General features: G+C 49.9%; 1 protein-coding gene across 1 annotated transcript; it reads right to left on the reverse strand.

Moving 5' to 3' along the window:
* Window positions 1-473: 473 nt before the first annotated feature.
* Window positions 474-32,762, reverse strand: MUC5B (mucin 5B, oligomeric mucus/gel-forming; the record flags this gene model as incomplete). The annotated part of the gene is given in 49 exon segments (XM_080912970.1): window positions 474-663; window positions 1,240-1,348; window positions 1,898-1,943; window positions 2,085-2,207; window positions 2,301-2,387; window positions 2,968-3,081; window positions 3,481-3,518; window positions 3,634-3,738; window positions 4,075-4,255; window positions 4,513-4,544; window positions 4,972-5,072; window positions 5,252-5,321; window positions 5,403-5,578; window positions 5,671-5,896; window positions 5,999-6,185; window positions 6,452-6,708; window positions 7,380-7,548; window positions 7,855-8,036; window positions 8,237-14,209; window positions 14,580-14,777; window positions 14,855-14,898; window positions 15,025-15,169; window positions 15,323-15,451; window positions 15,817-15,973; window positions 17,871-18,110; window positions 18,521-18,700; window positions 19,447-19,560; window positions 19,660-19,798; window positions 20,097-20,248; window positions 20,481-20,581; window positions 20,863-20,918; window positions 21,359-21,614; window positions 21,862-21,988; window positions 22,855-22,949; window positions 23,129-23,293; window positions 23,645-23,782; window positions 24,123-24,192; window positions 24,476-24,586; window positions 24,828-24,966; window positions 25,052-25,167; window positions 25,526-25,659; window positions 26,129-26,330; window positions 27,788-27,894; window positions 28,069-28,159; window positions 29,024-29,138; window positions 29,294-29,555; window positions 29,931-29,999; window positions 30,396-30,467; window positions 32,693-32,762. Coding segments are annotated over 49 exon segments (12,360 nt in total).
* Window positions 32,763-51,160: the final 18,398 nt, after the last annotated feature.

Consider the following 51,160-nt stretch of genomic DNA (forward strand, 5'->3'; position numbering starts at 1 on the left):
AGACCCCTCTTCAACCCCAGATCCCAGAGCCCCTCCAGCAGGCAGCCACCCTGCCTGATACAGCTCCCTGGTAGCTGGTCTTGCTTGGACAGTTCCATCTGCCTTTGTGAAAGTGAAGTGACTAACACAGGGCTTGCCTTATGTGACACAGGGCACACAGGCTTGCTCTGGGGAGTCCTACAGCCACAGGCTCTCAAAGGGGAAAAGGCCAAAACAGCCAACAAGCTCCTCAGGGCCAAATCCTCACCTGGCACCCTCCTCAAGTGGATCTTAATTGTCCCGTCACCTTCCTTGGTGCTGGCCTCACCGAGTGGCAGGCAGAGGGTGGAGCAGAGGCAGTGAGAGCCACAGAGGGTTCTTGTGGGCCTCGTGGAACATGCCTGTCTAAGGTTTACATAGTCAGCTGTGCAGGTTCTGCCCCAGGTGGAGGGACATAAGGGGTTGGGGATGCAATTGCCTTCCAGCAGCAGGCTCTAGAAAGTGTTCATGGAAGTCATAGGCAGGGAGCTGCAAGCCGGGACACAGTTGCATTCATCGACGTGGGTATAGGTGTGCTGGATGACCGTACCGTCGGGACACTGCATAGTCACAGCTACATCATGGACCTTGCTCTCCTGACAGCAGGTACACTCATGCTCCATGGTCTGGGTCTCCATGGAGTACCTGTGGACATGGGAGGGTGTTTCTCTTAGCAGTAGAATGATCCGTGCTGCTCTGTGAGCTCTTAACAGCTGCCTGACTGTCTACTATGGCTACTTTCTTAAACACAAAGCTTTACCTTCTCCTGGACTCTCTTTAAATCCTACTTCATCTTTCATAACCTTTTGGGATTCTGTTCCCTTTTCATTCTTCTGACTCTGCTCAGATGTTCCCTCTGGACAGCCCTGAAGTGAGCCTCTGACCATTTCTCCTTCCCTGTCTAAGGACTCTCAACCTTCCTGGGCACTCCCTCTTCACAGCTGACCACAGCCTGGGGCCATCTGGGGCTCACAGAGGGATCTGATGCTGCCTGACCCCCTAGATATATCAGATTCCTGACCATGAGTCCCCAGCCAAAACATTTTGTGCAGCTAAGCCAGGTTTGCCCCTGGCTTGGATTGGAGATGGACCATATGCTTTATGCAGAGAGCTGTGTGTGAACTCCTGACCCTGAGCAGGGGACAGTCTCAGTGAGACCCAAGGTGACAGGTAGCAACTAGTTGTGCTGTACTCTCAGGGGAGGTAAGGCGCCCAACTCACTTGGACCTTCCAGAGCAGGAACCCTCGCAGAAGGTGATGTTGACCTTTGTCTCACAGCCCTTGTGTCGCAAGACGGTTGCATTTACCTGCACTTGACAGGTACTTGAGTCTGCAATAGACAGGCCAGTGCAAGGACCCTAGACCCTTATTCAGAGCCCCTGGACCTGGTAAAGCTGCCCCTCCATGGTGTCAACATTAACTGTCAATGTGACAGAATCTAGAGTCACCTAAGAGAAAAGCTCAGAGATTTTGTTTTTTAGATTGAGTTAATTTATGAGAAAAGACCTACCCTGAGTGTGGGCAGGACCTCCATGGGCTGGGTTTCAGCCCTAATGAAGAGAAAGTGAGCTACCCATCAGTGGTCATCCCTCCCTGCTTCCCGGCTGCGGACACATGGCCATCTGCTTCTACTCTTGTGGCCATGTCTTCTCACCATGGTGGGACTGCATACTCCAACAAATCCTTCCTTCCTTAAAATGACTTTGTCCCATGCTTTGCCACAGCAGTAAGAGAAGTAACAGACACCCCTTTCAAGGGTGGCCCACTTTTCTCTTATCCTGGGACCCTGGTGGGTTCTGCCACCCAGCGGGAGAAACTTGTGTTGCTTTTGGTGGGAACTGAATAGAGCTGGAAGACTAGATGGACATCTTCAACTTACCCTCTTTTTCACAGGAGTAACAGCAACCTGTTTTTCTTAGGGTTCCCTACAGAACCAAAAACAGAGTAAGACTGGGGCAGAGTCAGGATATTGGGACAAGCGGTAGAAACCCAGACTCATTGTGGCAGACCCTTCCGGGGCACGATAAGGGTGGACCACCCAAAGGCAGGGCCTCCCGGGCACGTACTGTACAGTTGGATACATCAGGGCAAGATGTGGGGCTTGGGATCAGCACATGGACTCCATTCTCAGCCCTACAGTGGTATGTAGTGCAGTTGTCCACGGGACTGTTCACCCAGGTCTCGTTGGGCTGAAAAGCAAATCACACAATAGAGGTCCAGGTGGCAATCTACTGTGGATGAGGCCTACTCACGGGAAGGTCTCTCCCACCTTCTCCTATTACCTGTATTGCCTGGCCCTCTGGCGTGAAGCAGGCATTCTGTACACACTCCCCACAGCACTGTTCTGCCACCAGTGTGTACTTGAAACCCTGTGGGGACAGGAGAGGTGGTCAGGTCTTTCCTTCATCCCAGTCATCCTCTTGAGGACACAGTTGGGGCTCTGGGCCTCCTTAACGGGAACTTCAGAAAGGTCACAGGTCATGCCTTTGCTCTGTTCCCAGGTCTTGCAGTTTAACTCACCCTGCTTCTCTGTACTGCAGTGGTTCTCAACCTTCCTAATACTACAACCTATAGTACAGGTCCTCATGTTGTAGTGACCCAAAGCCATAAAATTACTCCATCGCTACTTCGTAATTATAATCTTGCTACTATTATAATTCATAATGTAAATATCTGATATACAGGATATGTGATACATGACCCTGGTGAAAAGGTCTTTTGACCCTCAGAGGGGTTGCGACCCACAGGTTGAGAACTACTTGTCTTCTGGTACCATAATTTCTAGTCAGCTCATCAGTCTGCAGGTCCTGTCCTTCAGTCCTTACCTTCCCCCTACTTTTCCCATTGGAAAAGAGTAAGACCTCAAAGTGATGGTGATCTGGAGGAGGACTCTCAATGATAGGCTGCCATGGATAACCCCTCAGAGCATTTTCTGGGCCACAGGCTCACCTGGGGACAAGCGGTGGTACAGAAGATCTTCCTACACTCTACTTTTGGTTCTTGATTGCCCATAGCGAGGCAGGTACATGTCTGGCAGGGACCCCCTGGGAAGGTTGCACCAACCTAGAGCAGAGTGACATAGAAGGCAAGGTGGATGTGGGTGAGCACATCAGGTCAGGATGTGTAGCTGAATCCCACAGGCCAGGTATTTTCTCCCCTAAGATAGGGTTGTTCTTCAGGTTGAACACAGGTACCCAGTGTACAAGGGATAGCAGTGAGCAGCGAGTCCCAAAAACTGAGCACTGACAGATGTGGTAGCTTGTCTCAAGCACACACACACACAGTCACACACACACACACACACACAATGGCCTTATGTCCTATGTCTTAAGGGCCCAGACCTGCTCTTCAAATCTGCCTTCATGGCAAGAATGTCATGACAAGACCAGAGACTGGGGGACATGGGCTTTCACCCATCTCAGCCTACCCCTGCTATCCACCCTTCCTGGGCTGAGCCCTTACCCCATAGATGGTGTCATTGTATGTACACAGCTTAGGTCCTGAAAGGAAAGGGGATTGAGTATGCATCTGGCAGCAGATCACAAACCCTAGCTCCTCCGCATCCCACCAGTCTCAGTGTCCCCTCCCCCATGCTTCTGTGCCATTCCTACTTACGACAGCTGGAGCTGGGGCAGCAGCTGCCATTCTCATGGGTCTGGACCAGCTCATACCCTGGCTCACACTTGGGCGGACTCGTAGGGCAGGTGCTTGAATTGCAGACTGTAGAGAGTTGGCTCTGTCAGGACACTGCCAATTTAGCCACCCCACCCCACCCCATCTTCCTTTCTGGAAATACTGGTCTCTAGTGTCATATTCCCCCCTTGGGACATAGTATGCTTCATGGTTTTTCTGGGTTTCAGCAAATTCCACCCCCCTCCACTCTTTGACCCCTTTGATCCTCATCAATTTTCTGCTTTGTTAAATCAGACCAGAGGTCACCAGCTTTATTTTTAAGTAAAAAGCTGAAGCATCTTCAGATCACTCCCCTAACCCCTCGAATGGCCCAGTGCAGCTAAGCTAGAGTGTGACTCTTCTATGTCCCCAGTAGATGCTCACCACACTGTGTCTCGGGGCAGCATGGATTATCAGTGCTGGGCCAGGTCACAGTCACAAAGCCAGCTTCTGTGCACTGTGGGGGTTTGTCCTGGCTCTCACACTTCACTGGCTCACACTGTACTGACACAGAGCTGGGGTCACACACACAGTCCTGACAGTTGCTGATCCAGTGTTCTCCGGGCTGAAACAGACCAAAGTAGGAACTCTGAAGGCTCTGAGGTCCTTAAGTCCCTGGCCTGTCTACCTGAACTCAACTCCAGGGCATAGTTTACCCTAAGCAGGTTAGCCCTCTCCTGCCCAGAGGCAACAGGGAGGAAGCTCAGGATCCCACATCAGCTTCCTGGGCCATGAAGACTTCACCTCTCTCTCTCCCTTCCTCCCTCCCTTCTTCCTGCTCTTCTTTAGCTCAAGCAGAGGCCAGAGAACAGCACCACTCACAAACTTGGGCAGCCCATCTGGTCCCACGCAGGCTGGGAAGAAATGAGTAAAAGTTGTTACTGAAGATGCTGCGGTTCAAGGCCAGGCAGAAAGGGGCCCTAAGCTGAGAGAACTGGGCTCTTAGCTCTGGCTACCTGTACCCGAGCCAAGACCTCTATCTTTTCCCAGGATGGAACAGAAGATCCTAGAGAATTCCAAGGTAGCAGTAAAATTAGATGTTGAGACTCTAGCTCTTATGTAGTGAAGGGAGGCAGGTTCTTGGACCAGCCCCAAGCAGCAGAGTTCAGAGTGGTGGCGGGCTCACAGGAGGCCTTTTGACATCTGCAGGAATTATGGGATCACCAGGATCTTCTCTCATACTAGTTTGGCAGAATAGGAGTCTGGCCTGGAGGTGAGGATGGAGCCTGTGGAGGGAAAGGGTGGGGCAGGGTTGTCTTATGGTAGATGAGTAGCACTTACGACACTCGGACACACAGATGTCCATGCGTGAGTTGAAGAGGAGCTGATCCTCCGGGCAGAAGCAGCCCTCTGCCAGCATCCCAGTTGAAGAGTCTGGGGTCCTAATGTGAGGAAGAGCAAAGTGTAAGATTAGAAATCAGGTAGCACTTCCAAGAGCCAATTGTGAACATCCCAGGGAGTACTAAGATGAGGGTACCCACATGTTCAGTTTAAACCCTTCAGACTTGCCTGGGAGACCAGCTGCTACCTCCACACTCCCCATTACTTAGATGACACTCACCTGGAGCTGCAGGATGCTGGATGCAGGGGTCCACAAGGCCTGTACTCCTTAGTAGGTGGACAGGAGAGGTCTGTGGGTACAGAGAGTGTCATTAAACACGTTCAGAAAAACCAAGGAAGTTGGAGCCCTAAGTTGGATGCTTCCAACTTACCACACAGCCCTCCAGTGGCATTGCGCCAGTCGGTGCACACACCCTGGGCTCGGCAGAGTGATGCGTAGGCCTCTAGGCTCTGACAGAGTGTGTCAGTAAAATTGGCATTGCAGTCACTGACACAGGCTCTGAAGAAGGTATCTGGAGGGATGAGCCTGTGGCACTCAGCAAAGACCCTATAACAGTGATTGGTCAATGCTGAGAGCTCAGCAGGGAGGCTGGCCAAGAGAACTACTGCCCAAACCCACCACCCCAAAGACCGACTCACTGGCTCAGCATCAGCTCACAGAGAGGTGCAGAGGGGCATGTGGTGGAGGTCAGTGTGCTGGACACTGGGGGCTGGGGAGTGGTGCTGGGGGAAGGGCTAGGCTGAGCTAAACAGTCACTGATACTGCTCCCGGGCACCAGCCAGTCTTTGGCCATGTCCTGGCAGTCAGAAGCTGTGGTGCCATCAGGCAGGCGACAGTCATCTGTCTGGCTGTTGGTGCAGGTACCTGGTGAGTAGGGCAGGGATTCCATCAGCTCCCGCTGGTTCCCGTAGAGCTGGTCCTTTCCCCACTTACAAAAGCAGAATGAGCCAGATCATGCCTACTCACCACATTGGCCCTCAGTATTGTTGCTGAAATATCTGTAGGGCAACCATATCTGGAAGATGTTTCCATCAAAGGTGATGCTGGCGCCAATGGAGGAAATGTTGACACTCATTGTGGTGGCCCCACTGAAGGACACGGTCACACCATTCTTACCGAAGCTTGAACTTATCCACATCTGGTCCCATATAATCTATGGATGTCCAGAGGGAAACACAAATCAGACGGCCAAGTAGGCTGCATGCTACGTTGGGAGGTTCCCCTCCCAAACACCAGGGATATTCCTATTTAGTCTAGAGCTATGAGTTATTTCTTTGCCTAGGCCAACTCCTACAGGTCATTTCTTCAGAGGGGAAATGTTCTTGGTCCCCAGAGCTCTTCATCTCTGCATGTGTCACCCCATATCTAGACCCCATGTTTGCAGTATGGTATGGTGGTCCTACCTATCACAAAACTCACCAGGCTTTCTTCCTTCCCACTTTTCGTGGTGGTGGTGGTGAGGATAATCTCCATGGAGTTGTAGTGCACACTGAGAGCACGGGGACAGAAGGTGACATTTGTGGTTGCCCCACAGTAGTAGCTGTGGGCAAGGATGCTCAGGTTGCCATGACGAGGGTGAATCTCTTTCATGAGCACCGAGGTACAGTTGTCCAGGAAAGTGTAGGAGGTACCATCGAATGTCAGGTAGTGAGAGTACCCCCATCCACTGCAGAAGCCTATGGGAAACTACAGTTGGAGACTCAATCCCCAATCCTGTTACCCCTCCCTGTACCACCTCAGTAACTTTAGGGGAACAGTGCTATACCTATAAAATAGGTGTCTTTAAAACTATATTTACTATGAATATAATGTTGGTCTTAAAATGGGACCATTCCAACTTACCTAGGTGTCCCTTGAACCTAATGACAGTGTACTTATAAATGACAGGAGAGATAGGCATGGAGCAGAAGGCCATAAGAAGATGGAGGCAGAATGAAGCAATGAAGCCACAAGCTAAAGACTGTAGCCCTTAACTTGGAAAGGCAGGAAGGATCCTTCCCAGCCTCCATAGAGTGTAGACTTGCCTAGTTTTATCTGACTCTAGCTTGGGGATGGGAGACCCTAAGAGTTTGCAGTTCTCAGTCCCAAGTTTGAGTCATTTATCATTCAGTAATGGAAGTTGTCATCAATACCACAGGAAAGGACTCACACTGTGGCTTTTCCACCCTGCCTCTCTGGTTACAGACCCTGTCTGTGCCACATCCATGTTCTTAGCCTCCTTGTACCCAGTGCCTGCAGGCCCGCACAGCATTTCCATGTGCTGTCTGAGACTGACAGACACTGAGGTCAAATGCCTCAATCCTGTCCCATCTTGATTGAGTTGTCCCAATGCCTGCCCTCTGCTCACATTCACACTCATAATGGAAGTGGCAAGGCTCCTGGTCCCACACTTTGATGGGCAAGTGCTTGTTGACACAGGTGACATTGTCCACAGGCTCCGGCTCTAGGAGAATGATTTGGTTGTTGCCCTGACACCTGGCCACTGTACAATTCTCCAGGGTCCAAGACTCATTCACCTGAGGGACAAGATACACAGGGTGTTCACCTAGAGCTCATACAAAAACTCAAGCCCTCTCCTGTCTGCAGCCCTAGGTTCCTTTAGCTCTGAATGTCAGAAGGCAACCAGTGTCTGCTGATCAAGACCTCAGAGTCCATGCACCCTTCTCAAAAGGAGCTACTGGAAGACAGGTCACTGAGACAGGCCACAGGGCTAGGGTGCTGCTGAGCATTAGCCATGGCTCAACCCGAAAACAGTTGTCCCTGGTAACCCAAACCCATACCACACCACACCAGAGGGAGGTGGAGGGATAAGGGAGACTCACCTGCCGGGGAGGGATGGCATTATCACAGCCCGGGAGTAGGGAAGATGACTGTGCAGGTGTAGAGGGCACTGGAGGTGAAGAGGAGGGGCAGGCACCCTGGAAGCGGTCAACATCACAGTACTGGTTGCAGATGGCATAGAACTGGCAGCCAGCTCCATCCGTTTTATTGTAGATGATATCCCCTGTGAGGGAAAGGGCACAAGAAAGAATAGCAACACCCAACTGAAGAGGCAAGGGGAGACATAGGGCATGAAGGGTAGCCTGAGAGAGAGGGAATCTTGTTCAAAGGGCATGGGCTGAACTTGGCATACACAAGAGGGCTCATAGCTCCGAAAACTGACAAGGCACATGGGGTAGGGAGAACATGGGCTTTTCTACTCACCAGGTAAAAACAGCTGTCCAAATGCCCGACAGAAACAAGGTGATGGGGAAAATGCTTGGCTGGAAAAGACAGTAGGCCTGGGGGTACTGAAGACTGAGGAAGAAGCAGTAGACACACCGAAGGTCACCTGGCTGCTGGTGGAAACTTCGGGAGTATGAGGGGTCCCTGAGGTTGAGGAGGGGGTTACAGTGGGGCCAATGGCTATAGGTGAAGTCTGGGTGGTCAACGTTGCAGAGGTGTGACTTGTTGCCAGGGAAGAGGAATAGGGCACGCTGGAACTAGAGGACCCAGGTATAGAAGTTGTGGTATTCAAAGTGGAGGGAGTGTGAGTAGAGGACAGGAGAGAGGAAGAGGGAACAGTGGATGTGGTGGCCAGAGATGGCGTGCTACAGTGACTATAGTTGTCACAGCAGAGGAGACGCACGTGGTAATTGTCACAATATTGCAAAGGTCCCGATTGGTTGATATTTTTGCATATCAGCCCGAATCGTACATCACACTGGACTACCTGCTCTAGAGTTTCCAGGGGCCTGTCTGGTTCCTTCTCTGAACGGCACTGGATGTCCTTGGGATGATCACAGAAGATAAAGCCAACCTCACGAAACACTGCATAAACCTCAAAGTCCCCACCTCTGGGGCCAGGGTTAGGGAAGTCTGCATCAAACCACTCTGTCCATTTGCAGCGAGGTGCACAGCCTGAGTCAAGATATGTAGACCACGTGGATGCCTGGGTGCTTGGCACTGAAGAGCTGGAGGGATGGTTAGTCCGAAAGGTGGACTCAGTGTTCGAGGACACTGAGGTTGTGAAAGGGACCAAGGGAGTATGCGTAGACCACAGGGGGGTTGGCTTGATGGTGCTGTAAGTAGTATGAGGACAGTGACTGTAGTCATCACAGCAAAGCACACGAATATTGTAGTTGAAGCACATTTTGAAATCATCTGTCTGGTCCTCATTTTTGCAGACCAGCCCCATCTCCAGATTGCAACTTACTACTTGGCCAACCTTATCAATGCTCACTGCAGGGTAGTTCTCTGCCCTACACTCAATTTTCTCTGGTGCTTGGCATATCTTCTTACCAGAGGCCCTGATGTTTTCATAGGTCTCCAAGTCCCCTTTTCCAACCCCCGAGGTTGGTGAGTCCACATCGAACCATTCAGTCCACTTACACTTGGGCTGGCATAGTGTTGTGCCCTGGGGGGTCGTGGCATTAGTCACAGTTACTGGTAGGGTATATGTCATTGGTATACTGGTGGACAGCTCTTTGTTGCCTGTAGTCAACTCTAGGCTGGTGGACAGAGATTTTGATGAGACAGTATCAGATGTACCTGTAAGTATACTTGTCCAGATTCCAGTTGACAAGGTTTGTTGTGTTGTCAAGCCAGGCGTTGACTGGAATGTCTGAGGCAAGATCTTTGGTGTTGTATGGATTGAGGAGACTGTTCCTGGGCTAGTGGTTTCCTTGATGCTTGAAACATGTGAGGGACTTGTGCCATAGGATGAAACAAGCGTGGCTGCCTGGTTGGAGCCTGTTAGACCTTTTGAGATGCTTGTTGCTACTGTAGTGGAGGCTGAGTAAGTACTGGCCACAGTCAGACTAGTGCTGGGAAGATGCTTAGAACTCAGGGTCTGAGTGGCAGTAGTTGCTGATCTAGTCACTGGGCCTGACCCTGCAGTGGTGGTACTTCCCATTGTTGGGGCCGACCCCGCAGTGGTGGCAGGTCCCTGGCAGTGGCTAACACTACAACAGAGCACCTTGATCATGTAGTTGTAGCACATTGGGAAAGTGCCTTCCTGGTCCCTGTTGTAGCACACCAGACCAAAGTTGACATCACACTTCACTTTCTGTTTCAACTTGTCCAAGCTCACTTCGGGGAAGTTCTGGGCCATACACCTGATGTCCTGAGGCTTCTCACAGATATTTTGTCCACTGGCCCTGATATTCTCATATGTTTCTATATCTCCTCCAGTACTGCTAGAGGTAGGGTAGTCTACATCAATCCACCCTGTCCACTGGCATTGTGGTTGGCAGGTGGTGGAGGAGGTCTCAGGGCTGCTGACTGTCTGTGTCTCTGTGCTGAGTCTTAAAGGGGACCCAGTCTGTGTGCCAGGTCCTGCTGTGGAACTGACTGAGGACAGTCCAGGGAACTCTGAGGTGGTCTTGGCATATGGCTTTGAGGACAGGGTCTCGGTAACTGTTCTTGTCATAGAGGCAGGTGTGGCTGGGTTTGTGGTAGTGGTTCCATGAGGAGTATTGGAGGGTCCAGGAGTGGTCAGGGAGGTGATGGTGAAAGGAGTGGTGGTTGCTGATGACACGCTTGTAGTCAGGGTCTCAGGGTTGGGCATCTCTGAAGGGTAGATGGTGGTCGAGCCCGAGGGAGACCAGGCCTCAAATGTACTAGTGTCAGGATAAGGCTTAGAGGACAAGGTGGAGGTGGTAGTTCCTGTTGTTGGGGCCGACCCCGCAGTGGTGGCAGGTCCCTGGCAGTGGCTAACACTACAACAGAGCACCTTGATCATGTAGTTGTAGCACATTGGGAAAGTGCCTTCCTGGTCCCTGTTGTAGCACACCAGACCAAAGTTGACATCACACTTCACTTTCTGTTTCAACTTGTCCAAGCTCACTTCGGGGAAGTTCTGGGCCATACACCTGATGTCCTGAGGCTGCTCACAGATATTTTGTCCACTGGCCCTGATATTCTCATATGTTTCTATATCTCCTCCAGTACTGCTAGAGGTAGGGTAGTCTACATCAATCCACCCTGTCCACTGGCATTGTGGTTGGCAGGTGGTGGAAGAGGTCTCAGGGCTGCTGACTGTCTGTGTCTCTGTGCTGAGTCTTGAAAGGTACCCAGTCTGTGTGCCAGGTCCTGCTGTAGAACTGACTGAGGACAGTCCAGGGAGCTCTGAGGTGGTCTTGGCATATGGCTTTGAGGACAGGGTCTCAGTAACTGCTCTTGTCATAGAGGCAGGTGTGGCTGGGTTTGTGGTAGTGGTTCCATGAGGAGTATTGGAGGGTCCAGGAGTGGTCAGGGAGGTAGAGAAGTGTGACTTGCCGACCAGACCCTCACTTGTTGCTGTGGCTGAAGATGTTGTGGTGATATGGGGCCTACTAGACAAAATAAAGTTGCTTTTGGAAATGTCATTGGTGATCAGTGTTTGAGGGTTCTTTGTTGTCATTGTGGTAGAAATGGGTTGGATGGATCTGGTGGCCACGGTTGAGGTACTAGAAGGGAGGCCATTCCACAATGTGGTGTTTGTTCTAGTAGTTGTGGTCAGCTTAGCGGTACTTGGAACACTGGAGGAGGTTGTCCATGAACTTGTGCTTGATTTACCTGGGTGTGGTTCTTTTGAGGTTTGGAGAAGGCTGGTGGGAGAGGTTGAAAGGGTAGAGAGACTAGAGACAGAGAAACTTCCAGCAGTCCTAGTTGTACTGATGGAAACAGTCTTCTCTGTCAGAAGGGCAGAGGATCTACTTTGAGTTGTGAGTGAAGTTGAGAATTTTGGCTCCTCTGATGGCCACTTGCTGGTGGACAGGGAGACTGTGCTGGAAAATCCAGATGTTGAGGTGGAGGTGGTAGACAGTGATCCAGGTGTGCTGATACAGCTGATATCTTCCTCACAGCAGAGAACACGAATGTGGTAGTTGAAACAAGTTTCATTGTCGGCTTGCTTGCTGTTTCTACAGATGAGTCCAAAATCCACACTGCAAACCACCTCCTGGCCTAGCTGCTGGAAGGACATGTTCGGGAAGAGGACAGCTTCACACTCAATGTCCACAGGTTTCTTGCATATCTCAATACCTGTCTTGTTTTGAATATGATAGTAGGTCTCAATGTCTCCTCCAAACTGGCCAGGCTGGGGTTTGTCACTGTCCAGCCAATCTGTCCAGCTGCATTGAGATTTACAGCCTTTGGAAGTGGTTCCTGTGGTTGTAAGAGCTGAGGAGAGACCAGTGGTTAGCAAGGATAAGGTTTGAGTCATCCTGGGTGTGGGTGTGGCTGTAGAAGAAGCTGTGGTAAGGATTGTGGTTTTTCCAGGGGAAGAAATTGACTCTGTGGTGCTGGTGCTGGTAGGCATGCTGGACACCGGCCAGGAAGTGTGTATGGATGTCCTGGAACTGGAGGTAGTGGTAGTTCCTGTTGTTGGGGCCGACCCCGCAGTGGTGGCAGGTCCCTGGCAGTGGCTAACACTACAACAGAGCACCTTGATCATGTAGTTGAAGCACATTGGGAAAGTGTCTTCCTGGTCCCTGTTGTAGCACACCAGACCAAAGTTGACATCACACTTCACTTTCTGTTGCAACTTGTCCAAGCTCAATTCGGGGTAGTTCTGGGCCACACACCTGATGTCCTGAGGCTTCTCACAGATATTTTGTCCACTGGCCCTGATATTCTCATATGTTTCTATATCTCCTCCAGTACTGCTAGAGGTAGGGTAGTCTACATCAATCCACCCTGTCCACTGGCATTGTGGTTGGCAGGTGGTGGAGGAGGTCTCAGGGCTGCTGACTGTCTGTGTCTCTGTGCTGAGTCTTAAAGGGGACCCAGTCTGTGTGCCAGGTCCTGCTGTGGAACTGACTGAGGACAGTCCAGGGAGCTCTGAGGTGGTCTTGGTATGGGGCCTTGAGGACAGGGTCTCAGTAACTGTTCTTGTCACAGAGGCAGGTGTGGCTGGGTTTGTGGTAATGGTTCCATGAGGAGTATTGGAGGGTCCAGGAGTGGTCAGGGAGGTGATGGTGAAAGGAGTGGTGGTTGCTGATGACACGCTTGTAGTCAGGGTCTCAGGGTTGGGCATCTCTGAAGGGTAGATGGTGGTCGAGCCCGAGGGAGACCAGGCCTCAAATGTACTAGTGTCAGGATAAGGCTTAGAGGACAAGGTGGAGGTGGTAGTTCCTGTTGTTGGGGCCGACCCCGCAGTGGTGGCAGGTCCCTGGCAGTGGCTAACACTACAACAGAGCACCTTGATCATGTAGTTGAAGCACATTGGGAAAGTGTCTTCCTGGTCCTTGTTGTAGCACACCAGACCAAAGTTGACATCACACTTCACTTTCTGTTGCAACTTGTCCAAGCTCAATTCGGGGTAGTTCTGTGCCACACACCTGATGTCCTGAGGCTTCTCACAGATATTTTGTCCACTGGCCCTGATATTCTCATATGTTTCTATATCTCCTCCAGTACTGCTAGAGGTAGGGTAGTCTACATCAATCCACCCTGTCCACTGGCATTGTGGTTGGCAGGTGGTGGAAGAGGTCTCAGTGCTGCTGACTGTCCTTGTCTCTGTGCTTGGTTTTGAAGTGGACCTTGTCTGTGAAGTTGACCTTGTCTGTGAAGTTGATTCTACTGTTGTCTTGGAGCTGAGCGTTGTTGTGTTGTCATTGGTTTGTCTCACTGTTGTAGTCCATGTAGCGTTGGTTTGTGAGACTGAATTTCTAGAGAACATAGGAGGTGAAGTAGGTCTGCTTTTTGAGGTAAAGGGTGTTGTTTCCCTTGAGCTGTGGGTTTTGTCCAGTGATGTCTCTTTGTATTCTGTGGTCCAAGAGTGTGATTCCAAGGATGCTGTATGAGTGGTAAGTGTATTCAGGGAGGGCTTTGTTCTGATGTCAGGTTGGTAGCGTGTGGTACTTACACCCGTGGTCAGAGAGGAGCCACAGGGCACATAATCACAACATAGAACCCTCATCTCATAATTGTGGCACAGTGGGGGGCTCTGTTCACTGTTGGAGCATCTCAGCCCCGAGGATGTGTCACAGTTTACCTTCTGTCCCAGCTTCTCTAAGTCCATGCTGGGAAACTTCACTGCACGGCATTCAATGGCAACAGGGGCTTGACACAGCTGGTGCCCTTTTGTTCTCAGGTTTTCAAATGTTTCAAAGTCCCCACCTGACATGCCAGCCTCTGGATGACTCTCATCATACCAAATGGACCAGTGGCAGACCTCATGGACACACACAGTAGATGCAGTAGGAGCCGAGCCTGTGCAAAAGTGATAAAAGTCCCTGCTCAAGTTCTCTGACCTCAGAGTGCAGAAACAGAGGGCCCTACCCCTTTACAAAAGTTAGGACCATTCCTGACCTGAATTCAGGACCTGCCAGCTAGTATGGAGAGAGCTCACCGAGCAAAGACCAATGGAACCTAGGGACTTTTTTGGTCTCTTGTGGCAGCTCTACTAGTTGTGTTGAAAAGTCTTAGGGACCAGAAAGAACGAGGTGAGGTCATGGATACCAGGCAGAGCTGCAGCTGGAGTTTGAAAACTTCCCTTATCCCAGATGTGGTCAGGCCTCTCCCTGGATTAACAGAATAGTTTAGAGTCCAGGGGCTCCCAGAAAACCTGGTGTTGACTTACCATTTGTGGCAAGGGATGCCAGGGTGGTGGTGAATGTGAATGGTGTAGTAGTTGGGACTTCAGGACATTTTTCAGTTGTGCGTGTTATCGTTCCATTGTCTTTGCAGATAGCTACTAAGCAGGCACCTAGACCATCCGTGGTGTTGTAGACAACATCATTGTAGTTGTAGGTCCGGCCCTCATAGGTGCACGTGCAGGCTGGGTATTATATACGATGGTTTAGCTTACTCACGCTCCAGCCTTCCTTCAACCCCAAACCCACAGCCTTTCCTTACCTGTCAGGTTGTAAACACACTGGAGGCCATCAGGGGTGCAGAGACTGGAGGGAAGACAGGGGCTCTAATGGTCTGTGGGCAACCCCTAACTAACACATACTTTCGCCCTCCCTGACCTCTCCCAATAGCCTTGGGTCTCTCCCCTCTTTCTTCCCTGGGTTTTTTCTCACCAGCTCTGGCAGTTCTCAGCTGTAGGGACCTGTGTGCCAATGTCATGGTATTTTCCATCATCGTCATAGCAGCCACACTGGGCCACACACTTCATCTGGTCCTCACTGAAGAAGGGCTGGCTGGGTGGACACTGCGGGTAGCAGCCTAGAGCATTCAGGGGTTTATCATTTGACTTTCTATCCTCCAAAGCATATATTCATTTGCCCAGCCTTCAATAGTGGCAGAGAACCCTTAGTACATTGGGTCTTCCCTAAAGGTACCATGCATGGGTTATGGGCCAGAAAGTTCCACCCTCACCTTCTAGGCCTGGCAGGTCAACAAGGCAGTGTCCAGCTGGGTTCCGGCATGTCTTCAGACAGGGGGCTCCACAGGGCTGATAATGCCACTCACATTCTCCATGAGGGTTGTAGTAGTCACAGAAAAGAGCTGAGCAAGGAGGGCAGAGCTGAGCTGTGCTAGGCCTCATGCTGGGCTGTACCCAGATACACAGGCCTTGAGCTAGGCAGATAGCTTCCTTTGGTTCATTCCCTACCCAGATCCCAGAGGCCCCAGCCTGAACTATCACCTGTCAGGTATCAACGAGCCACACATGTATGTGTGTGTATGTATATATATAGACACATGTACAAACACACGTGTAAATGTACACACACACACACACACACACACACACACACACACGCACTCACATCTCAGATGGCCAGAATCTAAGCCATAAGGGAGGTATAGAGGCTGACACCCACTTCACCCCCAGTCCCACCCTTCAATACCATAAACAGAGCCCCACTCACGGCAGATGTCTGGTGTCCTCCAGGACAAGCACACACCCACATCACGGCAGGCCTGGGCATAGGCGGCCACAGCAGTGCAGAAACACTCGCAGTCACCCCCTGAGTCACAGGCACACACATCATGCACACAAGCTTCATAGTATTTTGTAGAGTCAACCTGAAATAGAGGGGCCAAAGTGCCACTCAGGGAGGACAACAATGTCCACCCAGATCACAAGACAGCCGAATGAGAGGAAGAGTATAGAGTTAGCCATAGTTCAAACCCACACTTATGGAAATCCTGATCTGGTACTGTGGTTGCTATCAGACTGTTCCAAATGGGAAAGGTCCAACAACACCTTTCTGACTTACTGGTATAGTTATGTACTCGCACACCTGCATACCCAAAACCTGCCATTGTGTGCCCACATGCCTGTGCTCCTGCAGCTGCTCACCTGACAGCTTGTACACCGACCTGAATACCTGAATGAGTATACCTTTTTGTCTAGGTATACCTGTCTGTATATGTATACATATGGTAAACCTATCTGTTTGGCTGCTTGTCACCTGCTTATATGTCTACCTGAACACCTACATGCCCACCTGCCTGTACAACGCCTGCACACCTGTAAAGCTGTATAGCTTTCCACACATGCACATGCCTGGATGTATGCCAGTGCACCTGCCCACCTGTGAACTTGCACACCTGTCCACGTGTTAGCTACCCTCCTAACCACTTGTACATCTGCCTGTCTGTTGACCCGTGCATGTTCCCTCCTGCCCACACATGCACCCATCCATCTGTTTGCACAGATGTTCGCCTGTACACTGCTGTGTTCCTGCACAAATATTCACCTACCCGTCTGCCAGCCTGTGTGCCTACCTGCATATTTACCCATACACCTGCCTGCCTGTGTCTGCCCCATGTTCACACCTGCTTTCCTTCACACACAGGAGTGCCAGGGCACCTGTGCACCTGTACATCTTCACTAATGCTCTGTGGGTCCTTTTACTTGATGTAGTCATACACAGGGCACTACACTGTGATCTCACTTCTGTCCCCAGTGCACTGGCCTCCATCCTGTCTGCCTTCCCAGAGCTGACTCATTCCCTGGACTGCTATGCCCATGACCTCTGATGGCTCCCTGGTTTGCTTTTTGGTGTGAGCTCCTCCCTGACCATCCTCCTTCCTCTCCTGTGGAGAATCACTGCGAGACAGCAAATGTTATCCCTCATCCATTTGAATGAATTGATTCCCAGAGATCACCACCTTCCAGACCCCTGTAAATATGCCCAAGGAAGTAGTGCATTGTTTCTCAACTTTCCTAATGCCATGACCCTGAAATACATTTCCACAGGGTGTAGTAGCCCCAACCACATTATTCCATTGCTGCATCACAGCTGTAAGTTTGCTTGTTATACATTGTAATGAAAATGTCTGGTATGCACAATATCTGTTATGCGACTCCCAAAGGGGTCACAACCTACAGGTTGAGAACCACTGAGGTAGTAGGTGGTAACTATCCAGCGTTTTTTAACCTTCAGATTGGCACAGCTGTGGGGCATGTAGTTAACTTCTAATTCTGTAGAGGAAAATGCCTACCACCTACACTGTGCCAACTGAAAGACCCCAGAATGAACTCAAGTTCTTGCTTTTGCCACCAAGAGCACCTCCAAGTTAGCCTGTTCAGGCCACAGTGAACCAAGAAATGGAGTGCGTGATAACCAGAGGGACCCCTGTCCACCTGCTCACAAGGTTGGTGTGGTGACCTAAGGTGCTCAGCACAGGTGAGCAGCAATGGCTGCCCGTGATCCATGAACACTTTCTGTAGTTAAGGACTGTATGTTAAGGATGATGACTGTAGTTAAGGACTGGTCCCAAAACAATGATGACTCCACAATGGGGGATATATGCATGAAGGCCCACTCATCTTGTGGGATATTTTGACCTAGAACTTGAAAACTCAGAGCCATGTGCTCTGACTGGATCAGGATAGTCCTCAAGAACCTGCTATGTGCCTAGTCCAGCAAGACTCAAGTCCTACCAGGAAGAAGCAAGTGAACCAAGGCCCTACCTGAGAGTGGCAGGCAGCGAAAGTTGCACTGTTGATGATGCTGCATTTTTTCTGGGCCCAGGACTTGCGGTAAGGGTTGGCAATGCAGGGGTCCTTGGGAACTGGGGCATCTGGGCAGGATGGGGAGAACTTCCAGCTATTTCCAAACTCCAGCACGTCACCCACCACAGACTGGCTTCGTGTGGTGAAGTCATTGATGGCGTTATCGTCAAAGTTCCCACAGAGACCACAGACCCTGCCCTGTAGACACGAGGAGAGAGAATCCTTAGACAGTTAACTGAGGTGGCACAAAACCTGGCTTGGGAGTATAACATAGGGAGAACCCATTTCCCCTGGGTTGCAGCCAGTGAACTTCCAAATGAATGTTGTATAGGAGGTGGGTCCTGGGCCAGTTTGGTGAATTACACAAAGTCTCTATAGAAGACAGTCTCTGCACAGGCCTGTGGGCAGGGCTAGGTAACGAATCATGATTCCAATACACCCATTACTCATTGCAATCTTATCTCATCCCTCTTGGAACCTGGTATTGTGAGTGGCCTCAGTGGCTAAGGCTTTACAATGTGGATCAGCCCTCAGTAGCCTTGTCAGCTTCCAAACTTAGACCTGTTGGAGCTGAGCCTAGAAGCAGGATGCCTGGTGGCCACACTTGCCTTATAATGCTGCTGCAGCCGGACAAACACACTGGTCTTTCTGTCCCAGGACACGACTATCCCACTGCGGATCTCAATGACCAGGAAGATGCCCATGTATCTGATCTTGTATGGCGGGTCCCCACTTGGCCCTCGCTCTACCACCTTAAAGTTCCCCTCATGAAGGATCAATTCGTAGCTCTGTAGACAGAGAAGCACAGGACAACGGTTTCAGGGAGCTGGAAGATGAAGAGCTTGCCCACTACCCTCAGAGGACACCTCAGCAGGTGAAGACTTACTGAGTGAGGGGTGGAGAATGTCAAGCCCATACCTGCAGATCCCCGAAGGCTCCCGTGTGCAGTGCTGTCTTACACCATCCCTGCCCACCTCAGACCACCTGATGCTACCTTCCTTCACTCTGAAGGGGGTGCATCCCAAGCCGGCTGCTCTGCTTTCTGCTCTGTGAAATCTGACTTTCCTCAGCCAGATGTGAGGTACTGGTTATATCTTTCCCAAATACATATAATTCCAAGGACTTGAAAACAACACTACTAGAAAAAGACCAATTGGAAGATCTTGAGGTGGCTGTCTGGAATTACTTGTGTGTCCCCTAAGCCCGGTGTCTCTCTTATCATGGCCAGAGACATATAGACCCAGAATAGGTCATGATTAGTCAGAGACAGACTGGAGCGATGCTGCCACACACCAAGGACTCTTAGAGCCTCTAGCTCAGAAAGGCAAGAAGGATCCTCCTGACCCGTAGGAACCAAGATCTTGCTAGCCTTGATCTAGCTCTGGTCCAAGAATGGAAGATGGTGGAAACCTGTTATAAGTCTCAGGTTTGGGTCTCTGTATTATCCTGTCCTTGAAATACTTTCTGGTTGGAGAAGCAGGAATAGAGCTGCAGAGGGAAGGAGGCAGTTCTCAATGGCTACAAATGTACCAACCTCCACAAAGATCTTGATGGCCTTGGAGCAGGTGGTTCCTGTGGTCCCACAAGGGACATTCTCAGTGACAATACGGAAGGTCCCATCAGTACTGGTGTTGCCTCTGCAGTAGTCCTAAGAAAAGAAGAGATGAGGCTCTGGTCACAGCCCCAAAATAAGTGGTGGGAAGGTTAGGGAAGGGTGATCCATTGGGAAGGGCCAAGGACTACACACTTGAGCCAAGGTATACTCGCAGCTGCCTTCAAAAATGTAGCGTTCACCATCAAAGGTAACAAAGTGGCCATCCCCATAGGCCACACAGGCACCCATGCAGGGCTGGTTGGTGCATTCCCACCGGCGGTTCCTGCAGGTGCTGGGAAAAGAAAGATCATTGCTGACAGGAATTGTCCCCTGAGACTGGCTGTCCTGGTCCTGTGCTAGCAAGTCACTTCACTTGGGGAATTCAGCTCAGTGTACATCAAGCTTTGGTCATGTGTGGGTATGTTTCCAACCACCCTAGGCTAAACAGCCTTTCCTTTACAGAATAGGGTCCTGTGAGCTTGCAACCTTGGCCCCAAGACAAATGCTGAGGCCCCTAAAACACCAAGGTTTTCTCACACCAGTCTCCCTGTAGATACCTCTTGACCCTCTCTGAGGGTCCCAAGACTTACCAGTTATTGCAGTCTACCCGGATGATCTCCCCAGGTTTATATGTGGCCTCGTTGTGTACACAGGGGCAGTCCTCCTCAGCAACACAGCCACCATTCCCATCTGCTACCAGCCCCGAGGGACACACACAGCCTGAGACACACTGTGTGCTGAACTGTAGGCACAAGTTGGCTGGTCAGGGACTGAAACAACAGCCTGTTCCCTTATCCCTATTAGGCTTCCAGGACACCAAGCAAATAAACCCTGTCCTGGGAATGTTCAGGAGGAGACCATTTAGAGTCAGCAAGACCCAAAGTCATTGGCTACCCAGTGATATTTCCCCCTCCCACTCTTCCCGCACATGAAGATGGTAGATAAGGGTTGGCATTGGAACCGAGAGGACTCACACAATCCACATCCAGTGTGTGGCAGCTTCTGAGGCATTCAGCCCCATGGTCACCCACTGAGGCATTGTTACAATCCAGGTATACCATAGGTGCCTGGCACTCTGCAGAGGACAAGCATGTGAGAGAGGCCTAAGGTAGGACACTCCTGGCCCCTACAGTCTCTCAACCCTGTCTTACTGCTAAGATGGTTGCAAGCTAGGGTCATGCATGCCTGCACTCTTCTGAAGCATCCAGGCTATGTGGACCTTCCCAGTAAGATAGAGCCCACAAACCCCAAGAGCTCTATGGCCACACTGCTGGAAGACACACAGACCTGCCTTCCCTAGAGCATCTTGGCACATTATTCATGGCCGAGTTCAGGCTGGTCAAGGTGGAATGTTACCTGTGCTCCTCTGCATCAGGGCTCCCAGGCAGGTCAACCTCCCATTTGTACACGAGCTATGAGAGACAATAGAACCCCTGCTCTGGGACCAGTGTCTCTTACATCTTAACCCCAGTACCTCCCATACTCCACCAAGGTCTGGGCTTTCATGGGACTTCTTGCTTCCTCCCAAGGCTAAGAGGGTGCCTGCTGCTGGGGATCCTCGGGAAGACCCTGAACCCCATATTCCCATACACTAAAGGTTCAGTCACCAGCCTGTGTTAATACTAGGAGATTGGTAGCACCTTTAAGAATCAGGATCAAGTGGGAAAAGTTAGGCCATTAAGGGCACAGTGGTCTGAATGGTACCCCCAATACCCAACATGCCCCAATTATATCCTGAAACCCTTGGTGAGAAGGCCACACAAACTTTCATGTATAGAAAGGCCAGCAGCTAAAGACCCCTCTGACACAAACTCATGAGGATGTGGAAGGGTGTGAGGACAGTCTTCCTTACCACACCACACCATTGTCCATAACAACCTCTCCGGGAGCCACCACAACTCCATGGAAGTAGCAGGGGCACTCTTCAACTGGCACACAGTGGTCCTTGTCATTTAGGAAGGTGCCTTCAGGGCAGGTACAGCCATCCACGGGCACAAAGGGGATGCTGCAGGTGACGTCGGCCTCATTCAGAGAGCGGCAGGTAGGCTGGCAAGTACTCACTGAATAGAAGTAGTCCTTGGTTTGGGGACAGTTGTTCGTGTACTTGTCTATAGGAAGAACAGGGGACAGAGAGATCAATGACTGGGGAACTGGCCCAGCCTTGTTCTTTTCTGCCTCAGACCAACACCATTGTTGACACAACAGGATGGCACGCAGCAGGCATGGAACAGGGGACTAATAGCTACTGCTGCCAAGGGTCCTGAGTGTCCCCTGTGCCAGAGTGGCAGGATCCAGGTGGTTGGCATGGGGATGTATGACCTGTGGCAAAGCCTCGGTGGCCCACAGCATACTCACAGCAGACTTTGCTCCTCCAGCCACTGAGCAGCACGCCTTTGGCAGCACAGGCAAATACATAGGAAGACAGGGCCGCACACATGCAGTCTTCACTGTTTTCACAGTTGCATGTGTCAAACAAGCAGTTCTGGGGAGCAGGATGTCAAGGAGTCAGATACCTCTGTCTCCTAGGTTCCCTTGCTGTTCATTAAACTTTCCTATCAGCATCAGCCAAACCCTGGTCAGGGCCTGGACCTGGGGCTTCCCAGCAGGTGTTACCCCATAAGGGACTTGGGCAAGCAGTGTCTTGGAGGGGTGGCTTGGGCTTAGCATTAGGGACAGAGGCAGAGGCCACAGCGCAAAGTGGCCAGAATAGAGGCCAGAATAGAGGCCAGACCTGGGATCTGGGCATAGAAGCTGGAAGGCATGAAGCCTAAGGCAGGGACCTTGGGGAAGGGCAGGGTCAACTTGTATCTGAGGTGTCATTCTAGTCAGGCTTCACATAGAGAACCTGGATGGGATGAACAGAAAATACTGAGGCAAAAGCCAGTTTGGCTCAGGAGGGAGTGTCCAGCAAGGTGTGATGGAAGTGGGTTATCTGGAGACCCACTCTTGGGGGTGGAGTTACATACTAAAGTTTAGGACTTTAAAGTGCTGTTTAGGGCTAATGTGTCCTTACCCCCCACAAGGTGCTCTAGAGTGCTCTGTCCCACGTGAATGGGACCCAACATAGAAAGAAGCCTTTAAGGGGAAGCCTGTGGATACAGGGGCTACATGTGATCACCCTGCTCTATCCCCTGCCATCTTTGCAAGAGGGAAGTTGGACACACACTAAGACCATGAAGGACTCTTCTGAGCCTCAGAACTTTCTATTTTAGGTCCTCAGTTGGTGAATCTTTTAACTGCCCCAAGAAATATACACCAAAGTAGGTAGTGGTGGTTGGGTCTTGGGAGTCCAGCCCCCAAGGGCTTTCATACCTAGCCCCACCCAAGGCCAGCAGATCATGGTCTCACCGAGTAGAAGGGCACGGGGCTAACAGTTGCATGGCAGGCCGAGAAAACTCCTGAACTTTCAGTGAGCATCGAGCACCACTCCCGAGCGAAGTTCTCTAGGAGAGGGAGAAACGTGGGCTGCCCCTCACCTGCTTCCCAGAGCTTCCCCATCTGTAAACTTAACCCTTCATCCCTTCCTGTCTACATGGGGGTTCTCTGAGCCCTTCCCCGGGGGTTCCTGTGGCCCAGAGGTCAGGAGCTGTCAGAGTGGCCAATGGCTGGAGAGGGTGGTTACCGTTCTCCACGCTGTATGAACAGGGGTCCTCATAGGTGTTTTTGGAGTTGGGGCAGGAGGCTTGAGTCTTCCAGGTGTTGGAGAAAGCTGCTCCTGTGCCTTCCACCACCCCACTGAGGGCTGTGAAGTCATCAGCCTGGTTCTGGTTGAAGTTTCCACATAGACCTAGAGACCAGGGTCAGGTGGTCAGTGGGTTGTTCATCCCGCTAAACTTTGATAAAAGAAGACTGAGAAGACAGTCCCTGCTTAGTGTTTGGGTTCCAGAGCACCCCCTATGATGAACTCCTATCAGGGCTAACCCAATCAGGGCAACACAGCTGACATTTCTCCCAGGCCACTCCACAGGTTACCATTAGATGTCAGGTGTGCCGGGTGGGACTGGGGTTTCCACGAAGCCCTAGAGCCAATGCTTCCCAACCATCTTTCTGATCTCACTTCACAACCTAGACCTAGGGCAGACCCAACCCCAACAGTCCCACCCCCACAGCCCTACAGTCAAGCCCATTGGTGCCTCACCACACATCTGGCCTTGGTAAGAGGGGTCCAGCCTGACAAACACCTGCATGAGGGGCACCAGCTGCACTTGAAGCTGTAGCCCCATGCCCGCCTGTACTATAGTGAAGAAGGATGACGGCCTGAAGATGGTGATGTTGCCTGTAAGGGGAGAGATGCTTGTCATACTGGGAACTGGCCCACCAGATAGGACAGTGCAGGCTGGGACAGGAGGTGGAGCACCTAAGAAAATCCCATGCCCAAAGTTCCCAAATGTGTATGGGGTACCAATGATTGCCAACTACCCTTGATAAGGCATGGGCAGTGTTGCTAGACATAGGATTCCCACAGAACAGGGATAGCAACTTGTCATCCCATGGGAAACACTGGAGCTGACAAAGAGCCACAAAGAGCTCAGCAGGAGCTAGACTCCACCCAGTGCTGAAAGCTGACTGCCCACTGAAGGTGACAGCCCTGGCTTGCTGTTCAGGGAGCCACACACCTGCTGACAAGGGCAGCTGAGTAAAGATGGAGTTCAGGAACACAGCACCGTTGGCCTGGATCCGGATAACCTGGTATGTGGTGGAACAGTCAGTACCTGCAGGGCCCATCTGGCCACTTACAGAAAGAATTCGGATGGAATCCTCCCTTCATCCAGTGACAGAGCCAAAAAAGGAGCTCAGACCTGCCCTAGCAGGAGGTTTTAGGGTCTCTCTCTAGGTGGCGGCTGCTCCTATCTTGCAGGCTTAGAGAGGGAGTGGAGGCCTCCCTTTAATCTGTTGCTACTGCATGGACTTCCCTACCTCTGTTGTTCACTACCCAGAATGTGATGGTTGTCAGAGTCCCAGTCCTCACCATGTCCCCACTATTGAGGCTAAGCGTCACTGCTTTGAGGCAGTTCTCGGTGTCCGTCATTCCACACTTCCGAAGATCGACCAGCACAGTGAAGCTGCTATCTGCACATTTCTGTCAAGAGACCCAAAATGTATGGTTAAATGTAGAATTCCCTTAGGCACAACCCCTCAAGGTTCTAGAAGGTTCTGGAAGGGTTCTAGAAGTATTCTTAGGTACCCCGGTTTTTCATAGGCATCTTGTCATGGTGTCTGGGATGCCCTTGTCAGCACAAAGATTCACCATGCCCTTTACCCCTGCTCTTGATCATCAACAGGACCCTAGTCGATATCTATGGGCCAGATTATGGCCATACCTTGGTCAGGATGTAGCTGCAGTCCCCATGTACACTGTAGAGTTTCTCATCGAAGGTGAAGATGTGGGATCCGCCTTGCACAGAGCAGGTGCCGGGGCATGGCAGGTCCTGACACTGCCATAGTCCCCCGAAGCAGGTGCTGTGGGAAAGTCCATGAGCAGAAGGGGTACAGGAAAGAAGCAAGCCTCACCCCCACATGTCTCCATGAAGGCTGTTAAGCTTACCAGGAGCTACAGCTGGTGTTGAAGGACTCTCCAGGGGCATAAATGTGGCCACCATGGGTACAATGGCACTGCTCCAGGGGCAGGCAGCCCGAATGTCTGACATCATCCAGCACAGTTCCTGGTGGAAGGGGCAGTGAACACAGATGCCTCCCATACTCCAATACATTCCCAGCCCTAGGCATGGGGAAGGGCCCCTACTCTAGAATGCTGCCCCAGCATGAACTGATGGGGATAAGCTCCTCTGGGCCTCAGTTTCCCTACCTGATCTCAGGGACCCAAGATATCTATTCTCTGGAAACAGACCAACAGATCTCTCTCTTACTAATGACTCGTTTCCATTCTGTACTTAGCTATAGGATGCAACCTCTAGTAGGGCCAATTACCCTTAGGAGTAGAGGGGGTCAGTTGATGCCAGGGTCAAACACTAGAGACTATAACCCAAAGGTGGCCTTGGAGGTGGGGACAAAGGGCACAGGGCCTGCCTGGGGGACAGAAGCAGCCATCCATGCAGTGGTCCTCGCAGAGTTGAGAGCGCTGGGGGTTGGAGCAGGTATCCACACAGGGTGAACTGCACTCTTGGTATTCCATGTTGAAAGGGCATGTCCAGCCTGAAAGAGATAGCACTTGACTCAGGAGAAGTGAATCCTGATCACTTCAGCCAGGTGGGAGTCATGCTCACTGCTTGCTCTCGTGTATACTGAGGTCCCAGAAAGCCATCTCCTGAATAAAGCAGTAGGCACAAAAGCAGGGACCCAGCACCTCTTATACAGCCTTCTCTATGCACATCACCTGAGGCCACTGTTCTCCAGAAGACTCCACCCTGAGGTTCTGGAGCCATATCTTATTACTGTGCTCAGGGACATAGCTGGGTATCCCCTCTAGGACCAACAGGTCAGCCTGAGCCTTCAGGCATAGACTCTTTCCCTCAACTCTATCCACTGTCTCCTTTCTCCCTGACATTCACCCTCTCTTGGTGGCCCTTAAGTGGTTCTCTCTACCTTGTCTTCCCAGCCATGTTCTAGGCTCAAGACTGGCCTTAAGTAAGACCTTGGACTATCCTCTAGTGAGGGTACTTACTGCAGAGATCAGAATGCCTCCAGTTCTTTGGGTGGCCCCCTGCATGGGCACACTGGCGGGAATATTCAGCAAAAGTGGCACACGGGCAAGTGGGGCAGCGACACAGGTCCTGGACACAGGCATCCAAGTACATGTTGACATCTACCAAGGTGATGCACTCGGCAAAGGCAGGGCCAAGCAGGATGTCACGGCAGATGTCCTCCTGGAGAACATAGAGAGACCTTCTGAACTTCTGACCCTCGAGCAGGATTGTCATGACACTTGGTTGTTTTTTTAATTTTTTTTATTGATTAAATTTGTTCTTTGATAGTTTCATACATGAATATAGTATTGGTTGATTTTTATTGGATATTCTATTTATTTGTCATGACATTTGTAATGGGCACCATGCCCCTCCAAGGTCAGGACAGGAAGCCCCTCTTCCTTGAAGGTTTTTTTCTACCCATAAATCCATTTATCTGTTGAGTCCATCATTCCTCCGTCCATTCATCATCCAGCCACCATATATCTGCTATCTATCTATCTATCTATCTATCTATCTATCTATCTATCTATCATTCATCATTCATCTGCCCATCCATCCATCACCTACTTTATCCATCTGTCCATCCATCCATCCATTCACCCACCCAACCATCCATTCATCCACCCACCCACTCATCTACCCATCCCATTCATTCATCCATCCATCCATCCATCCACCCACCCATCTACCCATCTACCCATCCATCCATCCATCCATCCATCCATCCATCCATCCATTCATCCACCCATCCACCCATCTACCCATCCATCCACCCATCCATCCATCCATCCACCCATCCACCCATCTACCCATCCATCCATCCATCCATCCATCCATCCATCCATCCATCCATCCATCCATCCATCCATCTATCCTTCTATTATCCTTATACATTATTCTACTCAAACTCTGAACTTGCTATGTCTGGATACAGAGCTCTATGTGGCTCTGAGGGAATGACCCAGGGCTCTCTGTTTCTCCCACCTCCTACTCCAGGATTCCAAGACATGCTAACTTGTGCCTTGTGCATCCAGGAGAATACAGAGGGCATCCTTGTATGGTAACTCAAAAGAGAAGGGGATAAAGATAACACCCACTTTATATGGTGGCTTCCATAGACTCAGTGTTTCTATTGAGTGACTTCCTACCCTTAGATAAGCCAGTGGGGGGCCAAGCTTCCCAGGACAAGACAACATTCTTCCTTACTTCACAAGTTAGGGAAGACTTGGGTATTTACCAGCTCTAGGGATTATGGACTCCCATCCAAAGGATGAGTCCTCCCTGCTCACAAGTGAGGCTTCTTAAGTGTCCTTTGTATGGTGGTGGGCACATATATCCCCCACACACATCACCTACACAAAGATATTAGGTGCACCCTGGTGGATGAGTTGTGACTGTCCATCAAAAATGTGATCCATTTGGACCCACTGAGGAGAACCACCCTGGTCTACCCCTCTCAGGCCCAAACAGCAGCCTCCTGAGAGCTTGCCATTCCAATTGTTCAGGAACTGAAAAGCCCTTCCCATCTGGGCACCCAAGGATGTTCCTCAGTCTTTGGCCAGGCCGTGCTTGGTCTTATATCAACTTTGCCCTGTCCCCAGATTTGGGGATTGTGGCATGATCAAGTTGCTCACCTTATCTGTGCAGTTGTTGACAGCTGAGGGTAGAACTTCCTGGCACTGCTCTGTGGGACCATCCAGCTTCTGCAGGTTTCCAAACTGGATAGGGGTCAGCTTAGTGTCTACATGAGAAAAGACTCACAGTCAGGAGGTGTGCTTATCAGGGGTCCACCTGGAAAACACACACACACTTCACTCCTCCAAGTCTACAATCCCAGCCCCCCCAGGCCCCTCCCGGACTTTGTTGATTCTCTATCCCCTAGGACCACCTACCCTGAAGACTCAGGGACACTCACTGTGGGTGTAGAACTCGTTGACAGCTGCAAGCCCGTTGAAGTCACCACACAGCCCACACGTCTGGTTGGTATATTTGGAGTCCAGCTCCAGCTGAGGGTGAGACAGCAGCTTCAGCCTCAGGGCTTCTGCTCTGGCTTCAGAACCTGCCTGGCAGCTACCCACCCCACTCACCCAGGGAACCAGAGAGGATATTCCCCTAATATTTTGGGGGTCCCTATAATAGGTCCAGGAACTATAAGGTCTGTGGGAAAGCTTTAGGGGGCTAGGGGTGAATTGTGAGGATAGGGGAGACTGCAGGAAGCCATGAGTCACTGGGACTGTGTGAAATCTGTGGTGGAACTTCTGGGGTCTATGAAGACTGTAGGGGTTCTAGAGGGGAAAGGGGAGCTGTAGGAGACCATGGAAGGCTCTGGGAGGTCTTTAGTACTGAGATGAGCTATGTGAGATGGCAAGGGTTTGTTTAAGATCTGTGTAGGATTATGGTGGCTGTAGGGAGCTGTAGGATTATGGGGGGCTGTAGGGAGCTGTAGAATTATGGGACTGTAGGAAGCTGTAGGATTATGGAGGGCTGTAGGGAGCTGTAGGATTATGGAGGGCTTTAGGAAGCTGTAGGACTATGGAGGGCTGTAGGAAGCTGTAGGATTATAGGACTGTAGGAAGCTGTAGGACTATGGAGGGCTGTAGGAAGCTGTAGGATTATAGGACTGTAGGAAGCTGTAGGACTATGGAGTGCTGTAGGGAGCTGTAGGATTATGGGAGGCTGTAGGGAGCTGTAGGACTATGGAGGGCTGTAGGGAGCTGTAGGATTGTGGAGGGCTGTAGGGAGCTGTAGAATTATGGGACTGTAGGAAGCTGTAGGACTATGGAGGGCTGTAGGGAGCTGTAGGATTATGGGGCACTGTAGGGAGCTGTAGTGTTATGGGGGGCTGTAGGGAGCTGGACAAATGTCCTCACCAGGACACTGTCTTCTTCATTCCACAAGAAGGTGAGAACTAGCCGGATGCTGATCTTCACATAGCCACTGGTCTTCTCCATCAGAAGACCTGCACGGCTATAGGGCAGCTCCTCCCTGTGCAGAAAGTTCTGGTCTTCCTTCAGCAGGTATAAGCAGGGGCTGTCCTCCCCACACACTCTTATCCTGATCCCTCCCCAGAGCACCAAGTGGGGACAAACTGAGGTCTAAAGGCCAGGCTTGAATGTGCTCCTTCCCAAGGCCCAGCTCACCGATGTCCATTCACCAGGACAGAGCCATTGGACAGCTCAATCACCAGCCCCTGGGCCCTAAGAAACACATAAGTGACCATGGGCCTGGAACCCTCAAGACCTCGACGCAGTTGGATGTTGAAGTCCTCGTAGGTAGCCCCACAGTGTGAAGAGAAGACATAGTTACAGAGACCAGGGAAGCGGAACACGTCACCGTCGAAGGTCTTATAATGGAAGTCACCCCACGTGCTGCACACTCTCCCATTGTGTGCCAGGTATAAGGCTACAGGGAAACCAGATGGAACCAGTGAATGTCACCAATCCATGCCTAGTTACCCAAGGGACAACCTCTTAGGGTCAAAGTAATATCTTCAGAGCAGGGAAGGCTCCGTGGCTATGTAAGTCAACTCTGCTCTGTCCCACTCTCTCAGCTGCTCGAGTAAAACCCCCAAAAACCCAGATCCATCCCTAGGCCCTTTCATTTGCTGTAGGTCAGATGCCCCCAGGGTGGTCAACAGATGTTCTCAGGGAAAGTTCCAGACTCTACTCAAGAGCCTCACCCTAGGTCAGCTTCAACCAGACTGGCAATCTCTCCCTTTCCTACCACATCCCCAGCCCGATTCCTTAGCCTGGCTGGCAGTACGAATTGTCCACTTACCACTCATGGTAGGGAGGACAGTGATAGGTGGGATAAAGGTGACATGCCGCGTGGATGAGGATGTGGGGGCTGCAGAAGGAATACAAGGTCATACAGAGGTGTCGCTGAGGCTATCTTACCCACCCTGTCCAGTGCCCACCCCCAAGAAAATCAGGAAGCCCAGAACTAACAGGTTGGTTCCAGGATATCCAATTTCTACTTGTCATTTCTGGACACACACACACACCCCCCCACACACACACACACAAACACACTGATACCCTCTCCTGTCTGCCCGGGACCTCTTCCGTTTCTGGGCACTCTCATCTGTGTGTGGGTGCCCAGAACTGCCTTCAGGCAGAATTGACTAGTTAAGAGTTTCAATTTGATGAATGGCTGTGGGAAGACTAGTGGTCTATCCTACCTGAGCTATACCCAAATCACTGCTGCCCCTCCCATCCCCAACCCAAAACCTGAGTTACGTACCACTATTCACTTTCTGACTGTCTCCAGTGAGTTCTGGGTGTTCTGAGCTCAGCTCTGCCTGGCCCTGGCTTTCTGCAGGAAAGAGGAACACAAGTCCAAAAGAAGTTATCAGCCAGGGCAGCTTCTGTAGCTTAGTGTGAGGCACATGGGCTAGCTCTGGCTGCAGGCCAAGACCGTCCTGTAATCTATAGAAACCTAAACAGACTTGGGCCTGGTATCCCCAGCCCCATAAGCTATAGTATCTTTCAGTCAGTGAACATCATCAAAACCAGTTGTCCTGAGCAGTTTGGGTCCCTGTAGGCCAGACCTTACCCCTGTACTGGCACCTTGTCTTGCCAGTGTTATGGAAGATGGTCCCAGTGGTTCAAAAAAAGCAAATCAGGAAACAGTATTAATATCAGAACTGTGATCATCTATTGGGAGGTGGCTTGAAGCCATTGGAAGACAAAGGCTGGCTTTGTTAGGGAGAACACAAAACAAGCAGTTTCCAAAAGTGCCATAACAGAAAGAAACCTAAGACTCAAAGGCAGCCCCAGACTGGATCTGTGAGTCAGGCCAGGTAGCATGAGGAGTTCAGTTCTTGGTGCAGGATGTCCACTCTCAATGGCATGAACTGTCCACTGCCTCTGGGCAAGGCCACCTCCACAACCTGACTGCTAGAAGCCCAGGAGGCAAGAGACTAGACTGCTAGAGACAGCTTCAACCTCCACATGTCAAGCTTCCAGAGCCTCGTGGCTCCTTAAGGCTAGCAGCACGTTGTAAGGGGCCGTGTACCCCAGGCGCGCACTCACATGGCTACTTGCTCCAGTGCCACAGGCAGCGCGGTTTCCTGTTTGATTTTCCCAGCGTGTCCAGCTGACCTTTGGAAACCGCAGGGACCGTGCTGTGCATTAATCCTTCCTCAAGGGCCCCGCTTGACTGCATTTCCCAGAAGCACGGACACTCCCTCTGTCCATCCTTCCATCCTTGACCCCTCTCCCAAGTGTGCTCGACCCAGCCTGTCCTCTACCATCTTCTGGAGGGCCCCGTGGATAAGAATACCCCCATCCCAAGCCTCCTGCACTATGCCAGTCCCCCTCAGACTGGAATCCCTCAGTCTCCACTTGGCCAGAGAGTTCTCAGCTACCCACTACACACACATACACCCCCCCCACACACACACACTCACAAAACATCTTGGTCTGGGTTACCCACCCAGACAAGAACTAAATCAACCTCTAAGTGAAGACCCCACCACCACCACCACCACCACCACCAGTTGACACAAAAGAACATTTCTGCAACCCAGGGCTTAATTTGCCCTTTACAAGTAAAGTTAGTTGGGAAGGAGGGGTGGCTGTTCAGCAGGTAGGCTCAGCAATCTGATGGACAGGACCTGACACAGGGAAAGTCTGTTATGGAGGGATATTGCCCAGGGGAGCAGTCAGCAGCCATCAGATAGCCCTAGAAGCAAGAGAAACGACCATGGCTTCTCGGGCTCTAAAAGAATGGGTTTGGAGATCCCCCCCCACACACACACACACAGACATTCATTGTCTTCTTTCACAGATATAGGAAGCTTGGAGCTGAGGTTCCTTCCTGCTCAGACTCCTAATCTAGGATGTGGAGCCTGGGGAGATCATGGTACTTGGGGCTTCAGGCTAGTCCTGCTTGCTTACTGCTGAGCCCTGTGAGAAACACCTCTCAAGTCTTAGTATCTCAGCTTTCTCCAGAGCAAAGAGGCAAGGAAAACAGCTCAGCTGACACGGTCACATCGCCCACCTGACTCGGCTATAGTTCAGACTACAGCTCTGGGCATCTTCTTAGTCTGTTCTGGCTCCAGCCATAATATCTGAAAGAAGAATCTACTTCATCTTCTCCAGCCTCTGTGAAGATCACCTTGCTACCTGTGACCCCAGCAGTGAAGCGAAGGACCTGTCCTAACTAGAAGTCTCTGTCTCTGCTAATTCTGAGACAGGCCCCCAGACTCAGAAATACTTTTGTGGTCCTCACATTTGTCTCCTCCCATTCGTGATAATTTCCAAAGCCAAGACTGTTGTGGGGCTTTCCCTGGGATTCATACCTGGAGGCTTCGAGGACCTAACCTCTTCCAGATACCTCCATCAAAGCCAAGTCCTTAGGCTTCTGGCATTGCTAGAGTGTGAGACATAGAATCCAGAACCCAGAGAGCTGCAAGACCTGGGACCATGATGTTGGGGACAGTGGGAGATGGCTGTCATCTCAGCAAGAGAAATCCCTAGGTAGAGGTCATCTCTCTGGGAAGATGGTTTTGAGAGGGCAAGGGACTTGGGCCTTACCTGCTGGCCACACCATGAGCAAGGCCACAGAGGCCCAGACCAGAGTCCAGCTCCAGATCCTGCTGCCCATCCTGGGGGCAGTACAGAGGGCAGGCAGGAGGGACTGAGACAATTGCTCCCTGGGGGCCTGGACTTATGTAGCCGAAGGCTTTGGCCCAGAGCCCATTTCCCTGGCCATGTAAGGCACTGTCTACTCCCTGCACAGCCACGTGTGTTTGCTCTTGGGGAGGGGCCATGGCAGGAAGAGGCCATGGAGAAGGAAGGATTTGCTTCACTGTGCCACCAGACAGAGTGCTCCCACCCCTTGTGGCTTCTGAGAACTGGGAGGGAGTGAACATGGTAGGGAAGCTTGAGAGTGGAGCTGGATTCGAAGCCCTGGGCCTATGGGGTGGGTATTTGGCACTGTGTCAGCTCCTCTGAGAAACTAGACACTACGAGGACCAGGGTCAAAGGGGAAACAACCTTGGCTTGTGTTTGCTCAGGAAGCTGAGCATCTGGGGTCCCCAAAGAATTAACAAGTCTGTGAGGGTGGTATCACTCCTCAAGGCTCATGCTTCAGCTCCAAAAATGGGGGCTCAGGAATTCTGATTACGTTCCAGATAGCCATGGATCTGGCAGAGTCCCTGTTCTGTGTAGTTTTGGGGGGGTCTGTGGGTGAGGAGAACCCTCACAGAATCTGAGGAAGAATGAGTCTCTGGGTTCCTGTCTGCTGCAGAGCTCAAGAGCACGAAGAAAATAAGGCCCAGTACTGGCTTTGGCCAAGGCAGGCCACAAGCCTCTCTGGTGGGACTCCACCTCTTCCCAGGGTCAGCTTATTAACTCTGGGCCTTGACAAAGGAAATGGCCAAGGGTCCCAAGGGCCCCGAACCTGCCTCAGGCCTCAGCTCTGAAACTTGTAAACCCAAACTGGGGGACAATGGGGCAAGGGAATAACTGGGAGTCTGGTGACCCAATCTGAATGGGAGTACCAGGGGCTCAGCTCTCTTAATTGTGTTGGTTAGGTTTCACGAAGGTTGTGGGGAGACAGTTCCTGGACCATGAACATATCTACCAACACTATTTCTATGCTGCTACAGAGTCTAAGTTTCTCTTTCCTGTTAGATGCATGCAGAACACATTTCTTCTGTGATAGCCACCAGGAGTGCACAAGAAACCTCCTCTGAAAGTTCGTAGGGGTTGGCCATGTCAGGGACTGGTATAGTGTTCAGGCGACTTCAAGTGTCATGGAAACCCTTCTCTGACTACCCCTTTACTTCTCTTTCTGAGGCTAAATTCCTAGAGATGGGATGGAAACGGGAAAAGTCTATGTGAAAAGCCTTTGAACTGTTTCAGAACCAAGAGGTCGGCTGCTGTCAAACAACAGAACACAGGAGGCGCCCGTGAGGACATGGGGAGGCGGGAACCCCGCTCAATTAGTGCGCAGCCGAGTGGGACCACTGCTAGGGAACAGCCTGACACTTCCTTAAATTAAAAATAGAACTGCTATATGGCCTAATGATTCTAAGGCAAATTTGCCAGAAAAGGAGAAAACAATGACAGGCACCCCTGATCTGGTGGCTCCACCCATGTTGCTAAAACAGGAATACCCCAGGCGTCCGACATAAGACAATGGCTGGGCAAACAGTGCCTGTCCCTATAGTGGATGAGCACACAGACCTTTCCCCTCTCTACTCAGGGTTTTTCTGTGTAGCCCTGGCTGTTCCAGAACTCGTTGTATAGACCAGGCTGGCCTTGAACTTGGAGATTCGCCTGCCTCTGCCTCCTAAGTGCTGAGATTAAATGCATGCACCACCACAGCCTGATAAGCATACAGACTTAAAAAGAGGACATTTTACTGTCCATCACGACATGAGTGGGCCTTGAGGATCCTGGTTTCAAAAGGAATAATCCTGCAGGATCCCACGTCTCAGATCCATAGAAAGTGGGATGGGATGCCAGAGAGTAGTGTCTGTCTTTAATGGGGACACAGTGTCTGCTGGCAAGATAGAATGCTCTAGAGGTTAAAGAGGGCAGCTGTGCGTGCTGCTGAGATGCGGCCCCTGATAGAGTCTGGTGGACAAAAAGACACTATTCAGACTTTATCTCAATGTTGATATCAAAAGTCTGCTCACACTTTCTATGGCATGGCAGATGCCCCCCGGGTGTTTCTGGGTGGTACTAAGACTTGTTGCCAGACTGACACTGCTTTTTCACCCTTGTCTGCAGTTTCTTTAATGCCCAGTGCATGTGTCTAGCATGGCCTAGGGTGGGGCCTACAGCTCCTACCTAGGGACCTGGTGCTACCCTGGGCTGGGTCTAGTATCAGCACATCAGACTTTTGTTCTATAACTTCCCACCAGGATCTTCAGGTCTGAGATGTTCTTTTTTTATGCCCAGTTCCTCTGCTAAACGGTGCTGCTGAAGGACATAGGGATGGTTGGAAGAGTGAGCTATGTACCCTTCCTAGATGGTCTGTGTTACCAGCTGTGGCTTACCTAGGCCTCTACTGCACCCTGCTCTCCGTGGTTTTCCTAACCGCTCACAGACTGGGCTGTGAGCCCAACTGAATACAGCTGGTGTTCAGTTGCACTCAGTTCACTGATAAGCTCATCACAGAAGGAGAATCCTGTAGTCCCCCACCTCTGAAGAGTTCCACTACTTGGACAGCTAGCTGCCTTACCAGTTTCTCTCCTTTGCCCAGGATCTGGCACCCTGTGTTCACTGAGCTGAGCCCAGTGAGCCTCAACCACCTCCAGCTCAGGTGACACTGCCCACTCCTGCCCATCCTCACTCAGAAAAAAAAAAAAAAAAAAACTGTGACATCTGCGCCCACAGGCAGCACATAGTAGATACCCAACAGTTTCACACGCCACACTGGAGGAGCTGAAACTTCCACCCAAGTCCTGTCCTTATCCTGGCACTGAGCTCATCTCCACGGACGGAGGGTGACAGGCCTGCTGGGGTCGCAGCTGTTGAGACATCCCGGATGTGGCGGCCACCCAGCCTGTTTGCTCAGCCTTCAGAGTTTACCTCTTCACAGTTGAAGGAGTTGGAAGCCGTGATCAGGGAGGAGAGGGACAGGAGGGACGTGGTTGTTCCTGCTTGGCAGGGGTGGGGGGAGCAGCTGGCTGGCCAGCCGCCTCCTGGAGTGCAGAGTGTGTGTGGGGGCGCCTCAGCTATGCCAGGAACCAGCCCTGTGGTTTTTGACCACAGAGCCTGGGGCGGGACCCTGTCCTTCATCCTGGCCTCTGAGTCCAGGGCCAGCTAGGACAAAGGGAACTATACTGGGCCACACAGAGCTCAGGGATGAAGATGATCCCTAGGGACAAAGGATCCCTGGGGCCACAGAGAGCCCATGTTGACTCATCACAAGAACACTGCTTCTTGGCTTGGGTATTGTGAAGCCTATACCCCTAGCACATTCACAGATTTCTAATGAGATGAGTCTCACACAGGAAACAAATGGAGAATACATGGCTGGCCTGGCTCCAAATTCCAGCCTGTCTCCACGGGTGATGCTTAGTGGCACTGGAGTTGGACAGTTTGCCCTGGCTCTAACATCCTGGTCCTCTGAGCTGCTATCACATGAGAAAGGCCGGGTATGCACCCAGAACCCTGTGCCCAGGCTTCAAGAGCATACCTGACCACCCATACAAGGTCACCCTCCCACAAGGACCTTGAACTCCACCATGAAACTCACACACATGCTTTCTGGCCTGTTTGTCTGTCCCTCTAAACCGTTTTCCTAACTGATGGACCTAGCTGAGAGCAGGTGTCACCCCAGGCAGGGAGATGTAACAAGATCTATGGGTCACTTCAAGTCCTGCAGCAAGGCTGGGCTTTCTTGGGATAGCAACACGGTTTTCCAGGAGCCTAAAGAAGGTCACCCTGTTTTATGGGGGCAGGTGAGTGACAGAACGCTTCCTGAAGATTAGGGAATAGTAACACCAGAGACTAAGCGTCAGGGCAAAGGTCAGCAGGGATTAACTGGTTCAGGGAGCCTTTAAAGGTGTGCCTAGGACTGGGGCATAGAGCGGGAAAGCAAGATAAAGGAGCAGGTCCGGTAAGGGGACTTCTGGGTTCTTCTCTATAGAGCAGGGAAGCAAGGCAAAGGAACAGGTCCGGTAAGGGAAATTCGGGGTTCTTCTCTCATTGGAGGAATTGAGGATATTAACAGGAGCATTTAAACAGGATCATATGACATCTGAGTATGGCAAATGCATACAACCTAAGATTTCCCATGTTCCTCACACCTAACCACACAGCTTAGCAGCATAAATCACGTTCACAGTGTTGTGAAGCAAGGCATCCCTCACATCTACCTCCAGAATTCTCCATCTTCCCAAAGCACGGTCCCACTGACCACAGACTCTCCGTCTCACTCCCCTCAGCCCCGACAGCCCATTTTTTGTCTTCTGTCATCTCTAGAGGCCTCTTAAGAAGAGAATACTGAAGCATGTTTTATCATGGGACTGGCTCAATTCTCTGAATAAGTTCCAGGTTCATCTACGCAGTGGCATGTACTAGAATTCATTCCCCCTTTAAGGCTGAGTAATAGTGTATTGTGCTTGACCCACATCTGCCTCCCATCTATCTGTGGAGGCTTGATTGCTCTAGCCTTTGGCTGCTGCAGCACTACTCTGACATCCAGTCATCTGACTCAGTACTTTCTAGTGCTTTGGATAAAGACTAGGAAGGGAAGTTGCTAAGCTGTGTGGAAGTTTTGCATGGTCTCTCTGTTAAACTTTTTGAGGACCCTGTTGTTCTAACTAGTCTTATGTCAATTTGACACACAAACTAGAACTATCTGGAAGCCAGCCATTGGACTGAGGTCAGGGACCTCTAGAGAAGAGTTAGGGGAAAGACTGAAAGAGCTGAGGGGATGGCAGCCCCATAGGAAGACCAACAGTGTCATCTAAACCAGACCTCAGAGACTAAGCCACCAACCAAAGAATATACACGGGCTGGTCTGCAGCCTCTGGCACATATGTAACAGAAGGCTGCCTTGTTTGGCCTCATGGGAGAGGATGGGATGAATCCTGTGGAGATTTGATGCCCCAGGAAACAGGAATGCAGTGGGAGAGGAGCAGGGGGAATGAGGTAGATGTGAGTGGGTGAGAGGGATGTATGGGGGTAGAGAGCACCCTCTCAGAGGCCAAGGGGAGGGGGAAGGGTGGGGGTGAAGAACTCTTGGAGGGGGGAGCTGGAAGGGGGCAACCTTTGGAATGCAAATAAATAAAACAATTTTAAAAAGAAAGAAAGCAGGCTGAGCAAGCCAGAGGAAGTAAGCTAGTAAGCAGCACCCCTCCATGGCTTCTGCATCAGCTCCTGTTGCCAGGATTCTTCCATTTGAGTTTCTGTCCTGCCTTTGTTCAATAATGAGCTGCACTGTGGTCGTATACACAGAATAATGCCTCTCTTCCTTAACTTGCTTTTTGGTCATGGTGTTTCCTTGCAGCAACAGAAACCCTAAGTAAGACACCTCCTGACCTTTCCTCAGCAGCGGGACTATCTTAGATGCACAGCAGATGTGAGTGAGGGTCTACATTATTTGTAACTTTCTCAAGCCTGTACTCCTAATCCACCCTCATAAAAGCCACATTGTTAGTGTGGGGTAATTTTTACTCTGGCTTGGTTTACATTTCTCTGTCTGTCGGTGACAGGGAGACCTTTTTTATGTGCTCATTGGACCATCATACACCATCTTTGAAAAGAAAAATGTCTATCTGCATCCTAACTTGGATTTCTTGATTTTTGTTTCTCCCCACTGTTTTGTTGTTGGTTTTATTGTTCAGCATTTTACATGTTATAGACATTAATCCTTTCTCCAGTATGTGATTGGTCATTTTTCTCATTCTTTGCTTAACTTTTCAGGAAAAGGATTTATTTTTATTTTATGTGTGCGAATGTTTGCATGCCTATATGTCTGTGCACCACAGGCACGCAGTACACAGAAAAGTAAACCAGAAAAGGGCACCAGATCCCTTGGATCTGGAGTTACGTATAGTGTGAGCCACCATGTGTGTGATGGCAACCAAACCTGGGTCCTCTGCAAGATCACTGACTTTGGACTGAGGCTCTGGTACAGTTGATAAATTGCTTCTCTAGCATCTGAAGGCCCTGGATCCCATCCCCAGCACTGGCAAAATAGGTATGGCAGTCAGCACCTGTAATCCAGGCACTTGGGAATTGGAGACAGGAGGAGCAGAAGTTCAATGCCAGCCTCAGAGACAGAGTGTTAGAAGCCAGCTGGGCCACATGAGACACCATCATTTTAAAGAAGACTAAACAATTTTAACTTGATGGAACTTTACTTTTCTGTTTTCCTTCCTTCCCCGAGCTTTGACCCCATGGACTCTTTTCATTCCCGAAATCTTTGCACATGTGTGACATATAACACTGGCTCTATAAAATAGGTACAAATCAAATAATTACTGATGATAAATGAAATTAATTTTAAATAATTACATTTACACGTGTTAGAGATAAAAGCAAATTTACATACTAATGAGATGGGCTGCTTGAGCTTTAACTAAATATTTAATTTTATTTTAGTTGTGCATGTGGGGGGTGGGCATAGTGTTCAAATAGCCCCAGAGGCCAGAATAGAGTGTCCAATCCTCTGGAGCTGAAGTTACAAGTGGTTATGAGCCTCCTGGTGTAGGTGGTGGGAACTGGACTCTGGTCCCCAAGAAGAACAGTAAGTGTTCCTAACTGCTGAGCTGTCCCTCTAACCCCAGGTATGCTTGCTTAATTTTGCATAACAAATTGCATCTTGGCTGAATTTGAAACTGCAAGACTTAGAACATCTTTGATGTTTTTAAAGCCAGTTGATGCTTTGAATTTATAATAGTAAAAGCTTAGAACACTGCTTTACATAACTTTGTTCACAAGCTGCATATGTTCACAAAAGCACATTCTTTTCATCCCACACTAGGGTGGATCTCTGTGAGTTCAAGGCTAACCTTGGCTACATAGAGAGTTCCAGGTCTTCCAGGGCTACGCGGAGACTGTCTCAAAAACAAACAAACAGACAAAAGCTGTGGGGGTAAATGACCACCAATGGTTTGAAGGTTTTTCTTTCTTCTAAGCTCTTCATAAGAATGGCTCATTGGCTCGGGTGTTTATGCCCTTCATCTACGTGGAGGTCACGGTGTCACTGATGTGAGGTAAGGGTCCAACCTCACTCCTTTCTCTCTATTTCTACCTGTCCAGTTTTCTCCAGCACCATCTGTCAAAAGGACCTGGTGTTCTTGGCAGACACCTCAGCTATCAGTAAGCAGTGGGAGCCCACCTCTGAGTGCTCAGGTCTAGCTCCTGGCTATGTGTCCTTCCCCACGATGGTACCGCACTGTTTTTGTTGTGTACATTGTTCATTTTATATTACGTATGTAAATATTATTCGCACTGTTTCACATATCTAGAACTACCTTGTATAGTTCTATTAATTGAGCATAGCTTTTGAACTTATCAAAAAAGATATCATTCTCCAGGTATGGTGGCGCATGTCTTTTATCTTAGCACTTGAGAGGCAAAAGCAGATGAATCTCTGTAAGTTCCAGGACAGCCAGGGCTGTCACACAGAGAAACCCTATCTCAAAAAAAAAAATTGTTTTTTCATTGTGTGGTGTACATGCATGCATATGTGTATTGTGTAGCTGTGCTTGCATGAAACTGTGTACACATGTGTGTACATGCATATGGAGGTCAGAAGATGGTGCCCAATATCTCCCTTGATTGCTCCCCACCTTATACCTTGAGCCATGGTCTCTCACTGAACCCAGAACTTTCCACGGCTAGTCTAGCTGGCTAGCTTGTTCTAGAAATCATTCCTGCATTTACATGTGTACTGGGGATTCAAACCTGGTCCTTGTGCTCACAGAACAAGTGTTTTAACCGTCGAACCAGCTCTCCAGCCCCCACCATTGGAACACTGATAGGGGTCATATGGAATTACAAGTCATTTTGAGTCATATTAAAATCAATATTACTGTGAAAATTTTTAAAGTAAATGTTTTCTCCTTTTGGTCTTTAAAGGAACTTTAGATGAGTTTTGTAGTTCTTAGCATTACCTCCTTGATTAAATTTATTCATAAATATTTCATTCTTCTTGGTGCTGTGCAAATGAAACTGTTTTCTTTTTAAACTTAAAAAAATGTTTATTTTATGTTTACGGATATTTGCATGCATGCAGTGGCTGTGGAGGCCAGAAGCTGGTGCGCTAATCCCTGAGTCTGGAATTACATACAATGTGAGCCCTCATGTTTGTGCTGGAAATAGAACCTGGGTCCTTTGCAAAACCCACCTGTGCTCTTAACCCGAGCAATCTCTCCAACCACAAAATAGTTTTCTCAATTTCCTTCTTTACGTGTTCTTAATCAGCTCCAACCGTCTGTGAAGGGATTTCGAGGGCTCTGTCTGTAAATTGATGCCTCTGTCAACTTAGTGATTTCACTTCTTCTCTTCCAAATCGGTGGCTTTTCATTCTTTTTCCTGCCTTTCCATGCCCGGAAATCTAAATGTAACATTAAACAAATGTGAAAGCAACTTTGCATTCACTCCTGCTCTGGGAAGAGAGGTTTTCGTTGCCCGAGTGTGACATCACTAGAGGAATTTCACACGTGACTTCTATTATGTCCTCGAGGTTTCTGCTCCGCTCTGAGCATAATTTATTCAAATTATAAAGCAGTTTTGAAATGTGGCAAGTGTTTTTTCTGTATCAGTTGGTGTGCCCACAGTTGCTGTTCTTCATTCTATGAATGTGGTGTACCTTGATGATAGATTTTCATATCCAGAAGCATCTTTGCTTTCCAAGAACAGAGCCCTTGGTCATGCTGTGCAGCCCTTTTCCTTTAAGATTCCTTTTTAATGTATTCTTTGAGGATCTCAGACATGCATATGATGTACTTTGATCATAGCCACATCTCAGACCTCCTCCATCTCCTCGTGGGAACCCCCAGCGCATCATCCTAGCACAGCCTCACATGATCACTGGTCCTCACACTCTGCTGTGTCTTCACCATCATGATGAATCCCATCTTCAAACCCTGAGCTAAAATAGACCCTTTCTTAAGTTGCTTTTTATCAGGTATTTGATGGCAGTAATCACTGTCCACTTTGTAGTCATTTTAACATTCACATAGCTGATATTTTGACAGAGGGACTTTTTATATCAAAATTCACAATGGGACACTTGGAGTCTCAGCAGGTAAGAGTGAGTACAGCTCTTGCAGAGTTCATTTCCCTGTAACCACATAGGTCAGCTCACAACTACCTCCAACTCCTGACTCAGTGGATTTGACACCCATTTCTTGTCTCTGGGGTTCCTACACCCACCTCTCTCTTACACACACACACACACACACACACACACACAGTGAATCTTCTTTAAACATTTATCAGTAGATTAAACTGGAAAAATGGCTCAGGGGTTAGGAGTATTTGGTGCTCTTGGAGAGGACCTGAGTTCTATCCTCAGCATCCACATGACAACTCACCACCATTTGTAACTTCAGTTCCAAAGGATCTGATACCTCTTCTGGCCTCTACAGGTACTTCAAGTGTGTGGTGCACATATATCCACACAGACATACACTAAGACATACAAAATTTAAAGCAGGGCAGTCCTGGCTTCATGGAATGATCCAGGAAGTGTTCCTTCCTCTTCAGTATCTTAGAAGAGTTTGTGGAGAATTATTATTAATTTTTCCTTAAACATATTGTAGATGTGCTGACCAGGTTTGTGTCACTTTGGCACACACTAGAATCATTTCAGAGAAGTGAACTTCTAATGGAGAAAATACCTCCACCAGATTGTAACGTGAAAGTGTATATACTCTTAACTACTAAGCAAACTCCCCAGCCTCCAATTTTAGTTTTTTAATGTTTCTTAACTCTTTTTGTATCTTAACATTCAAAACAATATCAAAATTGGGGCATCTCCAGTGTACTATAGTCCTGTCAACTTGGTGGAATTTCAAATGCAATTAAAAAAATCCTTGGGTACGTGTGTAACAGCACTTTTAGATGAGATTTAATTGAGAGGGGAAGACCCACCTGGGCTGGGGGCCTGGGTTGAATAAGAAGGAAAAAGTGAGCTTTACACAAGTGTTCATCTCTTGCTTCTTGACTGTGGGCACCATGTGACCAGCCACCTCCTGCTGCCAGGACGCTCCTACTATAAACCAAAATAAACTTTCTCTTCCTTAAGCTGTTTCTTGTCATGTATTTGACCCCCAGCAATGAGAAAGGTGATGAACATATCCGTAGTCTATAGAGAATATCCCATGGCAAAATGTGGCTCCTGCAGCAGCCTGTGTGTGCACACTGGGTCCAGGCTTGTTCGAGTCTTTCTGGATCTCCTCTGTCCATGATCTGTCTGATATTTGAAAGTGTGATGTTGACGTCTCCTGACATCATTCCTATCTCTCCCTAAATTCTGACCATTTGCTTCATGTATTCTTTGATTCTGTTGTTTGGTACATATATGTTCACAGCTGTTGTCTCTTCTGATGAGTCATTGATTTTGCCAACATATAATGTCTTTATTTGTCTCGTATAAACTTCTGATCCTAATTAGTTTTATTGTCATTTGAGAAGGAAGTCTCAATTGAGGGATTGCCCAAATCAAATTGGCCTGTGAACATATCTGTTAGGGATTGTTAACTGATGCAGGAGGGCCCAGCATACTGTGGGCAGCACCATTCTCTGGGAAGGCTACTTGATGAAATGGCTTAGCAGGTAAGAGCACTTGCTGCTCTTGCAGAGATACCAGGTTCCTTTCCTAGCACCCACACGATGTCTTAACAACTGTGTGTAACTCCAGTTCCAAGGGCTAATGCCCTCCTCTGGCTTCTGTGGTCACCTTCAAATGGTGTACATTCACACATATACATGCACAGACACAAGACACACACTCAGAGAGAGAGAGAGACAGAGAGAGACTGACAGAGACAGAGAACAAACAAAATGAAGGTGCTGGGATTCCCCTCTGCCACATCTGCTGTCCACTGACCTCTCCACTCCTCACCCTGTCACAGTCTTCTGTGTTTAGTTGGACTTTTGAAGCTGTAAACTGTGCTGAGTTTCTCGTTTCCTTTTCTGTGTTTTCTGTAGATGTGTGCCTGCTTCCTTAATTATGTACAACTGTAAAGATGTCCCCTTCTCAAACCAATGCCAATTTAACCTTAATGGCATGAAACTCTATTATTCCTTCTGTGTTACTGGTGTCACAGTTCTGTCTTTATAAACCTGCTATACTCAGTAGTTTATAGTTATTTTTATGTGTTTGTCTCCTAATGCCTGCTGAAAATATGAATGGAGTGGTGAGTTACAAGCCCAAACTCTCACAATGGAGCCTTTCGTACTTGCCCACACACGTAGTTTCCCAAAAGATATTTATTTCTCCATCCAGGTTTGAGCTGGTATCTAATGACCTTTTATCTCAACCTGAGGACTTCTGCAGGACAGGTCTGGCGGCAGGAGATCCTTCAGCTTTTGTTGATGTGAGAATTCTTGATTTCTCCATAATTTCTGAAGAGTCATTTGCCCTAGTCTTGTCTGGTAACTCAGCATCTGGTCCCATCCAAGGCCAACTTACATTGTTCCTGCTAATAGCACATTTCCTTGTTTATTTATAAGCCTCTGATCCTTATACAATATTTGTTTGTTCATGCAAACAATTTATTTTGATAACATTCACCCCCACCTCTCTGACCCCATCACCCCACCCACTCCTAACTTCATGTCCTCGTTTTTTTTTTTTTTTTTTTTTTTTTTAATCTTTCCTTTTAACCTGTGGAGTCTAATTTGTACTTTCTTTATACTCTTGGCTATGGGATCGTTCACTGGAACATGTTTGACCTACCAAAGAACCACATCCTGAAATCAATCTTTATTAAAGTCTGGTTTCCTAAACTCATGTTTCCACTAGGGTTTTGACAGATATTTCTTTGAATTCCAGGGGCTTCCTCCAGGTTTGCACCTTGGTTCTGTGCTCAGACCTCCTATAACACTGGAGTCAAGCTCAAGGCTGTATGGATCCTTGAGGTAGATTTCCAGTACGTTGCTGCTTGTAGATGCTCTCATTTCTCAAAGAGACCTCCTCTAGTTCACCTGGGCCCGAGACGGTTCCCAACTGTGTTCCTTCCCCAGGAGTCTGTGGGCCTGTGAGCTCTAGAAGCAGTGCAAGCTTCCTGCTCCAGTCAAGCAGAGCAGGGGTAGCAACTTTGCCACCCTGGTGTGTGCTGGCAGATGAGACCAAGTGCACACAGTAGCCTTCAAGTACAGTTTGCTTGCTCTTCCTGGCTGTGGGGAGACAGAGGAGACAGAACCCTGGTGTTCAGTGCCAGACCTGCCAGCACACAAGAACAGACCTGTGACACTGTTCTCTTCTTGATTCTTTGCTTCATGTGTGGAAAACTGTCTACCTCCTAGAGCCCTGGCCAAGTTAGTTTAGGCAGCATCTTCTTGTTTTGGCCCAGATCTGGGTATTTCTGTCAAGTAAGGAGTGTAAGGTTTTCTAGTCTGCTGTTTTGTTGACTGATTCGTTCCTTTAAACATTATGAAAATAAAGATGTGTGGATCTGTGCTGAGGTAAATCATTAATTAATTAATTATGTAAAGCCTAAACTGGTGTCCACCCAGCTCCCAATGCTGATAAACCTGGACTCCCAAAAAATTTGGTGAGAGAAGCTTCTTTTTATAGCAGACAGCAGTAAACAGAGAAATGTATCACTAGCCATAATGCTGCAAACCAGAGACTGAGTGCTCAGCCCTAAACAGGACATCCATAACGCCACCCACTACGGAGGCTCAGAGAACATCATGGAAGAGGAGGGGAAGGAACGCTGTGTAAACTGTCTTCTGGATGTGCTCATGAACTCTCAGTGGCTATGGTTATCTGTGCAAGGTCAAGCCCGTCAAAATTCTGGCACAGATGGAGCCTTACTCCTTACTGAAAGGGTATCTGCAGTTGATAGCACCGGAGGGAGGGAAAATCGTTCTTCTTTAAGGACGTGGCCACTGGTAAGCTTCCCTTCCTGCAGTGGATGCTCCACACCCATCCAAGTATGAACAACATTAACTGAACTTAGGGGGTTATCATAAAAACCAAAGGGAAAAAAGTTTGGGGAAGGTGTCTTGAGGGGATTAGAGGAAATATTGGGGAACAGATGTGCTTGTATTTCATTGTTTATGCATATGAAACTCTTTAAAATAAAGGAAAAATTTAAAAATTGGATAAAAGGAAAAATAAATCTTTCCTACAGAAGAATGCCAATAAGAAAAGGGGAAGAGATCAGAAAATTCTGGTGGGTGCCACTCAGGCAGAGCCAGGAAGGACATTGGTGACCCCTATATGTCCCCACAGCATTTACTAATCCCAGCTGTTCAACTTCTCAGTACAGAAGTCCTGAGCCAAGTACAAAGGCAAATGTCCCAGTGACAGTCTAGGTGGGGGGAAGGGGAGAGGCAGGGGAGGGGCACTCTGGACGTGAGAGGGAGGGAGGACAAAGCAAAAGTCATGTCCCTGTCCAGAAGCACATCCAACTAACACAGAAAGTCAAATTTGGGGTTCTGTGCCAAAAACCTATACCCCTCAAAAGAGCAAAGTCAAGAAATACAGAAGCAGAGCCGGACAGATGTCTCGTGGTTAGGATCATGTGCCACTCCTTCTGAGAACCTGAGTTTGGTCTCCAGCACCCATGTGGAGCAGTCACAACCACCTATAAACCCAGTTGTGGGGACCCGATGCCTCTGCCCTAGAACAAAAAGAAAGAAGAGACAAAATGGCACTGAGGACAGTTCCCAGAAGGAAGGAACTACAGACATGCATTTCTGTGACTCTGGCCATTTGTCAGTAGCTGAGGGGTCAAAGCCTTCTGTGGCTCCCTGCAGTGGGGTAGGCTCACCCAGCAGGTTAGATGTGGGATACAGAGAACAAGCTGAGAGGCGCATACAAGGAGGTGGGAACGGCTGTGATGACAAACGCAGCCACGAGGTATAAGTCCCCACAGTTCTGAATAGTGGTACTGTGGCCAGGTGAACTCCTCTGGTGTGACCCCCGCCCTGTGTCCAGGGGACACACCCATATCTGCCAGGGGAAGGGCACGCTTCTTAAACTCTGGTGGTTCAGAAAGAAGGAATATGTACATACAGTGTGCGTAAGCAAAAGGTGACGCAGACAGCAAAGCACACATTGGTTAACACAGGGAGGGAGCACAGGGAGCTCCTATCAAGATTAAAAAGTTCCCTCGAGTGTCCCGTGCTTGCTGTAACTTGAAGACCCGGTGGATGAGAGGGCAGAGAGGAGCAGCCACAAACCTCACCTGGACACAGATGCCCATGCGAAACATAGGCAAGGGCCAAGGAGAAAGCAGCAACAGGAGAGGGTGATTGTCTCCAGGATGAACTCCAGGAGTGGGTGGCACAGGAGTCTGAGACAGTCAATGGATGGGGCACATATTCCTGATGTCCCAGCCACAGCCTAGTGTCCCTTCCCATTTCCAGAATGCTTACATGGGGCCAAGGCCTCATGGTGGCTCTCAGCAGTTGGGCTGCCCAGCGCTGGCACCAATAGACAAGTTGGAACATGTGTAAGGCTGGATAGAAAGGTGAGAAGCAGCCCCCTGCCTCCAGGTTTGCTCAGGATTAGACAGATTGAGGGAGAGCAAACAGAAGTGGGGCCTCAATGTTCTGTCCCTGAACAGAGATGCCAAGCAGACAAACAGGCCCTTCCCTCACCTCCTGGAACCCTGTTGTTGACTCGCTACCCACGAGGTTTGCTAAGAGGCCCTATGGCCTCCTTTCCCCATGGCCCTGTGCTGAGAAAAGCAGCTGGTACCAAAGCCAGCTGGATACCAACACCCATGCTGCGCTGGCCTCTCCCCAATAAGCTCATGCCACCCAGCCACAGGGCCCCTGTGGTGACTGGGCTATGTATGGAGCCCCAACCCAGCCAAGGGACACACCTCATGCAGGTCTGGGCACTAAGAAAAGGGATGCATAGCCTGCCTTGCACAGTAGGTCTCTTGCAGGAGACACAGGCCCAGAAAAGCCCTCCACTATCATGTTCAGATGCTTGCTGTCCGAGAGTCTGCTCATGGCAGGAATATAGTCAATGTTCAGAAAGGAGCAAGGATGAAATATATGAGCTGTTAGTCCATGCTCCTGGGAAACACAATGTCAGAGCTGCCTGAGGCCATCTTCTGAGTTGTCACCAGCATTATCATGAGAAAGCTCAAAATGCACACTGTAGATGTGAAGGGGTAATTTAGTCACAAGGTCTCCTGCCCATTGGTCTCAGACTCCCATTGAGAGGGGCTGCTGGCTGACACCCCAGATGGGCTAGCTTAGAGCCACTGCCACATCTGTTCCTAAGGAGAGGGGTAAACGTGTTACTGTCTGTACTGACTGGTTTTGTGTCAACTTGACACAAGCTGGAGTTAATCACAGGAAAGGGGCCTTAGTTGAGGAAATGCCTCCATGAGATCCAGCTATAAGGCATTTTCTCAACTAGTGATCAAGGGGATTTGGGGGCAGTCCATTGTGGGTGGTACCATCCCTGGGCTGGTAGACCTGGGCTCTACAAGAAAGCAGGTTAAACAAGCCAAGGGAAGCACACCATTAAGTAACACCCCTCCATGTCCTCTGAATCAGCTTCTGCTTTCTGACCTGCTTGAGTTCCAGTCCTGACCTGCTTTGGTGATGAACAGCGATATGGAAGTGTAAGCTGCATAAACCCTCTCCTCCCCAACTTGCTTCTTGGTCATGATGTTTGTGCAGGAATAGAAACCCTGACTAAGACGCTGTCTAAAAGGAGTGGAGGTGGAGGGAGTTCTTCCTTCAGGACCAAGCCTGTCCAGGTGAGTCTGAGCATGGCACATACATCAGCCTAGGACCTACAGGTATGACAAGACACACCCCCACATGCAAACAGTGGGCAATGGCTCTGAACTCTCCAAAAGCAGAATTTGCAAACCAGCCCAATCATCACTGCAGAGACCATTTGGGGGGTGTGGATACAATCCCAGCACAGCTGTTTAACATCCAGTTCACAGGACAGCTGCCAGGGACTTCCTAAGCCAACACGGGCTGTGGTTCCAGCACAGCCACCTTAGCAGCATACTCAGGACAAGTGCCCAACGCAGTTTCTAAGTACAGTGTTGCTGTGCTGGGGGACTTCTTCCCTGTGTCTCCAGGGCTCACAGCAGGAAGGAGAGTCTCGGGATGCTCTTCTTCCCTAGAATCCCAGGGCGCTGGAGTTGCCTGCTGAAGATGAGCCCGGCCTCATACTATGGAAGCTTGTCTGGCAGTGGGCCAGTAGGAAATTGATCTTCCTCTGTTTCATTCAGAGGAAATCCAGACCCGGCTTAATGCCGAGCAAGGCTGCATGGGGAGGAGGCTGTTCTCTATCCTGGTGGAGCTGGCTGGGGTGCAGGAAGAAATCCAAGTCCAGAGATGGCAGAAACATCTGAACCCCTGGGCTGTGTTTCAGTGTGTGAGGTAAGGTGTCCCTCTTACCTGAGAATGTCAGAGGTGCGGGATCCTCTGGATGGAAGGAAGAGAACGGGGCCAGAGTGTGAATAGAGTACAGCTGTCGTAGCAGGTGCCCCTAGACACTTCGGTCCCCCTCAGTGTCCCCTGCTCAGGCCTAGATCACTGGAGATCACGCCTCTAAGGCTAGACCCCTTTGCACTCTTAATGGGGGAAGTGGGCTGAGACATTTTCAGGTACATCTGAGCTAGGCACAGGACTGAGGACCTACTGATGGTAAGGTGGTCTTGGTAACTGCTTGCTGGCCTCTGACTTGCAGTGTCACAGGGCCACAAGCTGCTGCCTTGAAGGAAGATGGGTTTACACTTAGCTGTGTCACTTGTGATCTGCCTTGGAGATGTTTGCACACTTATTCTCTACCTGACAACCCCATCAAGCCCCAGGAATCCATCACTCAGCGATGGTGACCCCAAGGGGAAACCTGAGCATGGCATTAGGTGGCTTTGGGAATCTGAACAGCCGCTTCAGGGTTGGGGTAGGGTAACTATGGAAGCTTGTGGTCAAACATGTCTGCTCAAGGGTCCACTCCTGATCACCCTATCTTGGGACTCGATTTTTGCTTGCCTGTAAAAGCACTAAGGAGGCTTTCCTTACTTCTGAGCATAGACAGTCTCAAGTATCAACCTGTCCTTATCTTAACTGTTGGAAGATTACAGGTCAACTAGAGTTTGGCCACGGGACTTGAAGAGGCCTGTCACCTCTGACCCTCAACGGACCACACTCTCTTCCCAGCATTGTGCTCCCTCTTGCCCACAGACCCCTGGACAAGGCTTCCCCACCTTGCCTTCCCAGGACAGTCAGAGGGACCCTCACCTGGGCTCTGGCCTCAGACCAAGCAGATGTCCTACTGTGGGTGAAAGCAAGGTTCTGGGATACTAGGTGAGGGGTCAGGAGAAATCTACCCAGCCCTCTGTCCATCCTGTTCCCAACTTCGGCATCTCCTAAAACATGGAGGGTGGAACTCCACCCTGTGCCTCCTACAGAGCTCCTAAAGTTAGACCTTCCTAAGACCCCATCCCCTCCAGAGCAGCCGGGGCCAGCCCATCTACGAGGCCTTGTTCAGATATATCAACAGTAAAAGGGGTTTTATCCTTTCCATGGAAAGCCCAGGTGTGGGGTCAAGGGGCGACCCCTGTGGTCAGGGTGGAGACTGCCACCAAGATATGTAAAGGCTCCTGTCCAGCCCTTTGGCTCTTTCCAGAAACGATGCATTGCACAATCTGGCTGAGGCTGGGGTGGGGAGGGCATACAGGTAAGGAAGGTAACCATTCCCACCCTGGGCCGTGAGATCCGGTTGCTTCCTGCCAGCACACCTGCCATGGTTCTAGGCAGAAGTGACGAGGAGGGAGGATCTCAGTCTATGGGTACTCCAAGAGCTAGGGGATTAGTGACCACCACACCACCCCACTGAGAGGAAGAGGCGGCTCTCTGGGATACCTGATCCTCTCCAGGGGCAACGACACTGATTAGGGACTGGCAGCCACTAAGAGGTCAGTGGGGTAAGCAGGCAGCAGAGTAGACCTGCAGAGCCAGCCAGGGGTCACAAGATATGTTTCCTGCCTACATGAAAGGTCACAATGTCTCAACCACGAAGTGTCCCTCTCAGCGCTGGTCATGGATAGGAATCAAGCCCCAAAGCAGCCCATACCATTGGAAGTGAACAGCCTAAACAAGCAGGGCAGCAGTAGGGCTAGGAGGGGTGTCTGGAACCCTTAATAGTATGCTGACAGGACTAGTCTGCCTGAAACCCAATGCAAGGCATATTGTGTGGCCCACCATTGGGACAAAGCACTCTGTGACTCGGAGCCTGATAGGGACTAGATATATCTTCCTAAACTTGAAGATTACATTCAAGCAGGATGAACCTGAAGATGTCTTAGCAATCAGACCAGGCCTTGACTGGCAGGGCCAGCAGACATTTAGAAGGACTGTAGT

The sequence above is a fragment of the Micromys minutus genome (genome assembly GCF_963924665.1).
Source record: "Micromys minutus genome assembly, chromosome: 2".
In the NCBI taxonomy this organism is placed as follows: Eukaryota; Metazoa; Chordata; class Mammalia; order Rodentia; family Muridae; genus Micromys; species Micromys minutus.